Source organism: Pagrus pagrus (genome assembly GCF_965226575.1).
Source record: "Pagrus pagrus genome assembly, chromosome: 7".
NCBI classification, from domain to species: domain Eukaryota; kingdom Metazoa; phylum Chordata; class Actinopteri; order Spariformes; family Sparidae; genus Pagrus; species Pagrus pagrus.
Window position 1 is genome coordinate 9,533,576 of NC_140191.1, and position 60,948 is coordinate 9,594,523.

At 42.0% G+C, this 60,948-nt stretch overlaps 3 protein-coding genes across 5 annotated transcripts; 2 read left to right on the forward strand and 1 right to left on the reverse strand.

The window, feature by feature from the left end:
* The first annotated feature begins 584 nt into the window (after positions 1-584).
* thrap3a (thyroid hormone receptor associated protein 3a) lies at positions 585-18,588 on the forward strand. 2 transcript variants are annotated; one of them, XM_084358279.1, is made up of 11 exons: positions 585-791; positions 7,059-7,203; positions 10,249-11,118; positions 11,421-12,092; positions 12,237-12,409; positions 13,263-13,374; positions 13,682-13,766; positions 16,017-16,198; positions 16,330-16,510; positions 16,662-16,808; positions 16,942-18,588. In XM_084358279.1, exons 2-11 carry the CDS (start codon positions 7,082-7,084, stop codon positions 17,179-17,181), a joined length of 2,784 nt encoding a protein of 927 aa, XP_084214405.1. In that variant the 5' UTR covers positions 585-791; positions 7,059-7,081; the 3' UTR covers positions 17,182-18,588. The 2 variants fall into 2 exon arrangements, with proteins under 2 accessions (XP_084214405.1, XP_084214406.1); XM_084358280.1 differs by lacking the exons at positions 585-791; positions 7,059-7,203 and adding an exon at positions 8,721-8,812.
* Positions 18,589-20,710: 2,122 nt separating this feature from the next.
* sh3d21 (SH3 domain containing 21) lies at positions 20,711-36,249 on the forward strand. Of its 2 annotated transcripts, XM_084357990.1 has the most exons (17): positions 20,711-20,813; positions 21,571-21,728; positions 21,844-21,901; positions 23,050-23,159; positions 23,628-23,718; positions 23,794-23,855; positions 23,939-23,978; positions 25,387-25,481; positions 26,181-26,282; positions 26,659-26,710; positions 30,687-30,737; positions 30,827-30,944; positions 32,050-32,215; positions 32,995-33,075; positions 33,214-33,410; positions 34,757-34,820; positions 34,943-36,249. In XM_084357990.1, the coding sequence occupies exons 1-17, from the start codon at positions 20,810-20,812 to the stop codon at positions 34,973-34,975; spliced, it is 1,482 nt and encodes a 493-aa protein (XP_084214116.1). In that variant the 5' UTR covers positions 20,711-20,809; the 3' UTR covers positions 34,976-36,249. The 2 variants fall into 2 exon arrangements, with proteins under 2 accessions (XP_084214116.1, XP_084214117.1); XM_084357991.1 differs by lacking the exon at positions 32,995-33,075.
* Positions 36,250-39,687: 3,438 nt separating this feature from the next.
* eva1ba (eva-1 homolog Ba (C. elegans)) lies at positions 39,688-53,928 on the reverse strand. Its single transcript, XM_084357130.1, has 4 exons — positions 53,652-53,928; positions 42,337-42,480; positions 40,824-40,918; positions 39,688-40,728 (listed from the first exon to the last, which is right to left on the reverse strand). Exons 3-4 carry the CDS (start codon positions 40,888-40,890, stop codon positions 40,304-40,306), a joined length of 492 nt encoding a protein of 163 aa, XP_084213256.1. The 5' UTR covers positions 40,891-40,918; positions 42,337-42,480; positions 53,652-53,928; the 3' UTR covers positions 39,688-40,303.
* Positions 53,929-60,948: the final 7,020 nt, after the last annotated feature.

Here is a 60,948-nt window from a genome sequence, read left to right on the forward strand (position 1 = left end):
GCTAGCAAAGATCTTTACCACAGCGGGCGCTGGTGTCGTACCGTTTTTGCCAAAAGGGGTCGCTAGAATCAACAAAAACAGAAAGTTCCTCGTGGTCACTTTAAAAAAGAAATTATTGGATTTGCACACCTTTGACACAATGTCACCAAAAACTGAACATGATGAGTGAAGACACATGTTATCTAAGGGGCCCAGGAGTCCCTAATAAAGTGGCCTGCTGATCGTAGGCAGCATGTGAAGGCACAAATAAAAAAACTGGACCTTAGTACAACAAATGTGTTGTTCACTAGCTGTTGGGGAGCCAGAAGCACCAGTTCCAGACTGCCACTACAATGAACATCACTTGACACCACTGTGGAGACAGACACAGTATCTCCGGTAGCTGCTCCCTTTAGACCACAGTTACTACAGTGACTTTCACAGAATGATGTCATTACAGGGCGGCGGATTTATTCGCCTTTTGTACTTGTAACACAGGGATTAGTTTACTGAACCGCGCTCCCGTTCACTGCCGCGCAGCCAAGGTGTTTAGACAGACGGCGGTGAGAAGGCGGAAGGAAATCTGAACCTCTGAGCCGCACGGAGCGGTCACACCCCCTTTCTCTAAACACTCGCGCCGACTGACACACAGACACACATACACACACGCACACACTTGACATAAACTGGGCACAACAGCAGAGACGCACAGGGAGGGAGAGAGCAGGAGAAAGTGTCTTTAACTCGTTTCTGCGATATCACGCCGCGGTGCCTGAATGTGACGCGGCAGCACTGAACATCAGAGCCGACCGGTGAGTACTTTACTTTGCTCTCATCCTCTCCATTCTGGGGCAATTATCCGATTGGAAAGTGAAAATGAATAGAAACTAATGTGTTTTCAATGGACTTGTCGTTTGAAAGAAAGTTGCGCAGCGGAAGGATCATTTATCGCCAGAAAGTGTTTTTTTTTCAGCAAAATGCGGCTATTTCTGGCCACATATACAGTGTGGAAAAAGAGTCAAGCTTTGGCCAGAAGGCTGCTTACTCATAGGCTACAGAGCTACTATATGCTCTGCTGATGTGAAGCTAAGTGTCTGATAGATTTGTCATTTTCCCGATTTGATTGATGCGTCATTACGCACAGGATGCTCAGTCCAACCCATCCTGGACCTGAAAACTGCTTTTGATATATTTGGACTAAGTGCCTTTCTTTGGTGCCATTTTTGAGTGTAGTGGAAATATCTGTGAAGTGAGGGTTGACTCCCCTGCTGGAAGCTCACAGGCTTATAATAAGTCTGTTAGTCAACATTTATATCTTGAATATTGCTCAGTGCTTCACTGATTTCCAAAGTGCACCCCCCCCCAGGACCACCGGAGGACTAAATGAGGACCTCAGTACAATGAGATGTTTGATTTCACCAGCTCTATGACTGCTGCTTTTAGTGGTCAGCCCAATGACAGAATGACTGTTGTGATTGCAGGTTTCACCCAGTTGTCCCTCCACCTCGTGTAAACAGCTACAATCTTGAACCGAGCCTAAAAACAGTCACATATAGCAACGAGAATCATCTCTTAGATGCTAGTTTCCTGTAAATTCTTATCTAAATGGGGTTTTTGTGGTTCAGTGTCAATCTATTTCTGGGGACCAGTGATGTGAATAAAAAAAATTTAAAAAAAGGTTTGAAAACACTATCATGCAATTTCCTGTTGAGCTGAAGGATCCTGGTTGAGGTCGAGCCTCTTTTACAAATACCAGCTGCTCAAAAGTACACACGATGAAAAGGCGTGCCCACTATTAAGTTAACAACCACAACATCTTCAGTTTTGTTTTCACTGTCTTCGTGGGGAGGCACTGATCAACCTGCTGGTGCACATGGCTTAAAATGGCTTGACATCAGTGTTCCTCACCTTTGTGCCAGCTCGCACTCCTAAATTAATGAAATCAACTGTCGTTTCAGCGCAAAGGAAAGTATTCTGGTTATGCAACATGCCACCCATATTTAACAATAAACACCAAGTGCCTCTCCAGCTTCACGCGGAGACTCTGAGGCTCTGGAAAACACAAACAACTCTACGCATTCTGGAAACATTAAAGCTGTAACTCATCATTTGCCAGGCTGTTACCAGCTGACCAAAATAGAGAGGACCTTGAGCTGATGAGTTCCCTCCCGTACGCAGCAGAGCTGTGGTGATGACAGACGGCTGAGAAGCATGTCGGTGCGAGGATGCCTCAGTGACACTCTGCTGTAGGCCATTTTCCAGGAAAAAGTAGCCTCACATACACCGTACAGTGTCAAACGCTGCTTTTACGAACTGTTGACTATTGTCGTCAGAACAGAGATGAGAGTGATGTTGGACTGCCTTAGTTAGCAGAACGTTTGCTTAAACCGGGATCATGTTGTCAACCAGCAAGTTCAACACTAAGCTGAACGGTATTCTCATCCATCACTGCAAGTGATTAGTGAAGGATAATGTTGCAGGAAAATCTGCATGACATCATCTATTTGTCTTCCTAGCCGTTACAGTAGCTCCCTAAAGACAAACAAAGACAGTTAATACTCTTTCAGACAACCGAGTGAATCAGACTTCACTAACACATGATGAAGGAAGCTGCAAGGTTTATCTCATCTCCAACAGAAGAGCCAGCGGCTTTGCTATCCATTAACCGCCTCAGCATGCGAGGAGTCTTGAGGGGATACTAAGAGGGACTGCAACATTTCAATAAGCAAAGATTGTGCCAATGACAGTTGCTGTGGCTTTTCTGAAATAGCGAGCGGGGTGTCTCAGGGGCACATATAGATAGCAAATGTGATTCCAGCTGCCACTGTGGCATCCCAGTCTTAATGATAGGGCGGTTGATTGAGTGGAGTGTTTCTACTCGTACGCTTTGAGCCCACGGATCGAGTTGCCGGGACCATTGTTGATCAGAGCTACTTTTGCCGTTACATGAAACAAACAGGTGATGAGGATTACACAGCTGTCGCTCTCCGCCCCGAATCATGTTTGCGTTTGCACAGCCGTGAACTTCTACCCATGCGAGAACCATTATCAGTCTAATAATATATATATTCCTCACACTCTCTACGGTTCAGTTCATTTGAGTTATTTCCTGCAACTGTTTCCTACTGTACAAAGACCTGCTTTTCTAGTTGTAGCCTACATGTTGTTCCTGTTGAAACTGTGTTCCTTTTTTTCGAGGTGACCCAAGTTGTCAATGGTTAATAAATTATAATTAGCAGAATTCTCTATTTTATGAGGGCTTGATTATCCCAAACTCTTTAAAGTCCAGTGTGTAGGATTTAGTGGCATCTAGCAGCGTGGTTGCAGATTGCAACCAACTTAACACCCTTCTTCTCACCTTCCCTGACGGTGGCCAGTGTTTGGTCGGCCCTTCGGGGCTGCTGTAGAACCTAGAGCAGATATATCGGTATCGGCGTATACTTGGTCCAGTATGTGCCAACATGAACACTTTTTTTTGGAGATTATAATGCAGAAACAGATGCTTAGGTGATGTTTACTTCTTCAGTGCACTGATGCCATTTCACATTATAAAGGTCAACATTAAACTGTAAAATATACTGCCTCAGCTACATATTTTGGACTGGGGGTGGGCATTTCAAGCAAAGATGCTATTCAATACTCACTGGGAACTTTGTGACGATTTTACCTGGATCGCGTTATTTCCAGGCACCGGTAAAAACAAGACACAAAACCATAGTTGCATGAACCAAAAATCATGACCCATCCCTCTTTTGGACACAAAAATGTTTGATAACCAAATTTGAAGGATCATTGCAAAAAAATGTGTGTGTATCAGCTGATTCTAATATCCGGCAATTGCAGACTGGAATCTAATAGAAACTTGATAGTGTAACATGATGGACTTCATGGAAGTGGGCCTGCTGCCTCTGTAGATATAAAAGGCCCAATCCAAGGTAACAAAAACAAGAAACAAATTAGTTTCTGGTGATTATGCACTAATGAAAATATAACTATGAATAATATATCAAATTTCTTCCATTTCTGCCCCAAATCCTGCAACCTGCACACATTGGAGACCTAGATGATAAATCAATGAACTGACACTGAAACCAGGAAGACTGAAGTTGTTTTTTTGGCACTGTGCTGCAGTTTTTGACTCCATCATCGAGTGTAGGATTTGGTTCTTAGTGGACAAGTGTAATGGTATTAATAGTTGTGGAAGTGAGAAAGCAGACATTGCAGTTAGTGCATTTGTGTGCACGTGTGTCAGTAACTGCATTTGTGTGCGCACATGTAGTAGTGAGTGATTAAAGAGAGGACTTACAGTACCACGGCCCTTTAGACAGGCTGAAATCTCAGTGATTAGGCTGCCGACCACACAGTGTGGAGCAGGGACAGCTGCAGCTGGTTATCAATCCAGTGTTCAGGGAGAGGCCATTGAAACTGATACCACCGTTCAATTGTCCCAGATAGTTTCTATTTTGTGTGCAGGAGGCAAGGACAGAGCGTCAGATCCACTTTTTTATGTATAGCATATACATTTTTATTACCTTTATTTCAACTCAAAGTCATTGAGGACAGGGCCTCATTTACAATGATGTCAAGTAACAATTAAAATGGAAAAATATGGAAGATATAACAAAATAAAAGTGTATAAATATATAATATGAATATACATACAGTCGCACTTTGTGAAAAATAGGGCAGTTTTATATATCACCTTGATTTAAAAAGGTGCACTACCTAAGAAGTAGCTACCTTGAATTCATACATTGAGACAAATAGGGGCAGGAATAACTGCCAACTGCTGCTAACTGTGTACTTTTCATGCATCCATGACTGCAGCTACTGTTAGCTTGTTAGCTCACTTAGCCATGTAGCTAGTGGACTACAAGGGGAGTGTTTGTGTTTGACCACTAGCACAGGAGCTTTGGACCACCGGATGAAAGAGGTTTCTTCGCCAGGGGCTAGCTGGTTAGCATGCTAACTACAGTAGATATCTTTTCAACACAATACATAGATGATTTTAACGATTTAACGTTTTGAGCTAAAATTCTTACATATTGCACCTCTAAACTAGAAATATCATGGCGAGAAGGTCCTCATTTAAAATAATGTCGAGTAACAGTATAAGATGATTTATAGGATTTTATAGCACATACAAAATTAAAGAAACAATTAAGTAAAAAATACATACTTTTTAAAATTGTTAAAATGTAACAGTGAGCTTGGAAACCTTAGCTGTCTACAGTATAGGTGTTTTGTTTAAAGTTTCTGCTGAAACCCTTTCGAAAGTTTCATGGAAACTATTTTCAGCCATATGAAAATATCCTAAACACAGATGTGCCAGTTTGAAACTTTTTATTACAGCTATTATAACAAACTGAGAATAAAACTTCTCCTCAAGATTTTCCCACAGGGCTAACTTATTCAGAATTAAAAAGGTTGTGACAGTTTATTTATGTTGGTGTTTAGCTGCCTCATGCTGGGTAGGGGCACATCTGAATGCCATTCTCCAAATGTGCACAGTAAGCTAAATTGTCAATCTGGTGAGGCCGGTCCTTCAGGAAATTATTCTCCAAAAGCCAAAAACAACAGGCTGCCAAGACTGAGGAGAGTGGGAAGTTCACAGAGCAGGAGGAGGAGGCGGGGGATCCACTTCAATACCCTTTAAAATATTGGAAAGGAGACACACTTGGACCACCATGTGATAGCGTGCACAGCTTTTCAAAATCCCTGTCATGTGCAGTCTGCAATTTCCTCCTTCCAAAGTCCCTGAAGATGACTCTCATAATGAAAGATCAATCATTTGATCCCTGGCATTTACTGTACTCCGAGGATCATATGTCACAGATAATGCCATGTGGACCTTGGAAAGAACAACTGTAGATGCCCCTACTGTAGAAACTGTAGCATAATTTGCGGATTGTACAAGTGAAGCAGTGGAGGAGTCAAGAGAACAACTTCTCGAGTTGAAAGCACACTTGTGTGCAGAGAGCGTGCAGTCCCAAGTGAGCATCTCTCTGGTAGCAGATCATTCACCACAAGCAAATATGGTGAAATAGCAACAGAGAAAAATGCACCATTTGCTCTTCAATCTACCGGGCTGATGGTGACTTTAACTATTTAACTGAGGACTGGTCAGGTTTGGGTTTAACATTAACCAACGCTTTAATAACAAACGAAGAGACGTATAAAAACAACCAGGCAAAGATACGATTACACTCGTCTTCACCTACTGTACAGACTTCTGCATTTGTTTAAGGTGGTTTAAAAGTACATTTGGCAGCTTTGCATTTATGGAGCCAAGAATATAGTATACTCTTTAATCGCTTCCTCAAAATGATCATTTTTGTTATATATTGTAAGCCGCAGCTGTTCACACCTGTAACTTTCTCTTGACACATTCTCAGTGGTCGTGGGTGGAGTTCACAAGTGTTCAAGTAAATGGAAAATTTTGCGTAAAAGGTGACACCTGTGTATTAGTGGTGAGGGTTGGAGAAGACTGGTGAGACTTGTGGGTTAATCATTGAATTAAATACAAGATAGATGAAGAACATTCTGTTTTTTTCCTCATGACCATTTTCGTCACCAGCTTTTAATATTATCTTCATTGATTTATCGTGTAGCAGTGGAGGACATACAAAAGGTGTACTGTGTCTTACTGATAACTATTTATCTGTAGTTTATAGAGGGCTACAGTAAAGTAGATGACTGATGTAAGACTGCCCTCTATGCAAATGACCAGCGACTAAATAAAACTGGTTCTGTTTGGATACCCAACACTTCCACAGATCGAGGTCTTACTTTTTCACAGCTGTTCTATTTCTTCACTCAGCTTTGGTGTTAAGTCTGCTTTTGAAGCACATCTTATCGCTGTTGGATATTATATTTCATGGATTTTTTGACTCTTGACTCTTGTTAATTAATTTATTTTTCCTTCTGTGATAATTGTTAATTCGGTTGTTGATGAATATCGATTCTATGCAGCCAATGCCTCGAAAAGGTGAATGAAAAACCAATCATCTTTTATTCTATTTTTTTCTTACGTTTTCCAAACCTGTAACTCGGTTGTACATCTCTTTTGTGTGTGACAGTTTGAGGTGGGCTGGCTGCAGTGATGTCCAGATCCACAAAATCTGCCTCGAGGTCTCGGAGCCGCTCCAGGTCCCGTTCAAGATCCTGCTCCACCTCGCGTTCCAGAAGTCGCTCCAGATCCCGGTCCAGGAAGCGTCGCTACGGGTAGAGTCCATTTTATGAACAATTGTCCTTTCTGAACAATATAATGACTTGTTTTGTGATTTTGTGGTCCAGATCAACTGCATTTTACTTGACTGTTGAAGATGCCCCTGTTTTGCCAATCAAAGTTTGATAATTCTCTAAGAACTGAAAGGTATTATACAGTACGTATAAAGCTTGAAATATGAATGACAACTCCATGTAAGTCAGTAGTCATGATGGAAAGAGAAACAAGCAGCAGGTGCAGCAGGCAAAGTGCTGCCCGTTGCACAGACATCAGTACTGATCATTATGTTTCCTGCTCAGCTCTTTTTCCAGTCAAGTTCCACCTATTAAGTCTGCACCTGTCTTTAAAGACTGGTTATGTCAGGTGCTGCCAAGATTTGACATGTAAAATACATGAAGATATGCATGTTGTTTATGTGTGACAGTAGGGAATGTCAACAAGCAGGTCTGTGTTTGGTTATAATCAGCATTTCCTGTTAGCGTCATATCTATTGATTTCTATCTGCAAGGCCTTCTCTTGCACTGGACTTTATCGTTTTGGTTCTCATGTGAACTGACAGAGCTGTTGGAGCGTTTAATGGATTTGGTTCTGAACCAAACTCTGTAGTCGGCTTCTGTATCCAGAGGAAATTGATGTTTGAGGAAGAGTTCAGCTGCCGGTTAGTGAACTTACTTAAGCTGGAGCGAAGATTATTATTGCAGTTTGCATTGCATGGAAAAGCATTTACATAAGAGTTTACCTCAGTAGCCTATGAAAATAGTTTAACTAGGGCAGCATTTGGTCTCGCTTAAATAAAAATCCCTTGGTTGGAGGGTTATCTGCTGGCTATGGTGTGCATTTGGGAGAAAAAGGGGAGGCTTCACTCTGATGCCTCTGCTGTTTCTGGCAGAATGACTGTGGGCATGGCAATAAAATGGCAGGGCGGCTCGTTTCCTGGCAGTGTCGCAGCACGTATTAAAATTAGCATAAAGAAGAGACATGGAAGGAATCTAATGGTTTGCTCTTCCTGAACCCACCTTGCACGTGTGCAAATGGGTCTGTGGTCACGCCTGAACTGCACAAGCCTGAATGCACACATTTGCATGAGTTGTGTATAAACAAAGACGCGCTGGAAAAAATACCTTAAAGCCACGCACAAACACAAAACAATAACTTGAAACAGTTTCAATTGAGGAGCTTTGTCTTCTTGCTTTTAACACCATCACATCAGTACTTAAATGGGGCACAGATGTACAACAAAATACTCACTTTGGACTTTCTTTAAGTAGTATGTTTAATAAGAGAAGCTAGTACATTTTGCTGAAATATAACACTAAGCCCACATAAAGGTGTCAACATCTGCAGTATTTTGCTGTCAGAATAGTAAATAGAGTCTAAATGAACGTTTCATAAAGCCTCAGTAAACTGGTTGAACGGCCCATGTAGTGCAGTCGAAGGATTCCACTAGACTTTTTTTCCCCCCCTCACATGGTCCATGTGACTCCCTGCTCCACCAGAGCTGGCCAGAGGAGATGTAGTATCTGTAGCTCGCGCTGTGAGTGTGCAGTGCTGCTCAGTGCGCTGCTTTCTTTAACCACGCTGTATTCCAATGAAAAAACACGATAGGTGAGTCCTGTGATTTATATGGCTTGTTTAATGTGTTTGCATGCAGCGTGGTACAGCTTTGCCTTGTAAAGATCTGAACATTGCTCAGCAATATATGGTCAGCTTTCTATGTAATTGCACATTTTAAGTATACCTTTACATTTCTGCATGTCTACATTCAATATTCTAATAAGGAAACTGGCTGAGCAATTGCTTATAATTTATTGACAGTTGTAGAGAAGTTGCTTTAGATGTAGTTGCAGAATAAAATGCATGCATAGTAATACAGAACAGAACAAGTTAATGTCATGATCTCAAATATGTCAGTGGAAAGTTGTAGAAGTTGTGTTCACATGCAGTTCGCTTAAAAAGAGCATGCTGGGCTCATTCAATCATTGATTTGATGGAGAGAACATATTGAATCACGGTTATAATGTTCACTGTGTTTAAGGTTCAGGGTAGAAAGCCCCAAAGCTTTTTATCAGAAGTGCAGCAGAGCCACCATGTGGCCCAGTCCGGCACTGCAGGCTGGCTGAACACTACACTGAAATCTCCATGAAGTGCACTTTTGTGGGCTACTATAGTCTAGCCTGTGTTGCCAATTCCAAATGACAAATGGTTGCTGGATGCAACTGCACATCTATATATGTATCACGTGTTTTGTGTTATGTATGTCTTTTCCATATGTAATGCCAATGGTTAGCCTGACTTTGTTGTTATGTTTGGAGTCTTTAAAGAAAGCCTGACAGACTGATTTAAGTGGCAATCTGCTAAGTAGTATTTTTTGTTCTTTGTGTTTGGTTTTCTGTGGTCATCGCTGTGGTTTTACTGCCCCAAAGATTTATTTCACAGTTTGTGTTCCTGTAGTACTGGTATTATTGTTGTCTATGTGTCGGCCCTCTACAGCACTCTCTTGTTCTTTTATTCTAAGAAAATCCAACATTAATACTTTGAAATACAGACCAGGATAGGTATACAGACCAGGTGTGTATGTATGTATTCCAGTGATGTTCCTTGGTAGGAAACAAAGAGAACTGAGACGCACTTGGTAAGAGCTGTGCCCTTTAATCTCTGTGCCCAAATTTTACATCCTGGCATGCCAGATGGTTTCTTAAACAGAACCATCTGAGAAGTCGTCCTTGGAAACTGTTTTGAAAAGGGCAGCACTTTCGACAATATTTGGCAGATGATCGGGTTGCCAAAGCCAGTCAGGAGAAGAGTGAAAACATCAAGGCTTAGTTCAATGAAGAAATATTCTCTAGTAACTAATGCTATTGCAACATTTATGCTAACCTCTTTAAGAGCTACCATTTTTGAGGGTTTTTTGCCATTGCGATTGCATCAAAGAGATGTTATCTGTGTTCAATTAAAAGGCTGTGATTTAGAGTTAAATAAAGTGTTTAGTAAATTAAGTAATGATTATGTGCTTGTCTTTTTCCCCTTGCTTTCGTTCACAGCTCTAGGTCTCGGTCACGGTCAAGATCTCATTCTCCACCTCACAACCGGGAGAAGAAATATCCGAGGGGATACCAGAACAATCGTGAGTACCGGGGCTACCACCGCGGCTTCCGGAGGCCGTACAACTTCAGGGGCCGAGGGCGGGGCTTCTTCCCACGTGGACGCTACCAGCGTGGTGGTGGTGGCTATAACAATAACAACAACTTCCGCCCCAACTGGAAGAATTACAAGCAGAATCCTCAGAAACAGCAACAATACCAGCAGCAGCAGCAGCAAAACTATTCACGAGGACGTTCTCACAACTTCCAGAAACGCTCAGGAAGCCCCCCTCGTGGTCACTCTCACCACTCTGACCGATCCTCCTCGCCACTATCCAGACATTCGCAGCATTCTTCCTCCTCCTCACACTCCTCTCCCAAATGCAGGCAAGCCTTGTTTCCCACTAACCAAAACTCCAAAGATGTGAAAGAGGAGCTCTCAGTCTCCAAGGAGGTCCTAAAGGGAGCAGGGGGAGATGGGGAGCCAGTGGAGCTCGCCGGGGTGTTGGCAGGGGATGCCAAGGAAGGCGCAGAAGGTGGGAAAACTGAAGGGAACAGGCAGAGCCTGACAGACTGCAGCATCAGTCCAAAGAGAACGAGTCCTGTTATTGTTGGTCAGAACAGCCAAACTACTAACCAGTCCAGTCCCTCCCCCAAAACCACCAACGACATTAGCAATGGTGCCCCCTCCTGGCAGAAGGTGTGTAGTTCTTCCCCAGCAAAAAAAACCTTACGTGAAGGTCTAAACCCAATGCTTTCCAGCTTTGACTTCTTCTCCAATGAGGAATACCTGGATGGAGATAAAACAGCAATCTCCATTGCCTTCGGAAAGTAAGAATTTACTTTTCCTCTCAAATTAATCCTGGCATTGTTTTAGAAAACTGTGCGAAATTTATAGACAGAGAGATAATATGTCATGAATTATTGCTTAAATGCCTTCACATTTTCATTGAAATGTCTTATGCTTATATGTCTTTATTTTAATGGATATAATACTTATCTTACAAGTATCATATTTGTGGAGGCTCTAAGACGACATCTGGTCAGATAATCAATTGGTTTTCTGTAAGTTTAATTTTTGCCGTCGCATGCCCAGTGAGATGCATTTCTTTATCTCTTTGTCATTCCTTTAGGTTTTTGGAGGAGCAAAATAAAAAAGCAAAATCTTGGGAAAATGGCAAGAACACAGAAGCCAATGATGTGGTTATGGAGCAAGGGAAATTAAACGGCAACACAAAGATTATCTCTGACTCAGTGTCGAGAAAGTACAAAGAGGATGGTGGAGTGTCTTTGACCAGCTTTTTGAAAGCTTCTCCTTTTCTGTCTGCTGACGGGGAAGAAGAGGAGGAGATGATGGTCAAGTCTCATTCAAAGTCACTTCAGAAAGACTGGCACAATGAGGACGAGTCCTTTAAGTCAAAGATCAAGGTCACTCACTCAGCCCGAGAAATGTTTGGAGAATGCTTTAGCAAATGGCAGAATTCACAGGTAGCCAACAGTGACCTTGACGCCATGGCAGACGACATATATCTGAGTCGAAAGCAGGATAAAGCAGCGGCCATTGCTGCCGCTCTCAACAAAAGAGAGTTAGCAGGGAAATTTGAGGAACTGTCCCCAGACTTGGGCGGTAAAACCAGGAAGCTGGCAAAATCTCCCTCCATCCCATCTCCCTCACCACCACCAAGGAGGAACTCTGACAGAGAGATGTTTATGATCAGGAGTGAGGACTCCCCTTTCCCGTCCTCAAGAAAACCGGAGGCAAAAGTAAATGTCAGAATGGATTTCCTTGGAGAAAGTCTGATTAGGTGAGCATCATATAGTGGTTTCTGGTCCCGTACCTCGTCTTTCTTCATATCTTTAAATCAAGCTGTAGACTTTACAACAGTAGCAGCACTTTTCCTGGAAACTGATGATTGAAGGACATGGTTCCGTTTTCATTTCTTTTTCAGCTCTTCTGATGTTTTAGCTGAGGAGCGACAGTTGTCTCAGGATCTTGTGCAGTCCTCAAAAAAGGATCAGGAGTTCCGGTCCATCTTTCAACATGTTCAAAATGCTAATATACAGAGGAGTCCGTCTGAGCTGTTTGCTCAACACATTGTCACCATCGTTCACCATATTAAAGGTGAGTTGTCACTTTGACTGGGCGATGTCGACCGAGCTGGCACATGACCATGTCCTCTGTGAGACATTGCTATATACGATGACATTGTTGTTTTGGGGGGGTGTTTGGGAGGTTGTGTTATATGTGTTTTCCAATTCAAGGTGTGTGTTCCCTCGGAGTTTCCGTAAGGCAGGAGTGGCTCATTAGCACACCACTATAGTCATCACTGTTTTCCACTGTCGCTTTGACAGCAACCTCCAGTTGTCTCACCCAGTCTCTCGTCACTAGCAAAGGGAGCAGGCAGAGTGTACATCCTAGTGCCAGGTTTAAAAGGATCTTCATCTCTGCACCACATGTCCTGAGGTGTGTTCAACCTCAGAATCTTGAAACAAAGTTGGCCAGTTATCTATACTGAGGAAGCCAAGCTACATCGAAGTTACTCAACACACGACCACGTTGCCTTTAAAATCTGTGGAACAAAAAACACACAGTTTACACTGTAAAAGCAGTGTCGTGTTTTATAGGGGACTCTTGGTGAACTTATACTTTATGTATGTTTTTTATTGTAAAACTGTTGTTTCCTTTTCCGTTGTAGCGTACTCCTCAAGTATCTTTCCAAGTGTGCTAATCCATTAAATCGGTTGCCTTACAAACTTGCTGCAGCCATCCATGTTTTCCTGAGCAGATGCAATGGGAATATTTAGACTGGAAGTCCAGAATGCCGACTGAACTATCGACTTCCAACTTGCAATGGATTGCAGCATTTGGCCCATGGGAATGCTCAATTCATGCAGCATCACAGTTGGATGGAAAAGCAAGAGACACTAGGAGCATTAACAACTTTAACAGCTGTTTGTACTGTCCCCCCGTATAGCTCAGCACTTTCCGTCTTGTGGAATGACTCTAAACGAGCGATTCACCATGTACCAAAGACGAGCTGCAGAGAGGGAAATGATGAAGCCAAGAAAAAGCCCAGAGATACACAGGTAGAGTCGCCTATTGAGTGACCCTCTCACCTTCAGTGTGCTGTGGCTTCACCTCCTCTTTTAACAGCTTTCAGGTATTTCTCTCACCTTTCCTACCTGAAAATCAACAATCTATCTTGGCTTATTTTTTCTCATGCTCGGTGGAGGTCAGTTTTATTTTCCCACCAATTTTTCTTTGCTATTTTTCTGTTTTGTGTTGTCCTCGCAGTCCAGTTAAGCTAACAGTTGGTTGTTTTGGCACCTGCACCGTCGTTCCTGTGATATGTGCATTTAACTGTCTTGTCTTAACTGTGTCTCTTTCTCGCAGGAGAATTGATGTTTCACCCAGAGCTTTTATGAAACACTCTCAACTTTTTGAGGCGATGAAAAGCTCAGAGGATGGCACTTACAAGGTGACTGAACATTTTGCTGTATGAAGTATGTTGGAAAAACAAACAACAGCAAACCAGTGTGCAAGCCAGATGCCTTTAGACTGCACTCCCTTAAAGCCTGTGGCTTTCCTTGAAGGGAGATGCAGAGTCTGAGAGACGCAAATGCAAAAATAAGGCACTTTGACTTGGTTGTTTGTTATATATCGCCTTCACACATGGTTAGACTGTGGGCACAAGCCTGACCAAGGCTAATGAAACTTATAAGTTCAGAAATGGAAGTCACTGTGCCAAAGGACTCGAAGCAATTGTCTTCGTAAGTATTCTTTAAAAAAATAAAGAACGGAAATAACCAACAGCAAGCCCTTTATGCACCTGTGCTTAGATTTACATGCTTTCTGAGTAAACCCTTACAATTATGATGAATGTGCATGGACAAACTTGGTCAAGCATTTTGTAAACATGAGGCAAATACTGCTGACGTATATAAAATTGAGTTCACTGGTTTTGCCAGTCATACAGAGAACTACGAATACTGTATACTTTACAATAGTTAGCAGCAACGATTTCCCAAAGCATACCTAAAAGTTTTTAGATTGAATTCCGTCCTTCCAGGCAGCTATTGGTTTCAGTTCTTGTCAGTGCAGTAAGATAATCAACTTGCAGTGACTTGAAACGTGTTTGAAATAGTAAATGCATCACTGTGCGCCTTCAGGGATGGTTTTGAAAACACTTGGTTAAGGATACCTGAAAGCACCATGTTGCTAAGGCTGTGATGTTCAAAGTGTGGAAATCAGCTGCTGGAAGTCATGTTACACATGGAAGAGAAAAAGAGCAAGGATGAGGTGAAATATGCTGGTGCTGATTGTTCCTGTTGTGCAGCAGCTTCTCCAAGGCTCGGATACTGGATTTTGCCTCAAGCAAATTGAATGCACCAGGGAGGTTTTCAAAACACACCTCTTCTGACAGTTGCAACAACCTTGACACAAAATAAAAGCTGTTGTCGTGATGAATTACCTATCTGAAGTTGATTTCCTACCATATTTAAATAGCTGCCTCAAGGGCAGAAAATCTATCTAAAAACATATGCTTTGGAGAATGGTTCAAATTGTAGAAACATGCAAAAGGACGCATTTTGACCCTTAGTGCACTGGAAAATTCACTTGGTTTTACTAATGTCAGCTGGCTGGTACACAGGTTTTTCCCCCTTTACCCATGGACCTATACAGTAGGGCTGTCTGGAATACCATTTTTGGTCTTCGAAGCTTCGGTGACAATTAAGGAACGGTGGCTTCCTCGTGGACCACATTTGTGCTTGCAAATTCAATTGAACCATCATGGTGTGAAATCCAGTTTTACAGTTTAGTAGTTTGCTGCTGTTGCTTCTAAATAATACTTCCCTAAATATTGATGCAGAGTTTCTGTGCAAACATAGACAAGACAGATGCGCGCTGTGTTTCTCTGAGGCACAACGATTGACCAGGGCGACGGATTCAAAAGGTCCAGTGTGAAGAATTTGGTGGTTTCCAGTGGTGAAGCCGGAGGATTGCAATCAACGAAATACCTCACGACTCACCCTTCACTAGTGGCGGCCGAAAATGCAAAAGTCCTTCTCTAGAGCTCGTGTTTGGTTTGTCCACTCTGGATGACTGTAGAAACATGGCAGAGTCGGAGGAAGAGGACCCGCTCCCTCTGTAAAAAGTAAAGGGCTCATTCTAAGGTAATGAAAACACAACAATTCTTATTTTCAGGTGATTATAAACTAATTCAAGGTAATTGTGAATATCATATTTCATTTCTGCCTATAGATCCTCCTAAATCCTACACACTGGACCCTTAAAAGCTGTACCTTTTGCCTCCATTGAGTGAAATCCTGTAGGCTATGACTCTCCACTTTTAGTGGTGTAACTGGGAAAGTGGGCAGTATTAGATAATAACATTGAGATGTTTATTGCAACTTAAGTAATATCTGCTGCCTTCCCTTCAACACACAGCCCTCTTGCTCACTTGAGCAGCTCCAATTTCTGGTACAGTAACCTTCAGCGTTGATAGGCCATTACTCATGATGTCTAACCAATCAGATAGTGGACTTTGGATGGGCATTCAAATACTGATTTGAATGTCGATTATCATGGCATGCTTCCAAGCTTCGAAGCATTCCGGTCAGCCCTACTATTGGGTTATCAAACCAGCTTGGCTCAGAGTAGACTGATAGGATCTCAATGCTAATCCAAAGTCTGTCCACGACGTTGTGCTCTGTTTTGATTTGCTCAGGACGGCGGGGAAAAAGTGAAGGGGGACCCAATGGACCTTCGTTTGGATATTGAGCGCCGTAAAAAATACTCCACCCATGAAAGAGATTTTAATCAGGATCGGGGAAGAGATATGGGAGAGTCCCCAGATTCTAGTAAAGAGAGATCTGTGGAAAAGTCCTCCAAATGCCACAAGAAATCAAAGTATGTGAAACTGTCCTGTACTTTGTTTTGTTTTAAACCATCTTAAGTATATAGAATATTTTTGCTCATCTGCCCTGCATGATAAACAGTTGGGCATGAAGGATTTTGTATGTATCATTTCTCCTTTTTAGGAAAAGTAAGAAGAAGCGCTCTCGCTCGAGTTCATCCTCATCTTCCTCGTCCTCCAAGTCTCAAAAAGAGGATGTGCCCCATGGCAAGTCTGAGCCCAAAGATAAGGGCTTTAACAGAGCCCGACTGGGTCAGATGGAGTCACCAGAATCTGTTGAAAGAGGAAGGCCACGTGGAGGATTTGTAAGTTTGACAAAAGGATGTTGGGTTGATGGAGGAGAATAATTTCAAGCAACGAGTGTGTCAAGTTCAACTGTACATTTTACTTTTATAGTTTGCTGTGCATCTATAGTTTTGCTGCTTTTTAATTCCTCATCTTTTTCTGGAATTACAGCAAGTCCGAATTCGTGGAAGGGGCTGGAACAGAGGAAATTATCAGGGAAACTGTTCTCAAAGTAACAACATACCCAACATGGCAGCACACCCAAAAAATGAAGACTGGGACCCAGAGTACACTCCCAAAAGCAGAAAATACTACTTGGTAGGGCTGATCTCTTTCCCACACTTGCCTCCTCATCCAAGCAAATGGTGTTGTTGTTGCTAATCAAGCTCAAACTTCAAACTTCTGCAGCTGTTGTCTTAACACCTCCATGCTTTTTCCATCTTTCTCTCAGCACGATGACAGAGACGGGGACACAGAGTTCAAGTGGGTGGACAATCGAGGGCGAGGACGGGGAAGCTTCTTGCGTGGTAGGGCACGTTTCATCATCCGCAAAGCCACTGGGGGCCCCAACACCATCAGCCCCAAATGGGCCCATGACAAGTTCCAGGTCAATGGGGAGCAAGGTGGCGAGCAGGAAGAGGAGACAGAACAGGACCATAAAGACGGAGAAATTGATGGAGAGCATACTTGAGCAGTGAAGCAATGTGCTGAAAATCTTAATTTTCTTCTTCTGTGTTGTTATGGGATCCGACTCAGCGATTTTATCCACCACAGTGGATTCATAAATGCAGATTAAAATGTTTTAAGACTCAGCTATCACTAGTAAAACTTTTATGCTTTCACTTCAGCATAGGATACTATCTCTGACTTGATATGACCATTTGCCACATGAGGATACAACTCATAACTAGTAGAAGCACTGTTTCGGGGTGAACTGCTGTTCCTCATAAGAATTCGGATCTATGTTACATGTTTTTTTTTAGAAAAGTGAATGTTTTTGAGCAGAGTTTTGGTAGTATTTACACTTATCTTCTAGGAATGATTGAAAAACGACTCCTTAATGGCATTTGTATTTTTAAGTAGAGAGTGAAAATTGCAGGGTAGTTCAAATCAGCTTGTGCCTTATTCTTGTGCAAGTGAAGCAATGTTTTGTGAGTGGGCTACACGATAAATAGTTGTACTGATGAATGCAGTAAAATCAACTCCGGTTGCCCAAATATGAGTTTTTAAAAAAGCTTGTTGTTTTTAAGCTTCGTCTTGTCTGGATTAGAATGACAGCGACACTGTAGTTCATGTTGACATTGAACACATCACCGTTTAGCCAATTTCCGCACTCGACAAATGACCCTGATCTGAAAATGGGACCAAACTGTATGGGGTCAAAGGTTACGCTCTGCAGTCTTTCATTACCCAACATTCAACAGATCTACAGTACTAGCTAGCAGCAGGAGACTGTTATTAGAAGGGTAACTACCTGTACATTGAATGTCGTTCATTAAACATTTTGCTGACAAAGATTTCTATAATTTACAGTAGCTCTTTGATTGATCTTGGATACCACTTATCAATGTATAATATTGATAGTGAATATATGTTTTCCTCTAAAGACACTCATTGTAGTTTTTTGACTTTGTCTGTAAAGCAGGATCTGTTCTTATCACCAGACTTTGATGTGTTTTCATTTGCTTTTCTCCAGCCAATGATGATTTGATCAATTATGTAAATTGTGTGGAACTGTCAACAATGTGATAAAAGAGGTTTCAAAATTAGCATTTGTTTGGTCTGTAGTTTGAAGGACAAGGATTACAGTTTGTTTAATCCTAGAATAAGAATGATTTTTCAGTGCATATGTCCAATTATTTCTTTATTCAAATTGAGGATTAGGCCCACTCTTTCGGCAAACAATTGATTACATCATTTATGTGCCTTTGCTGTTGGTGAACTGGTCTTACTTGTACAATATAGGTCTACAGATTGAGATTCACATTTAACTGTTTAATGGTTACCTGCTTTGGGAAAACTGCTTTTTTAAATAGGTGTTGTTACTGTTTTTTTTTTTCTTAGAGACTGTAAATTAAAGAGACACTGATTACTTTAATGTTTGCCTTGATGTCTTTTATTGTTTATCTTAGGTATAAGGGCAATTCATTTATTATTTGACTTGTCACTTCACGCCATCCTTGTAGTTTACTCATGGCAAACAAGCGACTTGATGCATGTCCACTAGTTTGACACCAGAGAGACACTGAACATACAGCTCAAGAGCATAGTTTATCAGGTGAATAATCGTCTTGAGAGCAAAGAAACTATGCAGCAATGAATGTACACACATTCATCAGTGAGACATTCCCAACTAACTATACCCACAACAGTTGTTTAACTTTTTGTATAAGTGAATGCCCCAGCTAAAAAACAATTCTCCATTTGCACCATTATGTGTGTGTCATGTGTGATATGGCCAGAATTTTAGTTCAAAACAAACAAATTAACTAACATTATCAGCATAATGAAGAAACCGCAGCTTTGGTGTGCTAAAGAGGCCTATGTATACTGTTGTGGAGATGTCTTCTCAAGTTAGCATGCTAACCAGCTAGCCCTGGCCTGTCATGTCTGGTAATACCACTTCAAACTTAAAGAGCCGATAGTCTGATAGCCCCATAGTTTCAGCTGGGATATGTATATGAGCGGCAAGTTTGTTACTAACATATAAACAAAATAACCCCACTGTATGTCATGAAACACAATATTTTTATACCTATTTTAATTGCCAAACTGAATATAACCATACTCCAACACTAAGATGAGCTCACAAGCCACAAACTCACAGGCTGAGCTGAGCCCCATTGCTGCAACCACTAGCTCCAGAGCTAACTGAAACAAGTAGCTAACGGCAGTTACCTACAGCCAACGATAGCGAGCAAAGAGTAAAGTGAGCTCTCGTGAAGCGAGAGGAAATCCCGCATGCACTCCTTCTGCCCCAGAGGAGTGCTCCGAGGCCTCCAGTCCATAGCTCTTTACCCCGCTGTCGCTGTCTTCTACAGGTTGTCTACAAGTGGTTATTGACAGTGAATTACTAACTTTACTTTAGATCGCCCTCAGTGTTGTCAAAATGACAGACAGCCTTCAGATTTTTACATGACTGTTAGAAAATTTCAGTCAGTGACGGAAAATATTCAGTTAACGCAACCTCTGGGATATATCACTGTATCAGTATGTTCACATAGCAAGGATCCACAGGGCAATGAGGTTATGTAAAGTTTTGAAACAGAGGGGAGGGGACATTAAAAACAGCAATCTCTTAATTTAACTTGCTACTATCAGCATGTAGGTTGTGGTTTCCCATAGAGTCGGGTATTTTGAAAAAACACGCAAATAGTGGAAGGGAGGAGAGCGCTGCCTGAAATAGGCTCCCAATGGCATTATTATACCTAAAGTTTACATCCTGTGAGTCTGACTAAGTAACAATCAACAGAGGGGCGTGAGGAAGTACTTGACTGGGGGAGATCTCCCAGTCTGATGCATTAGCCTAATGACCTATATATCAACTCGAGCCAGAAAAAGGGAAGAAGACCGAGTTACTAGAACCACTACAGCCTTTATGTAACAGAGTAGCCTACATTTATATCTTTCTGTAATATGTTTTCTGTTACTCTTTCTTTGCCCTGTCTTATTTTAGTGTGTGAAATTCAGTCTTGCGTAGCCTGGTTCTGCTTTCTATAAACAGCCAGCCACTTCGCCTGAAGGGCCGTACAAGAGCATCAACATTGAAGACCCACGCTAAAAACAAACTCCTCCCAAGGAACACAAAAAAGGCATTGAGTTGCAATTTCGTCCAGTGTGGGAATATATGAATCAGTGCAACAGACGGTGATTGTGAAGTGCAATTGTGCTGCTTGTGAATGCTGACTTTCAGTTCAAATATGTTCATGGCCGCAGACGAACAATGTTGTCATGCTCCAGTTTAACCCTCACTTATTATGAGCTCTGTTCTTTCACTATAAACCTGTCTTACCTGTTCCTCTCTCCGATTCCCTCCCTCCCTCTCTCCTCCTTCTCTCTCTCTCTTGCTCTCTCTCTCTCTCTCTCTCTGTACTGTATGACCCATCCTACTCCTTGCTGTTAACTTGTCATGACTAGCCTCAGGAAAAGTTGCTCAATGTTAATGTTTGACAAGTAGGAAGAAGGGGCCTTGCCTGCCATATCGCTCGGTCTCAGACGAGACAACCGCACTCTCTCAGTTCTCCTTCCACTCAGAAGTTTGTTTACTGCTTTGTGAAGGAATTACAGTTAAATCCGGAGGAGACAGACAAACAGACAGCATGGGTGAGTCAGCTTTACGGCCTGTTCTTAAGTACTGGTAGATTTTCTTGATGTTTTAATCTTCTCAGCTGCCTGTTTGCTTGTATTCTGTTGGTTGTTTTGTGTGTGCACAAAACGCTGTTGATAGTATTTTTATATGGCGCGCAAATAAACTAAAGCAGTGGGACGTACCCGACACCTTTGCATAATGTAGACTGAACGTGTTTGTGTTTTCTGGAAAATCTTATTTTTAGTAGGCAATTAATGATTACTTTCATTGTCGATTATTTTCACGATTAATCGTTTAGGCTATAAAATGTGAAAAGGGCCCAAAATGGCATCTTCAAATTGCTTCTTTTGTCCAACCAACAGCTCAAAACCTGAAGACTCTTTGTTTACTACCACAAATGACAAAGAAAAGCAGCAAATCTTTACTTTTAAGAAGTTGGAACCAGCAAATGTTTGACATTCTTGCCTCAAAAATGACTGTAACGTTTGGGCCTGCAACCAGAGAAGTCTTTATGTCAGTCAGCGCTGAAAGACCTACTAACACTGGCAATACTGGCATGGAATATATGTTTTTCTACTTGTGACAGAAGAGAACTGTACAGTATTAAGCGTAATAATCGACATTTGCTCAAAGCACATATCCTTGGCTGTCCTCCACTTCTTCGAGGTTTGTCTTGGTTCTGAAATGTCAGGACACATCACTTGTGAAGCAAGCACACCAGCCTCTGTGTAAAGAATCTAATTTTCTGCCCCATTTACGACTGCACTGTAGAGGTGTTGGTGCTGATCGACTTCGAGGGCACCATGGGAGACGAGATCACAGTGAGGGCGGGGGATGTGGTCAAAAACGTCACCGAGGCCAGCGAGGAGGGATGGCTGGAGGGCGAGCTGAGAGGAAAGAGAGGCATCTTCCCTGCCAACTTCGGCAAGGTCTGTTAACACCCCACAGCCAACAGTGTTGTACTGTCACTGTGCCGTGTGTTTATGTGTGTTCATGTCTATCCAGTGTGTTAAAATGTGCCCCGTTTTTGGTTTCTCATTTCAGGAGGTGCCAGTCTATTTGATGGGTGACAGCAAGAGGGAACCACGAAGCATCAGAACAAGTACAATGCTCAGTCTAAATTCTCAACACTTTATTTTTCTTCACTGTTAAAAGCTTAGAAAATGGAAGGTCAATGCACTCTTTGTCCATGTGAAGGGTTACAATTTTAAAGATGATGTTTTTATTCTAGGATTATTTTGATTGCTAAATTCAACTGGACTTCTGTAAATGTCCATACACACAATATTTTGGATACAAGACTTTTATCAGGCAAAAATGAGCCAATACTTGAAGATAAGGCAATTTTTAAAAAATAAATCATAACTGCTTTGTCTGCATACATCTGCTCCTATATTGAGTGTTTAAAAGGGGCAATATGTAACAATTTTAGTTTAAAACATTCGAAAGTAACTAAAATTATCAACAGAATGTGAAAAAAGTAACAATTTGGTCTTTATATCAACGACGTCTCTGTATTGTGTTGAAGAGATATCTACATAACTTAGCATGCTAACCAGCTAGCACTGGGCCTGAAAACCTCTTTCTCCTAGCTGTCCAAAGCTCCTGTGCTAGCGGTGTTAATACCAACACTCCCCTGGTTTTCCAGCTAGCTACATGGCTAACTGTGCTAACAAGCCAACCGTAGCTACAATCATGGATAAAAGGATTGCAGTTAGCAACAGTTGGTATGCTGTCGCCATTTGTTGGGATGAAATCAAGCTGGCCAATTCTTACGTATTGCACCTTTAATGAATTTAGTAAAGAATAGTAGAAATTGCACACTGTGGTATGAACCCCTTATCTGAGCTCAAAATACATCAGTGCCATTTAAAATCAGGTTGGTTTTTCTATTGTAACTGTTATGGTCTAAAAAAAAAAGTGTTAAAAATTGTGGTCAGTGTGATGCATGCACCCAGCAAGACAGTGCAGCGAGCAAGCTTACTGTAAATATATGTTTACCACATCCTCGCCACAAAAAAAGCCTGATTATAATGTCTGAAAATGAAGCCGATAAAAACACACAGTGCCTTAGAAATGGGATTAGACATGTTAGGAAGGTGAATGAGTGCCAAGTGCTTTGCACTCTTGCTGAATTGACTACTCTGCCTCACAGCATTATTGAGCTGCAGTTTCAGCATGACCAGCAGAAACTAGATAGAAACTTTACATTGGTCTGTTGACGTGGCTGCTGATTCTTTGTCTCTCCAGCGAAAAGGATGAAACAGACGAGGAAATGTGAAGTGGCGTTTGCCTACAATCCTCTGAATACAGACGAGCTGAAGCTGGAAGTTGGGGAGACTATAGACATCATCAGAGAGGTACAGTCCTGTCTCTTATCACTGCTCAAACACTTGAACATTTGAACTCGAACAACCACACAGTGCTGCAAAGGAATTGTGATAGCCGACTGTTTAGTTGCCTGAAACAAGGCATTTACCTCCTGCTTGCTTTAGCTGCTCAGTATCCAAAAGCTTGGCTTTGTATGTAAATCAAGGCATTGGTGAAATGTTTGCTCAGCTAATCTTCATTGGGTAAATAAGGTATTCATTGATTCAGTGGGTATTATAATCTCTTTGTATTCGACCACCAGGGTTACAAAGCAAAGGAAATACATGTGAATTGATTGGAGTAGTTCTGAGTGTTAATGCCATCAAGTTATCAGAGATCTTCAGTAGACTGATGGATTGTATGATATGTTAAGTGCAAGTACAGTCATGTTGTTTTTAAATGTTCTCTCACACACTTTCTTGCTACGCTCTATCTCCTCGATATCGTCTTCACAACAGATTGAAGATGGATGGTGGATGGGACTGAAAGATGGCAAAATTGGGGCATTTCCTTCAAACTTTGTCAATGAAATTTTTGTTTCACCTAAAGGTTGGTAAAGTCATTTCATTCCTTTTTTTCTTTACATGTTATTCAAAGTAAACTTAAAACTAATCTTTCTTACAGATGGCAAGCACAATGAGGGCAAAGCGAGACCCAAGCTCACTGATGCAGTGTTCAATAAGGAGGTCTGTAAAGCAGAAACAACTTTCCTGAAACTTATGAAATGCTTATCGTTGATTTAACGCACTCTGTTTTTGTCCACATAAAGAAATCGCAAAGGGCCAGTGTGAGGAACAAAGGAAAAAACGGTAAGTTCAAATGTTTTTTTAAATGTCATAAGCTTCTGTTAAGCATTCGCTAGTTCCCAAAATATTTGCACAATCGTGGATTAAAACCCTCGGGGGATTCCCTGACTCTAGACAGTTTCTATTTTTGAACACCTTTTCAAAAGCAACCAGACAGGTCTATTTATACACACCAATAACATGTGACAAGTGGTAATTCCTGTACTTTTACCTGAATGGTTTACGGGTGCGGTCATTTGTAATTACTTTACCGTAATGCGGCTTGTTAAATCACTGAACAGAGAGTTAAGACAGAGTGGAACATCCTTCAGGGATCAAGGTTTACAACTTTTATCTCCAGTTTATTGTCACCTCTTTCTGCTTATTCTCTGAGTTAGTAACATGAAGGATGATAAGGTGAGTCATCATTCATGGAAACTAGAGCCTGACCGATATGAAAATGACATCAGTGCACTGAAACAGTAAACTTCACTGGAGAGTTAATAATTATTGATTACTCAACTATCTTAAGCCAACCCAAACTGAGATTCCAAAAAATTTGGGACACTGTCGTCATTGAAAACAGTAATAAAATATTTGTTTTACCCAGTGTTTCCCACACATGTTTTACTTGGGCTGGCCGTCCAGGTATATTAACAGCTGCCCAAGTATATCTGACGACCCATTTTAGCATTTTTTACCTTTATTTTTTTTTATCTGTCCAAGAGAAGGATGCCATCCGCGATCCATTATCTCGTGGACAATCTGTTCTCGGTCATTTCCTTCCCGCCTACTGTCAATCACACATGCTCTGCAGAGGGAGACACTCCCCTTTATCACATCCCTCCTGTAAACACCGATTGTGATACAACCTCTCCTATGTTGGCCTACTTATGCCATTGTTTTGTACAAACTTGTAAGTGCACCTGGTTGTTGCGATGTTGTTCAGTGCACGTTGGTGGTTTTGTTTTTTCAAGACTTTAGAAGCGTTAGCTAAGTGGGCTAAGCAAAAACAGCGTTAGTAGAATTCACTCATTAAAGTTGCTGACCTAGATCTTCATGAATGAACGATGCACAATACCAATCACTCTAAGAGCAAGGACTAGTGTCTTGTTACAATGAAAAATGCCGGTTCCTGTAGGTGACAGGATGCACTGGATGTCACGGCCATAATTGGATATGCTTGTTCTGAATTTGATGCCAGCAACACATTTCAAACAAGTTGGGACCGGGGCAACATAAGACGAGGGAAGGGTTACAAAAACCTGTTTGGGACATTCCACAGGTAAACAGATTAATTGGTTACAGGTGATAGTATCATGATTGGGTATGAAATTGAAGGCTCAGGGTACCAACTTGTTTGGAATCGGGGGTGTGCTATAATGTTCAGGTCCAGTTTTACCATATTATAACTTGTACTATGTCTCCTCAGTGGCAGAGTGTTGCCAAGTCATGTTCGACTACAAGGCCAAAGCGGAGGATGAGCTGGAAATGAAAAAAGGAGATGTCGTTGCAATACTGAGAAAGGTTTGAGCATGTTGTGTTGTTATGTTCCCACATTGTTTAGAACATGTTTTCCCATGATGTCATGCTTTGAAGCAGAATCATGAACTCCTCCGGGTCCATTATCTTTTCTTACAAAGTACTTGCAGGTGTTTCAGATTGTTTATCCAGTCAAACCAGTTGTGTTCATTTCAAGGAAATCAGCTGACACAGTGGACAAGATTCCACCCATTTGTTTTAAAGACACAAATGTGGCAATAAAATTAGAGCTAAAACATCTGGTTAATTTTATTGCCAGTTATTTCCTCAATCATCTCATCAGTTGTTCAGTCCAGTGTTTCCAAAAGCTATCCTCAAATGTTAATGTGAATGTTATTCCGTTTACTGTCATGGAGGAGTTAAGAAACCGAAAATATTAACATTAAAAAAGATGGAATCAGAGAAATTGGGCTTTTTTTAAATTACTCAAACCAATTAATCCATTATCAATACAGTTGCCGATTAATTCAACAATTGACAACTAATTGATTAATAAAACATGGCAGCTCTAAATAAAACTGCATCATAGGAAAAGATTTTTTGAGATACCTTCTTAGAAAAAACGATAATAAGGCAGCAGCGTCTGACGCGACCTTTTGGTAACCTCTTGTGCAGCAATTTAACGTCCCAAAGGACTCTGCCGTCTTTGAACTTCTGATGTGTCTCTTTAATCTCCATGTGAAGGAAACAGAAGATGAAGGCTGGTGGGAGGGAGAGCTAAACGGACGCTGTGGCTTCTTTCCTGATAACTTTGTCATGGTGATACCACCGGTGGACAGTCTGCAAGTGAGTGGACTAAAACACAGTCTCGAGAATATCCCTGTTGGACTGGACTTTTACCCCTTTCAAGATCTGACAACTGCATTGTGCTACCATGAATCCATGGACATGGTTTATAGTAATTCATATTTGCTTTACCTTTTTATTACTATTTTGAAATGTTTCCTAATGCAAAGTAGCTGCTGCTGGCTGGTATTTGTCTCACTTTAGCAAGTCTGCAAGCAGCATGCAGTGAGTCAGGCTTGTCCTTAACATCCTCCGTTTTGGAATTACTCACTGAAAATTCCCTGAGTGGAAAGAGTGTGTGAAATAGAGATGCTTTCAGTTCACAAGGGGGACGTACTTGCCAACCTGTTTCAGTTTTCCGTTTCTACTCCTCTAGTCTGGGACCACAAGCCAACCGCCTGCGCGCAGCGTCGACAAGAACCCCTCAGGTAAGAGAACAGCATGTGTGCTGCATTGATCAAACACAGCAGCACAGAAACAAACACTGTTTGACAGAGTGGGGAGCTACCAGGCTTCATGTTGAAGAGGTTCTCCTCTGACTCACGACGTCTGGCTGCAGTGGTGTTTAGCCTGGCAGTGTGCTGGCAGTCTGGACTGTGATGGAGTGTTGTTTAAGCAGATGGAGAAATTGGCAGTGATTTTGGTCGGGTTCTGCATTTGGTATAAAAGCAGCCAAAATGGCCTCCTGGTCAATGTCATTATTTTAATGTGCTGCTGAAGCAACTCGAAGCCCCTTAAGAATGTTTCTCCAAATTAATTCACAAATTTAGCCAATTATACATCTGTTTACTCCATTTTCATCTATGTTCATTTACTCAGTGGTGGAGTACATTAACTCAAGAGCTGCATTTAATAGGGCTGGGCAATATATCAATATTATATCCTTATCGTGATATGAGACTAAATGTCGCCTTAGATTTTGGATACAAGTGTTGTCTTTTCCTGGTTTTAAAGACTGCATTACAGTAAAATGATGCTATTTTCTGAACCTACCCCGCCATTGTTCTATACCCATTTATTCGTCATTATATCCACATAACTGATGATTTATCAAAAATGTCATTGTGTTACTATTTTGTGAACAGTCCTAAATCTATAATATTGTTACAATATCAACAGAGGTATTTGGTCAAAAATATTGTGATATTTGATTTTGTCCTAGCATTGAAGTGCTTTTGAGAAGATTTAAAAATATCAAGATATATATTGTGTTTTGAAGATATTGCCTAAAATAGAAGTACAATTTAGTTGTTCGTGTTTGTTAATTGAGTAATTATATTTAACGCTACTTTATGCTTTGTATCCACTACACTATATATATCGGAGAGCTTTAGCTACTAGTTGCTTTGCAATAATAATTCAAATTATTAATATAGTTTTAATCAACTAATAAATAAGGGCCATACAGCCAAAAAATAATATCACCATCCATCAAATCATAATAACAATTTAAACTGCAATCTCTTTTCTCAGTTTTTAAATGCTTTAGCCAGACATGAAATAGCGTACACATTTCTCCATTAAAAACATTAAGACATAATATTGCATTAAATAAATGAATTCATTTTTGACTCAAATTCCTTAACTGCCATGTTGCTGGCTATAACCCCCATTGTATCGTCTTCCAAGGACGAGCTACTTTAAGTAATTTGTCTGGCCACCATAGCCATTTAATTTGCAACATTACTGACTGGTTTGCTCACATGGCGCAGATCTAGACAACGAGGTTATGTGAAATGTTAAAGTAAACATCAATAATAAAGTACACCATTCTGCCTATGAGTACTTTCATTTTTAATATTTGGTATATTTTGATGCAAATGCATTTTACCAGTACTGACAAGAGTTATGCTAACATGTTCCCTGCAGTGACCTTGTGCTTGTTAAATAAACCTTACACAATGGTGCGTCACAAACTGACAGTCTGCTCAGATGTCTTGACAAGAAGTGTTTATCGAGTCATGATCCAAAAGAATTCAGGCAGGCAGACTTGTTTAACTGGATCCACACAAGTTTGGTGATCTCATTAACGCGGAACTCACCCACAAAACAAACATACACATCTTGTTGTAGCTGCAGTGTGATATCCTATCTTGTACAGGAAGACAGTAACAATTTGTTATTGTGCTGTTGTAGATTTTGTTAGGTTTGTGATCAACTTTGAATCAATGCAGCGATTGCAGGAATTCTGAGTTGTAGGGTTTTTCTTGTGTTACACTGGCGGCTACACTTGTAAAAGTTTAGATTTTTCAAATTTTTTTTACATGTTGCTGTCATTTTTCTTACTGTTCTCACAGTAATGGAAGCCAAAATTATACTCTTTTTAGTGTTGTGGTTTAAAAAAGAGCGAACGACTTAAGCCTTTGAAACAAGACGATGTTGAAATCAAATCTGCTAGTCACACAGAGCAGGATGTGGCTTCTTGTCAAGGTTCAGCAGAGGAGTGTTGCATGTGGTGCAAGATGCACATTTAGTCATTTTTTCTACCAACAAAACAAAAAAAATGTTGTTACACTTCCGTACACCAAATTCAATTATTTGTCGTCAAACAGGCAGGGGAAACAGTTTCGCACAAAGAGCTCGGCTACTCAAAGGTGTCACCTTAACTAACTGCATATCAACACGGCCTCATATTTTGTGTATGCCACAACATTGCTCTCATCGCAGATTTTTTTTCCACACAGTATCACTCACAAGAATTGCACAGGAAGTCTCGCACTCAGTTGGGGGATGGTTAGACTGGTCACGTGACACAGTTCAGGAGTCTTGGAGGAAACACAGGGGGTGGGGAGGGGGTGTGGAGGAGAGCTCTGTCACAGAGATTTTCACAACCAGCACAAGAGGCAACACTTGAGCTACTGCTGCTGTGTGGATGGTTTGCTTGAGAGGGAATGTTGCACAATGCTTTGAACACACAAGGTAGGATTCCTGTGTTATCGTTCGGTCTGTTATGCATCTCTGAGTCCTAAGTGTTATGCAAAGTATTGTAGGCTACTCTTTTTTTTTGTGAGGGCTATGCATTAGTGCAGTTTGACTTGTGAGTTGTGTTTATATATTACTTAGCAGGACTGTTACCAGGTTCCTGAACCTCTTGTGTTTGAGATAAGCCCTTGACTTGCATGGCAAACAGAACCTCTCTAACATTACATTCAGTTCACTGAGGCTGCCTAATTCAAACATCTATTCTCTCAGGCTCCAAGGCAAAGTCCTCTCCGAGGCTGTATTTTTCTATGAGCTGAGCCAGAGTGACTGTCCCTGATGAACTTGTTGAGACCCTTGGGAACTGTAACTGCAGTGCTATTGGATACAGCTGTGACCTGTGCTGCTCCAGTGATGTACACAACTTTGCCTTCCCACGCAACTGCTCATAAACTAGATTATAGTTTAATTAAAAGACCAGAAGCATTTTTTCTCCACCACATTAAACAATAATGCTTTCAGGGATAAACAAATGCAAATCCTTCTGTTTGACTAATACAATAAGCCAGCAGCTTTTTACTGTCAGTTCCCCCAAGTGAACTCAATGAACCAATAATACATTAACAATCAGAACAGACGATGGATAGAGTGCATTTGTTACAGCAGAGGCTGCACCTGCATGAGGTGTTAAAGCTAACATATATCGGAGGCAGATCTGCTGAGCAGGCATGCTCCTCTTAGAAACAGCCTACTACATATTCATTTTGTTACACACAATAGCATCAGGGCTGCAACTAACAATTACCTTCATTATGGTTAAATCTGCTGATTATCTTCACAATTATTTTTTTGTTCTTTTTGTCTATGAATGTCAAAAGTTGCAAGCAAACTCCCACACACTGTCTAACTTGCAAAAATACATTTCTGATCTACTCGTCCCTCTCCTACACACACGTCTTATGACATAGATGTGTAGTATTTTTCCATTTCGTCTTTGAAATGTCAAAAAAAAAAAAAATGTGAATGTCAATGCTCAACACATTTTCCCAGAGCCCAAATTGACATCTTCAAATTACTTCTTTTGTCCAACAGTCCAAAACCCAGAAAAGAAAGAACGGCAGAAAATCCTCACATTTAGGGAGCTTGAACCAGCAAATGTTTTTTTTTTTTTAATTGCTATAAAAAAGACTTAATCTATCTTAATCTATTATCAAAATAGTTGGTAACTAATTTTCTGCAACGACAGCTTGGAAATGACCTGCAGATTGAGAGCACCTTCAAAGTAGTTGTTGTGTGCAACTTTTTTAAGATAATCAATGGATCCAAAGTGACAATATTTGTCTGCGGAAATACCGATGTAGGATGTCTGCGCTTCACTGTGCACAGTCACTTCCTCATTTCATGATAACCAAATTAAAAAAACCTGTAGCCTTTCATCTCAAATGCATCTTTGTGGTAATGGTTCATTCACTGCTACTTTTCCAGTGAAGCCAGCGCCATCAGCGATGGAAAAAGGTGGTCCAGCAAAGATAAAAGGTATATATGGCTTTTATTATAATTGTAACATTATAAGTGACACGCCCCTTCAATATGTTGTAGAGTAATGTTATGGATCTGCTTTACAGATGATAAACCAGAGGTTAAGGACCTGAGAAGCAATCCTCCAACCAAAGTCAAGCTGCCAACCCTCCCCAGGCCCAGCCCGCCTCCAGTCAAAGACAAACCCAACAAGCTTTTAGCCAAGTGAGTGAAAGCATCCCTGTTGTTGTGTCTCACGACGAATCTTAATGCAAAACCACTGAAAACTTACTAGAGAAAAGTCTTCCAACTCAGGGACATGAACTGTGATTCATTTGCAACCTTTCCAAAGTAAAAAGGCCCTTAGGAAATGTCAGGAACACTTTCTCCTCTTTGGTCTGGCACCGGGAGTGGCGCCTTTAGATTTTAAAGGTTTTGGTTGCTGCCACCAGTTGCCATGGTGTCCTTAAAGAAGAATGCCAGGATGCCCGACCTTTAGCGGCTCATTGGAAACTCTGGGATGAGTCAGATCGGGCCTAAACAGACGAGAGCAGCCCATTTCCTGTTTCCTGAGCAAAACACACACACAAGCAGGCACACACACACACAACTGAGAAAACAAAAACAGCCCTGTCTTGAGGGGGCTGCTAATGGAGAAGGAGCTTTTTCTGAAGATTGTTTCCAAGCAAATGCATTTGGAAAGGATACTTTTCCAGCTTCCATACAAATACTTTTACTTCAAGGCTGATTCTTTATATCCCTCACATCAGATCTAACAAATAAAAGGTTATTGAAGATTTCTGCCATCACTGTATACGAGCTATAAAAACATATGCCAGAGCAAAATAAGACAAGAGACTTCATGACTGCAGCACTGCAGCTGCCATGCTCTGCACCTGCACCCATTTCAGTTTCAGAAACTGGAAACCACATTTAAAGTGTTTTTTTTCCTTTGAGAATGTGAACAACATCCTGTACATCACCCACGATGCCACCAGGCCTGTCCCAATAACTACTTTTGTTAGCTGATACATTGTCCTAGAAATAATTGCAATAATCAATGCTATTATCACTAAAGTAATGATAATATAATATACAATTAAAGTACATACTTTCAAAGAGCAATTCATTTGTATTTATTATTATTCTGTTATTTATTATTAAGGATACTCAATGAATAACAAACATAAATAAGATAACCACACAACCAAAACAATACATAAAATAGGCTCATGGGCACTGGTCATGCACATAAGCCGATATTTTTTAAATTAAATTAAAGTTGATATAAATATTAATCTTTCTAAAATATTACTCTTTTTTTTTTCAGTAGAACCAACGGTGATGTGGCTCCTGTTTCAACAAAACCAGAGGAGAAAGAGGCCGACCATTTTGACGGAGTGGATGTCCAAACTGAAAAGCTGAGTCATCCCACAGCAAACAGAGCCAAACCCCCGCAGAGGAGACCACCATCAGGCCTGGTCACAGCGATCCAGGTTAGTGACCGACTTGCACTGATTCATGCTTGAGGTGTGACCAGTATAGTAGTGAGAAGTCATATACTGAAAATGAGGCATGAACCTCTGACAACCTGCCAAACCACATGAGTAATGCTAAACACCATTTCTTTAGATGACCTTTGCAACTTGTGATTACGACTGCAACAATGAGGCAACTCCCTGCTTTATCTTGTGCGTACTTGCCACATATAAGTACGAACATTTTTGTCAATGGAACAAACACATTTAGGAGGTACCTTGCGTTTCAAGGTCCATTTGGTGGTTCGGTGGCACGTTTTCTGCACTCCAGATGTTGTCAGGTTATTTTCAGCACAACTCATATTTTATGAGTGATAAATATTCAAGAAAGTCCTTTTCTAGGCTCTACTACTACTAAGGTACAGCAGTCATCATTGATAGAGAGGAAGAAAAAATCATTTCTGCACTTGCACTCTCAATAGATCAGAATGCAATGTAGACACAAGATATGTTTGAACAAGAATAAAGCCTTAGTGATAAACACAAGTTTTCATAAGTCGCTCACATGCCAACTGTACACCCATAGCAACAAGTTCTGTCCTGATCTCTAGGGATGATCAAAAGTCATTCTGGGAAATTAAGAAGATAATTCCTTGAAATATCCTCCTGTGGTTTGTACAAAGCTGCCCCAAAGACAGATATAACAATATAAAATTGGCATAATACAGGCAGGGTGTGAGGATTGACTGATTGCTAGAAATGTTTGACTTTAAGGCATGACTTACGTTCCATTGCAGGCCCAGAATGTAACTGACCAGACAGAACCAGAATTATTGCCAAAAAAGTTCCAGACAGAGAAATGGCCTGGCATGCAAAAGGTTTGTGTTGTTGACTGCTTCAGTAAGGACCCCCGGTGCATTTTACATTTCACTTGGATGCGGAAATAATTTAATCTTGAGGCCAATGAAGTTCAGTGGTCTCTACAATATCAAGCAAAGTCATTTTATTCATTGCAGAGTACAGAAAACCTTCTGCCATCACCTGCAAAGCCTGATCATCGGCCCAGGACGCCGCCTCCGGTTCGACCAACACCACCCAAAGTAGTTGTGGATGGCAGAACTGTGACGCATAAAGAAGAGCCAACTATGGAAAGCCTGCAAAGTGAGATTAAAGAGCTGAGGATGGCCCTGGAGCTGCTACAGACACGACATGAGTGAGTAGTACTTGTAATGTGGGAATGTTTAACATACTTAAGATGTGTCAAATACGTAGTGTACAAACTCAACCAAGAAGTTTTGACATCTAAACCCAGCTCTGGCCAGTGGTCATATATATCTTTTTGGGAATTGTCATATACGTGGGTTTGGGAGTCAGTTGGCCTATTAAGTCATTTAAGTATGACACTGTGTTGCTTGAATCACAGAGGCACTTCATAACACTCAAGTTCCCCATTTTACCTAACTAAGAAATCGCATAGACAGATACTCTTATCCCTAATGAATTTCTGGGGGTGTGTAGGGACACTAGCACACACAGTAAGTGACCAATTTAAAACCTTAGACAGCAATAAAAGCTGTCTACTAAACATAAGTGTTCCATTGTGGGAAGATAAAATGGATTTGCTTTAATATGACACATCACCAACATGACATGCCACGCCATTGTCGACACGATTTCAATCAGAGAAGTGCACTATCTGTCTGGAACAGTTGGCTTGTCAGGTTTTAGATAGCGTACCTATTCATAGTCAGCAGTCACAATATTTAAAAAATGTTCTGTGAGGTTATCTGTAAGATGTAGTGCAGTGATACTGTACCAGCCTGCAGAAAATCTGTTGTGATCTGACATTTGTTCTCAAGATGACGGGAAATTTTCTTATTCTCACTTTAGATTTACATCTTTGTATTTAAAGCTGCTGTAGAAGATTTTTATGGCCACTTGCGGGCAGCAGAAACGAGTTGTAAACACAACTTTGACATACTGTATAATTACATTTTTCGTTAATATGGCGAACAGTTGCTCATTTTCACTCACCGGCAGTTACAGAACAAAATTATCATTCATTTGGAGTTGTTTTTCTGGCCTCATGATGAATGTCAGTCCAATATTAACTTTTTAGCTGCTACATGCTTGCCGTTATCTGTGTCCGTCTGTTGGTTGGTGCATAGCAGGTAGTGTACAGAGAGTTTTCAGAGCTTTTCACTGAAAACAGCTGCCTTCTGTGTCCAAAAACAAAGCTGCGAGAGCAAACAAAATGGTAACGCTGTGGGCTGCACAGCACAACTCTAAAGCTCTGTAAAGCCGAGAAGAGCTGCAGATTTTGGTGATAACTCTCCGTAGGTTCATCACTACGAGCGACCCCTTTCTCATTGTTACATTGCCATTTGATACATTGTTACAAAATTATGAATTATAGCTGCTGTTAAGAAAGACATGTTGAATGGCAAACCTCCAATAGAGCGATCAAGACCTATTAGTTTTATTCATTTGACTTGAACGTCTTTACCTACATACTCATGTCTGCAAACTCCTCTTTTTGTGTCTGTCTCTTTTGATCAGGCGCGACATACAGGAAGTGAAAGAAGAACTGAGGGAGGAGAGAAGCAAACGAATGACACTGCAGGTCAGTGAGGCATGACTTGAGCTTTGCATTCATTTGCACTGCCGCAAGAAAGAATACAGAAGTTGCGGATCCCAAGATCATGCCTTTGGTGTAACTGACTGTTAAATGTCTTTCCCACACAGGAGGAAATGCACAGTTTCAGGATGAAGCATTAATCCCAACACAGACTGTGACCGGGCTGGCTGTCTGACACTGTGCCACGCAGGCTCTCGTACTGCAAATTTAAACAAGATGAACATTTTTCTGACGTGGAATGGGGATGGAGAAGACAAGTGAGCCTTCCCACTGAAAAATTAAAAAGTATAGTGGGACTTTGGATCAAGCTTATCCTGCACTGGACTAGATAAACTTGGTCTTTGAAAAGACTTTGAACTGATGTACTGTTAAAATTTTATATTTGAATGCTGGAAATCACAAATATTTTAGACTGAAGTGGGTTACGCTTTGTTGCAAATTTTTATTTTACACTGTTCTGTCTCAAGAGTCACATCTATTAAATTTATCATAGGATTGACTGTACTTTTAACATTGGATGCCTCAGCAGAAAATGTAATATATGCAGCTGTACATAGGAGGGAATATTGTAATGTCTTTTGCAAAGACCTATAATACAGTTCTAAGTCATCCAAAGGGGCATTGTTACCTGAATGTTAATAACTAATATACTACTGTCAAAAACATGGGCTGACATGCAGGTGATTTTTGTCACCAGATTGTAACGCTGCGTTAATCCACTGGGGGGCACTATATGATAATTATACATAAAGAGAAGTGTTAAGATTCTCAGTGAATGCTGGATTAGTGGAAGTGACCTGGCACCAGTGACCTCATGTTAGAAAACAGATAATATATTTTATTCAGAAGAGTAAATGGCTAATGTTAATGAATCAAGCTTTCATGAAGCAAAATCCTAAAAAACTGTCGTTGAATCACTTCAGGCGTTTTAACAGAGTTCGTGGTCAACTGCGTTTTTCTGCAGTTAAGTGGAAAAGCCATCCTGTGTCACTCAAGAGAAAAACTGACTCACCCTGAAAACTCTGAACATAGTGACTCATCGCGATGGATGCAGAGAACGTGGGAGAGAATTAATGAGAAATTCTTTGCACCCACCAGAGAGCTATTTAACTGCCATATTTGGATCAGTCCAATCTTCAGAGGAAGGCGTATAGATTTGGTTTTGGCTCCAAATGGTGGTGGCAGCGGCGGTGGTGGTAGTAGTGGTGGTGTGCTCCTGTCTAAGCCTACTAGTGTTGCCCACTGGAGAGCACATCTGGACAACATCTGGAGCTCATCAGGGACCGGGTGCTTCTGAAACTGCCATGGGAACATACTATTTTTAAATACTGTGTTGAATAATGGTCATTAAAGGGCACATTCCCTTGTGGTCAAGGGGTGAAATAAATGAAACTAAACAAACAAAGGATCAGTTGATATGGAGACAGTTCTGACTTTTTGAATAACATGAAAAATGGATGCCTTTTCTGCAAATACAAGATTTTTCTTTTTTAATGGAGGGAAAACTGCAAGGATTAATCAATTAGTTGCCCAGTTTGAGTAAGGTCTCTGATTTCAGCTTCTTAAATGTGAATATTTTCTGGGTTCTTTTTCCTTCTATGACAGTAATTCATTTGAAGACGTCATTGTGGGCTTTGGGAACCGCTAAAAGACATTTTGCACCATTTTTCATCATTTTATAGAACAAATAACTGGTAGATTCATTGAGAGACTAATTGGGAGATAAACTGACAAAGGAAAATAATCACTTGTTACAATAATGTCAGTGATACAGGTGCTGCTTAACAGTTGGGAGTAGTGAAAACTGAGTGTTGACAACTGAAGCAGTTGGAGCTCAGAGGTCAAAAACCAAAAAAAGCCCCTCTGAGTTAAAATTAGAAACTGAACTGACGAAGAACAGTTCGCCTCTGTCAAAAGAGAAAGGGAGCTGGACGGATGCAGAAAGAAATCCTTTGAGTGATGGCCTCATGGCAAATGGAAATAAATCTGCCGCATATTAAAAATGCTGTTCTAATATGGAGCCTTTTAATGAGGAGAATCATGAGGCTGTCCAAAATTGCTACTTATACCCACAGAATTACGTTGTTTGTGCAATTTTAGACTCAAAAACATTTCTAATTTGGCCATCAAGATAAAAAGTAATGATTCCACTGTCCTAAGCGGTGGTTGAATAGCATTAACGTTATTATCTGGTTTGTGGAGGGACCACAAAAAACAGTCTGCACTATGTTGGTCTTTGTAGAGCTCTTTCCCACGCCGTGTTGTGGTTTCGGATTTATGGCTTTCCCTAACTGGATCTCCCTCGTGTTAATTTTATTTATGTATTGTTTCATAACTGCATAATTACCATGAAGCTAAAATATGTTACTTCTAATTACATCTGCTTTTTGGTTACATCCTGTAAAATGAAAAAAACACACAATTCAAAATACTGAATGGTGGGTCTAGTAAAACACATTCTGGTTTGTATGATTTGGAACTAGACGCCATTCACAAGAAGTTTATACAAATGTAATTACACTTCTACTACTTCAAAAGGGCCCACACCATCAGCGCCACTGATTTCTGAAAGCCTGTGACCACATGAGAGGCTTTTTTCAAGACCTCAACAGAGAGGACTCCAGTGTGGGCTCCCTCTAAAAACAGAGCGGGGCCCAAGGCAAACCTGGAGCCTGTCTGCTTGTACTACGAGGACGACTCTAGTAGATGTCCTTGGCCTGCCTCCATCTCCAACCAAGCCCCCTCTCCAAGCAACACCAGCCTCACAGCAGCTCCAGGCTGGTCGACTAAATGTGGACATATGCCACAAACAAGTGATTATTTTGTACATTTTCCCCCTTTGTGTGTCTTTATTGCCATGCCAAGAATTCACACTAGCCTTATTCATACGTTGTAAATCACCAAACCACTAAAAATTGACTCGTGCTTGTGTCCAATACAAACATTCGTCCAGGGTGGGCGGTTCATCAATGTTCTGTAAGTCTTTGTTGGCAGCCAGGCAACATTTCAGTCAGTCGACTCAGGTGGAAGAGATTTATAATGTGAGAACAGAGTTGATATTGGACATTTCACCTGGTCATGGCCTGTGAGCGTGCACCCAAGTCACAGCAGCAGAGTTTGGGGAGTGATGTTAATACACTTCCCCCAAAACCACATTAGATAGAGAGCAAGACGACAGCTATTAGGTCGACTATACTACTTCTGCAACTTTATACCTCCTCTCCACTACAGTTAATTGAAACATTTAGTTACTAGTTACTTTGCCGGTTCAGATTATTCAGTGTTAACTCCCAGTGACTGAGTGAGTCAGTGACATGTTACCAATCAGATATTGTTGTGGGCAGAACATTATGTGAGAGGATGTTACATCAGAGCCAAGTAGCGCATTTTTAAATGTGTTTATTTTATCTGCAATCTGACATAAAAATCACATCTGCCAGGGCTGATAATCGGTCTACCCCTGACGTAAAGATGTCATGTTAAAATACTGATTTGGTAAAGTATCATGTGGAAAAATATCAAAATTAATTTCTAGCAAAAGATCTACGTAAGTATCAAAACTACACATAAAAGTAAATCATACATATATTTACATGTATGTATATCTGTTTATGTATATTCAGTGTTTTTTATCTGATTGTCAATAAAATCAGTTAATTTAAACATTCACTCATTTGGCTCTGATGCAGCATAACATCTGAAAAGTAACTAGTTACTTAAGTTACTAAATTAATGTAAAAAGTAAAGTATGTGCTTCCAGAAAGTAGTGGAGTGGAAGTTTAAAGTAGCAGAAAATGGAAATACTCAAGTAAAGTACAAGTACCTCAACACTGTACTTGAGTGAATGTACTTTCATTCCATCACTGCTTTTGATACTCAAGTTCATTTAATATCAGATACTTTAAGACTAGTATTCATATGGATGACTTTCACTATTTTCAAAGTATATCTTTACTTTTACTCAAGTATGACTTTTGGTTTCTTCTTAACACTGGTAGATGTTGAGATGTTTGAATGGATAAGTGAAGAATTAGACCTGCTGGTGGCTCGAAATGAAAAGTCTTTAAAGTCATTATAAAGTTATTCATGGCATCACTGAATATCTGTACTTAATGTCATGGCAAGCCTTCAAATAGTTGAGATATTTCAGTCTGGAGCAAAGTGCTGCTGGACGGTTGAGCCTGCTGCTAGCATGGCTACAAACACTGCCAGGCACATAGCTAAGCTAGCACTTAGCTTCTTCCGGGGGGGAAGCAGCTATGTCGCGGTCCTAAGGTGAGGACAGGTGAAGGAAAACTCAGGCGTCCAGCTTGAGGTGGTGTGTGCGGAGAGATGACGGAGGAGAAAACGCACATTTTCACTCCAACTTAACGAGGTTAGACCACTTTGTATAGGAGAGAGGAGACGGTAGACGCAGCTAACGAGCACACAGGTGTTGAGTTCACCGCTTTTACACAAAGGGTGCGCTTGATTTGCATCACCGTCGGTACCGGGCTGGCCACCTGAACTGGCTAACACTTGGCTCCATTTGCAAGTTTTTGTCTCCATATAAAGGCTACAGGAAATTAATATACTTCGGAGTTACATCCTCTTTGTTATCAGAACATCTTCCTTTCACAGCACTAATGTCTGACTCCACCAGGGGCCTTTTGTTTTGCCAGACATTTCTTTTTATTTGACAGTTTCTAACCTATCGAGGCACACACGGAAGACATTGTGCAGGAATAACAAATGACAAAGAATGACCTTTACATCCATCTTACTAGCAAATGTACTCTCCCTGTCTTTATCTAGATTATAAATCTTGAGCCAAAGGGTCCACAGAGAACGATGAAGAGAAACAGCAGTAAAATGATTTCACTGTAATACTTTAATTCTGTCATTTCCTTTTTGGTGGAATTATCCCTGAAAACACAGACACCAATTTAATGTGCTCATAAATTAAAGACTCCAATTTTTAATTGACTTTACATTGTACTTTTTTGTGTAATCTGACCCCTCCTAAATTGATTGATATGTGCTTGTTCAAGCTCAATAATTTCCTGTTTTCCCGGAGAATAAACGTCCTCCCTGCAAACAGGAAATCTTCATCGCATACAGTACATACATTGTCCTTACATATGCTTCCATCTTTCACTTATTTCATACATAAGTTGTGTGCATTTTTGTCATAAGCGCCACATATTACAAAAAAAACAATGATTACTTCAAGTGTCCATCAGCTCCCGCATCAGTCCTTAAGACACCTTTTGGTTTAATTTCATGTAGTCAGTCGAAAAATATCATTGCTACATAGGAAGTGCAATATCACAAAGTTCAGTCAGAGCCACGTATTGGCATTTCAATGTCCTGTTTCAATGATGTTGCCTTGAATCTAACACAGGCTCCAGGGACATCAGGCCCACCCAGAGGTCCATGCCAGTCCTCGGAGCTCACAGTGTTTCCCTTAAAAACCTCTTGTGCGTGTGTTAGTAGTAATGCACTCTTCCAATAGTCCCTGTCCCCGACCCGAGGATATCAGGCTGGCCGTTCCTCCAGATCTCCCGTATGATCCGTTCCCTCTCCTCCAGCCGCTGCGCCCGCTCCAGCTCCTCGGCCGAAGTAAACACGTTCACGCTCAGCGTCCCGTCCGATTGGCTGGTGTGGTTACCGACGGGGATTTCCGTGCTGGGCAAAGGGAGGGGCGCCTCTACGTCGTCCACATCTTCGTCGTCATCGTCCTCGCTCTCCTCTTCCTCCTCGCTGATGTCCTTCAAGTGTTTTTTCTCAGGCGTGGAGGGGGCGATGTTGGTGCGCGGCTTGCAGGAGATGCGGATGACCAGGAGGCAGAGCGTCAGCACCAGGCCGAAACACACCCCGAGCACGAAGTAAAGGCCGAAGCTCTCTGGGTTTGCTGAGGAAAGGAACAAATGAGCAGATGGAGTTCAGTGTTGTTACTTGTCTTTTTTGGATAGAGATCTTATTGTTCTGTGCTGCAGTGTGACTTACCTTTGATGTGTGCGTATGCAGCTATGCTGTTGCTCAGGAGGTCCATTTCTTTTTTCTTCACGTCCATGGTGATCCTGTCTTTGCTTTCTTCACACCTGACAAACAACAAACAAGACACATCCTATAAATCTGTCTTAAAATGCAACTCGACACGACACTGATGCTCTTCCAGGTGCTGAACGTCTTTGAAATGCTTCCCAGGCACTCTTCCTCCAGTGTCAAGTTCTGTGCGGCGCCTGGATGTCAAACCCACTGAGTGCGGCGCTTTTTCATGCGCCATCGTGTGGGCGGGATGAGGCTTCCAAGTGTCAAACAAAAGCTCCTCTGTGTCCTCCTGAAGTACTGCCTTCAGCTCGGATCATCATAACACATTTGGCACATGGCACTCTGCCTCTGCCATTCTCTCTGAACCATGACAGCCCTCTATTAAAGAGGTCAAGAGTCAATTTTCCAAGTATCCACAAAGGACTCCTCCAAAGGCTGATGGGACCCCCAGATCAATTTGTGAAGCTCAGACTAAAGGGCCAGTGTGTTGTCCCTGACATTTTTACTGTCTGTCCTCCTTGTTTCCTGTTGATCTGAGGATCTATTGTGTTTTTAACCATTCCTGCGAGCAGTCACACTCCCGAGGAAGTAAAACATTTGGAGAGGAGATACAAGAAAAGTTCATGTTCAGTCTCCTTTGCAGTCTGGTTTTTGTTTCCAGCAATTGTTCACATCCAGTCATCTGTGTTACCTTCATGCTACCTCCTCACTCAGTAGCTTTTGCTCTTCAGGAGAAACAAGTCTGTTTCTCATCTGAAAATATTGGATTTGCCTGCATGGAATACCAAACCAGGGTCGTGTCTTTGTGCATTTCCTCCCTCCTCCTCCTCCACCGCCACCCTGCTGCCCTTTCCTGCTGACTCTGGCTTTTCTCCCTCACTTTGTGAACAATTTCCACCTCCCCGGTGTGATTACGTCACGGTGTGGCACCATAAAGTGTGTTGACAGCAACAGAGGAGAGACCAGGACAAAATAAAAGGAGGTGCCTCTTAATCCTTCCAGTTAACTGTAATGTTAGCGCCAGGCTCTAACATGTGCTTCGTGTTGTGGCTGGCTGTGGAAAAAAACACTGTGTCCATGTGAAATGATGACGAGCCGTGACGCCGCCCCGCTCTAACCTGTGCGCGCTGCTCTCTAAGTCGAACCACATGTCGCTGTGCCTACACGTGGATCATATGGATGTCCTCAAATTGCGCAAACCACATGTTTGTGTTTGCATTTACCTCGAAATTGTACCCGCTGATAACCTCGGAGCCCGATTCGTATCGTGATGCGAATACCTCAGTGATTTATGCGGCATTTGTGCTTGTTTGTTGATGCAGCTTCCAGTCAAACTCAAACATGAAACCACACATGTGTAAACCATGTGTAATGCGGCCCGCAAATAAACTTTAAAACACCTCAAACATTCTTCCGTAAAAGCAGAAGTAAACAGAAAGTGGAGTACAGATTGAGTTAAAAAACTTACCACAAAATGAAACTTTGGAGCTCGTTCTCACTCCCAGCTCATGGTGAAACGAGAGGTTTGAGTTTGGATGCAAAACGATCACGGTCCTCTGTCTTTCTGTCCGTCGCTGCTGGATCAGGGCCCGTGTGATCTTTGGTCCTCAGGCTAAACAGACAAGAGCAAACACACACACACAGAGACGTCAAGCTACATTAGATCCAAACTCACTGAGGCGTCTGCAATGCAAACAATGACAGTCCTGCAGCAGGATACACGGTCCAGCAAGAGACGAGAGGCAGGCTTTTCAGTTTTCACTGGATTTCAACTGTGCTGTAAAATGCATAGAGACTCCACAAATATAGAAATTCCCTGGCTATAATCCATATTGCAATATATAGTATATCTTTAATGTTGAGCTGAAATTAACATTGTTTTTTGCTAATGAACCAGAAGATATACTTATCCTAAACACCAAAACAAAGAATTTTAACTTGGTACTCCAGAAGCCCTGCATTTTGTCTTTACTGCAATTGTATTGGTTCAATCTCTGTGTGGGTGGTAACTGTAGTCTGTTGCATCATTTCATTGCTAACGGCCAGTGGCGGACTCAGGATGTCTGAGAGGAAGGGGAGGAAAACATAACAATGGCACCAGCTGTACACGGTGGGGCACTTTATCATGTTTTATCTACCATACGGGCATCCAAGAGAGCACTTGTGCAGCGTTTTTTTCCACCAGTGTCCATGGCCGAGTCCGGCATAGCCAGACCAGCTTGCAAATGCAAAGTAGTGACTTCTCCTTACGAAAGTTGGAACGTGCTTTTAAATTAGCCCTTGTAAGTGTGACGAGGAGAAACTAGAATGCTAATTTCTTGCCTTAATAGTTGTTCATGTGGACTGCTAAGTTGAAATAGGTGAAAGTTTGTGTAACTGCTCGCCTATTTGCTACAACAAAACCCTGATTGGTTCACAGAACGTCGTATCAAACTGCAGCCTGTATATAAAGTCAGTGCATCAAACTTGCGCCATATTAGATAAATAGTTGTGATTAGGAAAATCTGGGAAATCTGTCTGAATGACGGGGTACCAGGCGCATCCTCGAAATATACACAATACAATAGCTGCATGTCTCATTATATATTGTATTATATATAATCATATATTATTATATTTGGACGGAGATAGAATAAGGCATTCAAACACATAATTAAATGTGACAAATATGAGGTATTCCTGCCACAACGAAATCCCTTAATGCAACGGCTCAAATCTAGAAAATCTTCCTAAAATCCTACAACAAGAGCCCCGGAATAACTCAATAAAAGCCCTGTAACTTGCAGGGGGGTTGGTGCTTCACATGCCAGGTGGGGGGATCAAGAGCTGTAAAAAATGCTGAGCTGTGAAGTTTTCTGACTTGTAGTCCTGTTTAGGAAAAAAACTCCTCTGCCAGCTGCAGTTGGTTTAGCAGAGCCTCTGTGCTTTCCAGGGCAGATTTTGATCTTGCTGACTCTTGGCAGTTCCAATGTACACTACAGAGCGGCTGACTGAGACGGCGCTCGGGGGGCTAAGTGACAGCGCGGTCACTATGGCAACGTGCTTTCCAGGCCACCCCCTCGGTCCCCACGGGAGCCGCAGCGATGGGCCTTTTGTTTCTGCGAGGCACCGCGGGGATGGACCTACGCGTTGTCTTCCCGTCGAGCTTCCTTCCTTTCTTTTCAATTATGAACAAGTTCATCTCCTCCCCTCCCGCGGAGCCTAATCCCTCCCTGCTAATGGAATCTCCTCATCATTATCCAAGCAGAGCTGAGGAACAACGGGCTTTCAACGAGATATTTTGTTTTTGTCTCAGGGGTAATAAAGCGAACGGCTCGAATGACTCAAGCCAAGGTCAAAGTTAATGATTGGACACCTCCAGTACAGTAACTGGCCTCCTCTCGCCTCTGGAACGCAGCCAACCCGAGCTTCATCAGGACTCAGGCATCCATTAACTGGTGGTTAATAACAACTGGAGACCTGTTTAAAGCCTGTCTAAACACTAATTATCCTGCCCTGTTGTTTTGTTGTGTTTTTGTTTTACCCCGAGAAGGAAATTATTAACAGACCTTCCTCCTTCCCAGCTATGTGCAATCCCATGTCTCAACTTTCAGTCATTTTCTCCAAGCGACCCATTTAGCTTTTCTCTTGCAGATGTTGCCTTACCCTGCAGCCTTGAAAGCGAGACCTTAATTATAACAAAGGAGTCATGCATTACTAAATTGATGTATCATTTTGTCCCATCGTGTTTTACTCAAACTTAAGCCTGGTAAATGTTATGAATCCTCAAATTATGGCTCCTGACGTGATCAAATATTGACAATAACCATGACGGCTTAACTCAAAAACAGCAATTACCAGAGGGGAAAACAAACTGGATGATGATGTTTTAGTGATTTCATCACTTTGGATAGGATTGCGATGGCTCTGAACTTTGGCAAAAATCAAATAAACAAACAAACAAAGCTTTTGCACTTCTCACACTCTAAACTGCAACTTTTGGGGACTGCTGACTGGTGGGAGCGTTCGCACCAACTGCTCTGCCACAGAAGTGAGAATATCTCGAGAATCAGGACACCATATGGTGTTATTATGCGGCAAAACTGCCTAAAATTTCAGCTATTAAATATAATTTCCCTGCAGCTTTGTTAGGCTTTAAAACAATCGAATAATCATCAGACGTTTCTGAGAGTCAAACGTAGGAAACAAAAGATATAACACAACTAAGCTGTAATTTTCCAACGATCTAGCCGAACCCTTGGCAGCACGTGTCTTTGTCTGAGCTCCTGTGACGTTCATGTTTGGTCCTATTTTTGGTCCGTCCTAGCTTATCATCTATCTACTCATATCCTGAGGTCAAACACTCAGGCATCCCTTTCCTGAGTCCCTCGCACGCCGCTGACTATGAAATAATCACTTCACCCATCCTGATACGGCTGTGACTGTGTGGGAAACTTGCGTCTGCATGTCTTTATCTCACGTTAAATCAAAACACGATAACATTATCCCAGTAACAAAAGTTAAAGGTTGCAACCAGCTCGGCTAATTCTTCTTCTTACAATCTGTCCGTCAGCGCCGAGTTATTTATGTAAGGTCGCAGCAGAAACTGACTGAAGCCAGCACAAACACGGTCCGTCGTGGCCCGAGAAGAGGCCAAACGCTATTTCTGACTGAGCATTGTTTGCTTTTCGTTTGGATGGAGGAGCTGACTGGAAGAAAAACTCCAAACTATCATGCAGTGCGATGTTTTTGTTATCATCCACTTGCACATAAACACAATGGCGCTTCCTTCCCACGGCGTTTGTCCCCTTTCCGCAGGGACGGCATCCAGGTCGAAGCCTTCCTCCAGCATCATTGTTATTGTCTGAGATAAGTGTGTTAAGACAGAATGGCTGAGCTGTCTTCTGTACGCACGCGTCAGCCGGGTGATTTATCATCCGCAGACCTCCAAAGCGAAAGTTTGTCACAGAATAGAAACCCTTTTCCCTCGACACTTCACCAGCAGTCCTCGTTGCGTAAACCGTCCAACCTCAACACTCCTCTTTCCACAATGAAGAAATCATGTCAAAGTCAGAACCCCTTCAGTGGAAATTATGCAGGGAGTCAAGCCACATTTGATTTATACAAAGAAGATGAAAAGGTCAGATTACACGAGGGAGCGCGTCGGTGTTCTTTACCCATTGTAATGACACACGCCGAACCGCAGAGGGGAAGAAATATTTTTAATGCCTCGGATTTCTGTGCGGCCGCAACAATTCCTGGCACCGCGGCCGGCTCTCTGCGGTTCGCCTGGGACAAAGCCTCGCTGACTGAAAATTGCCAGATTTAAATCTAATCACATTTGTTTTGAAAGTCCACACACATGCATGCGCTCTTTGGTGAGGGAGATCACAGAAGCTGCCAGAAGGATTTATAGCATCTTATACTGTTTTTTTGTTTTTTTTTGCTCTTGATTATGTTCATTAAAAAGTCGCTGCTTTGTTTCTGTGGCTGCTACTGAAAAAAAGAACACCAGTCTGTTCTTAATGATGCACAGCATCAAACAAACCGATCTGAGTCATTTATACACTATTTTCAGCTTGCGAGGCACATTCTCAAACTCTCCGTGTGCCCCTTAAATAAATATACTGAATCAAAGCCCGGGCTCAGCTCGAGTTATTCTCAAAAAATTCTCTCAGGAGCTGATGAAAGGTTAACAGCAACCTACAAACTGCCAGAGAATCTGAAACTGTATCACAAAAGTGTCTCTATGAGCCATCCATCACGCACCTGTAATCAAGCCAGAAAACCGTCTCCAAGTACTAAAACATAATGGATCTTCAAGCTCTCCCCCGAACAGCAGAGGTGCAGGCGATCGCTTTCCGCGCAGTAAACAGAAACATCGTCCAAACCGACATCGGTGTCTGCGAAAGCGCTCACGATGGTCCGCGGGGGTGAAGGTTAATTTGCTTGTGGAGGTTGCAGAGGACATATCTGGAGACGGTGAGGGTGCATTTCTTCCCAGTTCCTCCTGACATGAAGATCTTTGGTTTCAAGCTGTGTGAAACGTTAGTGCTGCTTCCCCTCATGGTCGAGGCCTGCCAGAGGATCCGACTGAGAGGGAAACTGTTGCATTTGGAGACAGGACAGGCATGTGGTTGCTATCAGGACAGAGACATGGAGCACCAGGTGAAGTTGACCTCAAACAGACCTGGGTCACGGAGTGTTTGCAAATACTTTTATGGTTTGTTTTACTCTGTCTGCGCGCTGGATTACTGAGATGCAGTGTGTCACTGAGAATGTGATGAACTAAGATGTTTTGAAACAACCACATATGGGTTTGTAAAAGAAAAGGGCAGAACAAGGTCTGATGGAGACCGACTACACTCAAAGGAGGAGAAGCTAAACATCTTTAAGCCAGAGGGAGATTAGTATTCGATGAGTTTAACAGGCCACAGAGGAAGGAAACATTGCACTATTCCAGCATTTGTTTGGTGTCTTGGTGGCTGTAGCCGCGATTCCACCCAAATTATCCCAAGCTTGTAGTCCTGGGAGCTTCTTTTCAAGAAACTAAAAGGTTCCTTCACTATGTTGTTGTCTGTGTTTCCGCTACAGTCTAAACACCCGTGAAGATTACAGGCAAATCAGTGCACTGATGTTTGAACAAGCAAAATCTGTTTTTACACGTCGTTTTTGTGTTTGACTATACAACAACAAAAGCCTGGACGTCATCATTGTTCCATCTGTCATGTGTTTTCTTCTGTGTAACCCCATGTTTGGGCCTATGTGTCGGAGCAAAATGAACGAAAAACAAACTGATTTGCAGCTGCAGATTTAAAAGATTGTGGCTAAACCAGAAGACTTAGAGTGCTCTACCAATCAGAAGTGTTCAGCAGTCCCCAACCCAAGTTCCTGTACTTTTATAGAGCACTACTATCAGAGCAGGGACTTTCTGGGGGGTAAAATAATGTCCCTGGATCTTAATTCAGACCCTGATCCCTGCGGGGGAAGGACATCAAGTTCATCCAACCTTTCCTATTCCCTGGTGATAGTTCCTGCAGTGGAAATTGACGTTAAGTTGTTAAAATTCATACTCTGTAACTTGGATGCCCTGTTTAGGTTTCTGGCTGGAGAGCTTTGTTGCATGTCATACCGATCTGTCTTTCCCTCTCCAACTCCTGTTTGCTTCTTTACTGTACACTATCTGGTAAATGCAAAATGCGGGGGGGAAAAAACAAGATAGCGTGGAGGTGTGGACAAAGAAGGGCTGCATCTAACGATTATTTTCTGGATTTTTAAACTAATAGTTTGGTCTAAACGTCAGAAAATAGTGAAAAGTGCCCCTCAAGGTTCTCCAGGTCCAATTTGATGTCTTTAAATGTCTTATTTCTGTCAGTTAAATATGATTTCAGCCAAAAAAAAGGCAGAAAATATCCATATTCAATTGCTGAAAACAGAATTTTCTGCCATTTTTGCATGAAAAATAACTTAAATTGTAAATCGATTATCAAAATAGTTGCCGATTAGTTTTCTGACGACCGACTAATTATTGCAGCTCTATCTAGTCCGTCTGTCTGTGCCGTGAAAATCCACCAAATATTCCTCCTGATGCAGTTTTCGGTTTTACATCTCCCTCCTCTCTCAAAAATTGGGTGACGCAATTGGTTTCCGTGGTGCTATTGTCTGTGTGTTTTCCTCAAATCCCCTCAAAAAACAGCTTTTCATCACTTTCAGATTGTCCTTAAAGCACGTCAGAGAAAGCGTATAGACCGTGGCATTACACTGCTGTGAAAAACCACACCAATCTAACACAGTCTGTACGTAAAATCAAACAATCAAACAACACATGTTAAACCATATTTGACCCTTGTCTGAACTACAATGTGCTGCCAGCTGCAGAGACAAACGGCTCTAGTGAATGCATAGTCAGAACTTGCCCAACTTTTATTAAGTTTCCTCTTGAGTGGTGCTTAACTGGAAATAAATTGAGATCTGAACCTGTTTTGTTTGTGCAGCATTCAAACTTTGACATTTTTGTTCCATTAGAGGATTTGATCTTATCCAAACGTCTTGAATATGGTTTATTGTTTGATACAGAGCTGAAAGAAAGCTTTGTGCTTCCCATGTGTTGATGTAGTTGGCTTTGGGCATGTACTTTACTTGACATACACTCTATGAACAACAGCTTTTGCTTTTTAAGGACAAAAACTTTTCCAGGAGTAAACACAGATTCAGTCAGACATCGTCGGCCGGCTACTCGACTGAAGACACTGCGCTTTTCAACAGGGGGAGGGTTGTAACTTTCAACATGACTCAGGATGCCAACGTGACGCCAGCCTGGCTCAGACTAACTGCAACCCATGGCCCAATGAATCCCTGTGTATCCTCGTGTCATAAAAAGTGAGCCACAGTGCACTGCTTGTCCTGTGAAGAGCATATTTTGTGGGCTATGGCAGGTAATAGGAGGGTAATGGAGATATGGGACTGAGCTGGGGGTTAGGGCAAGTGGATAATAGCACCCAGATGTGTTCCTGATGTGAGGCAAAGCCAGAATCCTTTACTATGTAAATCCAGAGGAGATATCCTATGAGCCATCTTCGTACTGACGCTATCACGGTACCAATCAAGCAAATCAAGCAGCGCTCATGGCAGTAGGAAGCCGCACTGGAACCACAGCTGTGTGTGTGTTTGCTGACAGGGTTTATTTGTGTGTGTACAGTATGCGTCTGCGTGTTGACAGACGCTGGTTGTCTGCATATGTTTGTGCATGTTGAAATTGATTCGAACGAACATTCCTCTATGATTCCCTGAAGCGCAGTGGGCTTTCGATCAACCTAAACTCAGAGCTCCAAAAATAGAGCGGTGATCTCACCCTTTTCATCGATCTGGGCCACCATCCAGCCGCACGCCAACGCCGCATACTGTATCAATTACATGGGCCCTACAGATTACTCTGTGACACAAAACACATGTTTGCCCTTTCAATGATTGGGTCCATAGCATTTACTCTCTACCGCTCCTGAACACGGTGCGGCTCCGTGAGATTTAGGAGGTTCAGAGAATGCTGTTGTGACAGGAACTGCTTTTGTTTAGTGAGAGTGACGACCGGTGCCTGTTTTCAGCTATTTAATGGCCTTTGAGTGACTTTTACTGACCTTGATTAGTGACCAGCAGTAAAAAGCAAAGACAGCAATAGTCTTATCATTTGTCATGGCCCCTTTGAACAACAGCGGCATCATATATTTCACTGTAGAGGTGAGTAAAAACCAAGTTGCAACCTCTGTGGCAGAAAAATGAAGCCGATGCAGAAGTGCTAAAAACTGCAGTTCCTCGAATCGCGACTCGAGGCTTGCTCCAAAAGCTCATATAAAAAATGCCCAAAAAACTTTCCATCGGCATGGGGGTGAGAAGATCGGGATTGGCTTAACTCTCTTTTTCTAAAAAACAACTTCAAACAACAAACATGCCAAATACATGAGGTTCCGGTCTGTCGCGTCCTGTTTGAGCGAACATTAACATGCAGTTTAACCACCTGTGTGCATGTTCAAGTTCCTTTATTGTGTGTGTTTCGGTTTCTGTGTGGCCTCCCTTCATATACGCGTGTGCGTAACCAAGATAGCAGCGTGAGCTTAGGCAAACCGCCGGACTTAGCATGTCAAACATCTGCCAGAGCCTCGACAGGGGAGTGCCTTGACCAGTGAAGCTCCTACAAGAGAGCAATAAGCCCTGAGCCCTGCAAGACATCAGTGGTTGACAGGAGCTTTGCTAAACACAGTTTGTGAGACGCGTCATTCATCAAACTCCCGTTTTCTCTATTACTCTAAAATAGCCTCTTGGTTGCTTCATGTTAGTGAGATTAGAGTTGCGGTTGGCAGAACAGAAGTTCCTGTCATTATCCTCATGAAGATATTCATGATGTTTACCGTTCAAATTTGAACAGGAACATCATAAAATAGGGTTAGGATTACAGTAAACCTTTTCCTATCTCGAAAAATGACCATAATACTGTATATTTATGAGGGTTTGGAAAAGGCATTAATCAAACCCGACTCTTGCATGATGGAAGATGGTGCAATGAGCAAAAGATCTTGTGTTTAAAGACGTTTTGTTCTCAAGTAAATAAGAAAGGGGCAGCTGTGGCTCCAGAGGTAGAGCAGGTCGTCCTCGGTCCCTGCAGTCTACATGTGGACGCGTCCTTGGGCAAGACACTGACCACCAAAATGCTCCCGTTCGCTGTTCAAGTGGTTTGTGAGTGTGCATATGAATGGTTATTGCTCCTGATGAGCAGTTGGCCACATGTGTGTGAATTGGTGAAGGCTGACCGGTGTTGTAAAGCGTCTTGAGTGGTCGGTAAGACCAGAAAATCTGTGTGCAAATGCAGTCCATTTACACTTCCAACGATTAATGAACCTATTACAATCAAAAGCACAAGGATATGTTTACAGTTTGCAGCGTATAGGAGGCAGTGGCTGAAAAATAACAGCAGCAGTCAAGTGTTTGAATGGATCACTCTGTTAAAAGAAATCAGCTGATGATCAGCTGATCCGTGTAACTCTAATGGCTCCATGTCATCGCCTTAATGCGTACCATGAAATCTTTTTTCACAGTATTCGATCTTTTCATACATTAATGTCTTTGTCACAATACGCCCAGCACTGGAGGCCAATCAAAGTCGTAGGTCAGTTAAGGTCAGGAGGATTTTTCTTTTTACTTCTGAGGCACAGATTTCTGTGGTGTGTGAGTGAGCAGAGCTGCATCCTGAAATCACAACTCATTTTAAAGGCATACCATGCAGGTGAGAAACCATTTAAAGGAGCAGTAAGCGATTTTAGACAAACATTGCTGGACTGGGCTGGTTGCTCACCAACCCAAGGCAACGGTACTTGGCAACCTGCGAATGAGACTCAACAATCCAACTATGTTTCACTATAATCGCTAACGTCCAGAAACGTGCCGAACACAGCAAAATTATAAGAAAACACAGGCAGAGGGCAAACACTACCGCGCACTTCTAGTGGGTTGTAAATGATGATTGAGAGGGATTACATTTGTTTGAGTTTTAGGAAAATTCTGCTTCTTGCTTGATCCTGTTGCACCGGCTTTTACGCTACAATACAGAACCAACCAATAGTGAAATGTTGATGCAGAACTTAATTAATTTAGTATTTCTGGGACATAAGAGACACATGATACTGTATGCATATACATAAGGACCTAAATCGCTGAACTTGAAAATTACCTCATCTTATTACTTTGGTCTAACAGTCCAAGATAATTACATTTTTAATATGAGAGTGTTCTCCTTAAGCTACAAACTAAATGAAAAACAGAAAATTAATGAAAGTGTGACTCGGAGAACATCTACTGGGACTATTTAGTGATAACAATGCATTTTTAAAGTTCATATGTAAGACTGCTAAATCAGCCAAATCCATTCTTCATCATTCTCCATTCTTCACACGCTCTGATTTTTGCCTTTATGGAGATATTTGTCACTCATGAAATGGTATAAACATTAAAAACAACCATGAACATCACATCTTCTTGTCTTGCAGGGGGTTGTGTTTGTTTCTTGTGTAAAGCTGTCTACGTGGGGCTCTTTTCGCTTCACTTAACTCGGCTTTGATTGGCTGAAACTTTCTGTATCTCCCCTGCAAACAGATTGGTACCCTGGGAGTTTAGACAAGCAGTTCAAATCAGAGTCTGACCTCTGCCATCTTGGTAAATAGAGTAAGTTAACAACCATCCTCGGGACAGATAAGACAGGCCGACTGATAAGTGAGTCGGTGGGGGTTTTGGGGAAGAGGAACGTCTGCTGGCTTGATTTAGTGGGAGAGGTCACGCAGAAGTCAACTCATCCCAGCTGGCCTTGAAGGGGTTACTTAACCAAGCATTCACACTCACCCTATGGAAGGCTATCTGATTGACTGGAGGAGGAGGCACAGCTAAAGTGCTGCCAGCCCACTCAGATAGTGTGAATTAAAGGAGACCCCTGAGAGCAGCCCGGCCCTATTCAGCCTCCTCCCATCACCTCCAGTCTGCTGATAAGAGGAGCCGACCACAGTGGATAAAGAGGGGGCTTTGGGAGCTGAAGCATATGGTCAACTGCTGTTCTGCATGAATGTTTCTATGAACTCTGAAAAAAAGGCGCAACAGCTGAAAAACAAAAGAGCCATATGCACCATGTGTGCACTCTTCATGCCTCATATTTGAGATCTCGCACGTCAGTCGTCTTTGATTATGTGACTCTTTATGGCCCGCACGAAAAAATACAAAAAGCGACAGGATGTTTGCTTTTAATGTGGCAAGGTGACAACTAATTAATCACCACAAGGTTAGCCAATAATGTGCAGCTGCACAGGAAAGCCATACCCAGGGTCAGCTATAAGTGCTGCATCAGCTGCTTTTTGGCAGCGGTTCATTGAATACATGCTGAAAACATGAGACAAAAACAAACTATACTCTAATAACATCATGCATGAAATGGCTTTATCAAGGTGTTTACTCTGCTGCTACCAAAACTCATTCACTTTTCGGTGCTTTTTAACAAGTTGATCAAAATATAAACAACCACATGAGGAACTCATATTTCATCTGAAGTAAAAACTTACTAGAGCTGCTGTGATTGAAACCAGATACCAAACTTTACAGCAGTTGTAAGTTTTCCCAAACACACTCACCTCCAAGTAACATTTTACTCTAAATGAGATGCAGAGCAGCCACAGAAAGACCTCAGCCATTGAAAAAGTTAAGTGACAGAAGAGCTGTGGCTCACTGCTGTTTCTATGGTGCTCTACATACACTGAGTTAAACTGTCAAACTCACCGGTCTGTGATGACAAGAAATGTGCCTCCGAAAGCTGTTCAGTCCACGCAGAAAGCTTCAGGCAAACTGCAGGTTTCAGCCTGCTTTCCCTCCAGATTTTGAAAACAAAAGCAGCATTACAAGCAGTCCTGTTTCAGTCGAGTCCCTGTTGCTGCTGTGGTCAAGTCCTGAAGAGCGTGTGTGTGTCTGCCTGAGCGTGTGTGTGTGTGCACAGAGTCTGGGGAAGAGGTGGTAACTTCCTCCCAAAGTTGGAGACGGAGTGAGTAACAGAGTTTTCTCTCTCCCGGCTCCAATCCACGAGAAGCAGGAAAAGCTGTCATACTATCCCCCTTTTCAGATGGAAAAAAAAAAAAGGAACAGCCTAAAAAGGGCAAGCTCTGGGAAGAGGGGAGGAGGGAGGAAAGCAGTGGTGTGTGTGTGTGTGTGTGTGTGTGTGTGTGTGTGTGTGTGGTGCGTGTGTGTGTGTGTGGTGGGGTGTGATGTGGTGTGGGCTTGCCCTCTGTTGTTAAGGAAACAAGCAGAAAGCAACTCCAGGCAAATTAGCTCAAGTTTTTCCATGCACGGTCCAGTGAGACAGAAAAACAACATCAACAAAGACACAAAACTGTGTGTGTGTGTGTGTGTGTGTGTGTGTAGCTGGTGTGTTGCTGTGTGTGTTGTTAAAACTTGCCTTTTTAAATCTTTAAAGAATAGCTTGTCATTTTTGGAAATGTATTTTGAGAGTTAGATGAGAAGATTGATAACAGTGTGATGAATAGGAAGCCAGTGGCCATTTCCAGCCTTTATGCTAAGCTAGGCTAACTGGTGGCTGGCTGTAGCCCTGTATTATACTGGCCTGGAGTAGTAATGAAAAAGTGTACTTCCCAACATGTCAAAATATTCCTTCATACTTTTAAAGCTGCTGTAAGATGTATATCTTACAGCAGCAGTATATCTTACGGTGTTTGGTCGGTACCCAAGCGGAGAAAAGTGATTTGCTGGTATCCCTGCCCACTTTATCCAATCAGGACAGAGAACTCCATAAAGAGGCGGTCCTATTATGACTAGGGATTGCTAACTGCAAAACGGACGGGAGGTTAGCTTAGGTTAGTAACTGCTAACTGTAGCAGCTGTTAGCTAGTTAGCTCAGTTAGCTGTGCAGCTAGCGGTTTGGACTGGGAGCTCGAGGACCAGGGGAGTGTAAGTATTTGCACCGCTAGCACAGGAGCTTTGGGCCAGGCTGGGCCAAGCTAGCTGGACAGCTTGCTAACTTGCATATCTCTGCAACACAATGCATAGATGTCAAAACGTCAACACTCTTTCACATTCTGTTCATAATTTTGGTTGATGTTTGGATGTTTTCAACTAAAATACTTACATCTTGCCTGTTTAAATGCATGTTGTATTTACAGTTTTTACAGTATGAACAGTGCTGACAGAAAATGTCCGAAGGGCTTCCTCAGAATGTCTGAAGTTGCAAATGCACTGCTATAGTGTGTCTCCGCGGTGGTCTTATGCTGCCATGATGCTCACAATACGATGAAGAATCGCTTTCGCTTTATGTCACATTATCAGAGACGTTATGAGCATTTGCAACTTATTACCAAGGTCACATTCCTCCCAGAGCTGCAGCGCACAGCTATAATGAGAAGCCTATATAGCTCTGGTGAAAGCAGCCTCACACAAAACATGGTAAACATGTAATCACAATAATATGTCGACTCCCATGCTGAAGGAGTTGACGTACTTATTGCTAGCAGCTGCCGGCTACATGAAAAAAAAAAAAACAACTCTCATGGTTGATTGCATCAATGATCGACCACACAGCTGAGGTGACGCCGACAATAACGTCGTCTGATATGCCACAAATCTGCATCCCCAGCACGCGCTCTGAACTCTGACGCTTTTCATCATTTTGCATCATTTTACTACCAACATTTCCTCAATCGTACGAGCCGTATACCATCTCAGTGGGCTCAGCTGTAAATCTTCATGACCACCAAGCTCTGTCTTATTAAAGCCATACGCTCATGAGGGCATGGTGACGTTTTTCATTAGCGTTACCCCTGCTATTCATGGGAAAACAGGAGAGAAAACCAAAATCCGGAGTTCATTTATTCTTCGAAACGGTCAACATTAGAGCAGAGCTGTTATTGCGCTACACCCTGCTGGGACTTGAAAGAACATCTTGGTCTCTATCCCACATATTTCACTCATTAGCCAGCTCGCTAACCTGAGCAGGCTGGGAATGAGTGGCCGCAAAATCTTAGGATAAACCCGTTTGAGTTGAAATTGCATCGCATTCGGCGCCCACTGGGCTTTCAGGCTCATCCCTCCAAATCAAACATCCTCCCACTGCCTCTTTCTCAAATTTCTGCTTTTCCCTATACCCTCATTAAAACAAAAAAAAAACCCAAAACAAAATCCTAGATGCAAACAAAACAAAAAGGATAGCAGGAGGCACCTCTCCAATACCTCTTACTGTCAGCTCAATCAATGCAGAGGAGGTGTATGTAGGGGCTGGAGCAGGGGGTTTTTGGTAAAAGCAGAGTCCCTTTAGTGCCAGGATTTAAATGTTTCTCTGAGCTGCATCAGTGATCACATTCCTGCCTGGATCTCCTCATGGCTGGCAGATGTCCACCTGTCCCTGGGGCTGATTTATACTCCAGCACTGGGCTGGTCTGAAGAGGTTGGATAAGTTAGGGGTAGAGGAGTAAAGTAGAGAGACAGAGGAGGAAAGAAAATGCAAGCAAGAGAAAGAGGAGGTGAAAATGAGGCTTAAAGAGAAATGAGAGCAGTCTAATTACAGGGCACCTATGGCTTTCAAGGCAGACTTTTCCTGGATCATGTCAGACAAACCTGAGCATGCCGGTGTGGCGTTCAGTGTAAACATGCTTATCTGTTGCAGAGGCGGAAACAGGCAGTGATATGTGTGCTGATGACCGAGGAGGGTCTGTCTGCAGGTGGGAGAGGATGAAACAAGCAGTGAAGGTGTGCGGATGGAGACGGATGGGGGATGGGTGGGGAGATTTAAACAAGATAGCACTCGTTTTTCAAAGCTCGCTGCCGATACGCTCCCGTCAGGTCTCATAGGAACAAAAGCTAACTAGTCTTCAGTCTAGATTAATATTTGCAGTGCATTTCATGTGAGAGTGGCCTCACCCACTCATTTTCCAAAGGTTGCCACACAGAGCCTTTGTTGGTGATCTGCGCTGTAGGGTGGCCGTGTGCATGGATGGTGCATGGAAACCTATGATGTAAGCCTTTGCCCTAGAGTTTGGTTGGTAAGGGCGGATCAGAAAGCAGCAGAAATCTAGAGGAGCAACACTTACGTTGTTTGCACTTCAGACAATGTGCAAACACGATCCACGTGAGGAAAGCGGTGACTTTTTTCCTCTCAAGAAAGCCAGTAATCCGATAATTGACACCGAAGCATAATAATTAAAGCTTTGACTTCCTTGTGCAACCTCAGAGAAAGAAAAAAAAAACCACCACCCATGGATGACTCATAAGCACTCTGCACACTGAAATTAATATCCTAGGAGGACGCCCTGAGCGAATTAGCATTGTTCTTTTTCAAATCCGAACCACATTGAGATATCAAACTGTAAACACATGTTGCTAAGAACCTGCGCCAAGTGACAAGGTTAATGAAAAACACGGAAAAGTAGACAGGATAAGTGAAGATGAAGAGAGGAGGGAGGACAAGTGTCATTTTTTAATGGAGGTTATCACCAAGCTTGTCAAGGCGCACTTTGGCATTCACAAACTGCTCATTAAAGCTTCTTTAGACCTGTAGATGGATCCAGTCTGGGTCTTTACCTTCAGGTACTCTCCACACCCTCTTTCCAGTGCATGAAAACACATGTCTCTGTCTTTGGCCCCCGGTGCCCCCCATAAAAAAGCAAAACTGGAGGCATCTGCCAGCAGTATCTTCTTTATGGGACAGATGGGATCCCAGAGCAGGAGCTCCTGTGCTCGGGGATTGTTTTGTGATCATAAGCCTAATCTCCTTCCTGCTGTGATTTTCCAATCCCTCTGCATCCATGAATAATAAATCACATGCACATATGTAGGCACATAGAAACACACATGTATAGAGACATACAAGAGCATGCTGCATACAGTACGTACTGACTGACTGATGCTCGCTGTAGTGTTTGATTAACCTACAATCCTCACGTCAGTTCACGCAAATGACCAAAAAACATGTGCTCTCACTTACCTGGTGGCCATGCACATAGTTTTGCTTTATTTGCTCAAAGCACTGAAAACAAGAAACACTTTCCTCCAATTTCTCAGCATTGTTCGGAACAACTATGACGGACTACACTGACTCTTTACAGGTGTTGCCCCTGGCTTTGCACGCCTACGTTGGCATCCAAACATGACTGGTCCTGGGACCACTGTCAGTTTGATTTGGTCTATAGTGACCTGCTTTGGTTTTTAAAAATGCAGCCATAAAGTTTTAGTTGGGCCTTGGTCACGATAACTTTGCCCCCAGCCCCTGATGTGAGCAGTTCTTTGTTCTAGACCAGCTAAGTGTTCGTGCCACTCTGGAAACAGTGTTCCGTGCTTTATTGTGAAATATTAGAAGCTTGGTGATGTAGGTACAACTCATGGGGCTAGTTGCATGGATGAACTAGATACAGGTATGAAAGTTGCCAAGTGGAGCAGAAGGCCAAAAACCTGGATGAATGCGTACTGCTCATGCTCTGTGGGCTGCAGGGGCTCATATTGGAGCGAATGGATCAAATTGTGATAGTGAAACGAGTCCAACCTGGAAGCTAGAACACTTCTTTGGTGTATGCAGCTGGCGAACAATTCTCATTGGACAGAATGGGCGCTAACTTTGGATTCACAATGTACTTGTTTTTCAAACCTATGGCAACAAGTCATTGCACTGGAATTGTAATGCTCAAAAAAAAGTATTCACCATTTTACAGCCACTTCTTTCACAATGTAAGTCTATGGGAAAAATTGGCTTTGGGCCATGTTGTGATTACACGTTTTGGACAAATATGTCAAAATGGTTTCAAGCCCTCTGCACTTCCTGGGGGCTTGGCTGGCTGGTTTACCACTGTAGCTGGTGAGCTACCTGGTTAAAATGCTAACCAATCACAGTAGGCTACCTTCTGTGTAGTTTTGCTGTACTATGCCATTTATTCCCCCTGACATTTTGTTCTTTGAGTTGAACATGAATTCATTCAATAAACCATTGACTCCTGTCTTGTAACTGTGTGCGAACCACTACTCTTTTATGGAGCAGTTTAAACATCCAATGGATGAGGTTAAATAAAAGTGAATGGTTCATTACAGCTAATAAGTCACACTGGCTTCCTGTCCTGTCAAAGCTTGGAGTACAGTATATCATACTATCCAATATCTACGTTTTTGGAACCGTGTCAAGAAAAAGGGTTTAATACCTCACTTCCGGCACACCCATACAGTGTTCTGAGTAGAGAGGAGATTGAGGGAGAGGTCTGTTTGGTATTAGGCGGGAAGCCCGGGACAGGAAATGGACCGGGGGTTTCACAGAGGCCGTCCATCCACGGGGCAGGCAGTGGTCGGACCACCATGAGGGCGAGGATAAGGCCCTAGTGTTCACCCTACCCCGCCATCCCACTTTGTGTCACTCACCACAGAGGGGTTGACAGAGATTAAACTAATGTATGAAGAATGGAGTGACTGCAAAAATTGAGAAGTTAAGGTGTGATGTTACATAAACATCTCAGCACTGTAGCAACTCGTCATGGCTCTGCCTGCCTCCTCAGTCAGATAGTTTCCCTTCCTCCCTACCTCCTCTTCACTTCTTCAACTTAATTCGCCTCAGTTCCTGACAGTGAGTTGCCAGTTACCACGAGGATCCGAGCACTTTAGCTGAACCGCTCGCATTCCTCCTGCTCAGCTTATCATGATGATGATCCTGGTGTCAAGTTAGGTGGTATTAGAAGAGTGAAGTTTCCTTTTTTAAGAAATCGTGAACATTCCTTGTAAAAATAGGAGACAGTGAGTCTGAAGGTTTGTGCTCTTATACTATTTTTTACTTGTGGCACTGATAATGTAGAAATGTAACCCTTAACTATGAGTGCACGTGTCTGCCATTTTTTTTTTTCTGCAATGCTAGCAGCTTAGCTTTTTGGATAACAGTGTTGGTTGTTCCATTTGTCAGGCCAACACTTTGATCCAGACTCAAATATGTTAACAACTATTGGGTGGATTGTTATGATTTCTTTCCTGTAACAGCACCAGCTGCTTGACATTTGTGATTTTACCATCATCCATGATCTCAGTCAATTGTGGGAATCCCCAAACGAGTCTGCAGAATAAATGTTGGCAATTTCTGCAAACCATGGATATGTTGGAAACTTTCTTTTTCCTTGGGTTCAGTTTTCACTTTAATCTAGTGGCAACGTGTGGCTTATGATCTGGTTTGATTTAGCCACAAATAACACTTTTTTAGGGTTAGGAAGACATCATGTTTTGTCTTAAAATACCTGTTTTGGTCACCACAATCATGGCTGGGAATTTTGTCCGGAGGTCTCCTTAAAAATATCCAGTGGTGTGACACTTACAAATGTTGAAACGCAGTTTTGAACTGCAGTCATTGGCTTGGCAGCCTTCTCCCCTGTAATTCCACCAGCGTCCCTTCCACTTCCTGATATGAAATTCAGGTCATAAACATGTAATGTAAATGAGATATGACACCTGTAGAAATGTTAATATGCTATATCAACTTAAACTGCCAACATATCTATCCTGCCGACCGGGCTGTGATGAGTTTTCATCAGGTCCAAATTTAAATTTGCCCCAATGATTTGGTGTACGACCAAGTACCTTCACTATTGATGTCAAGGGCTGCAGTTTAAGATAAATAAAAGAAATTGTGACCTGAAAGACCTGAAGGGAGCTCCAGGAAAACAACAATGAAACAAGTTGCACCAGGCTTAAAGGTCCTATTTATAAGAAAAAATGATTTTTGAGTTTCTTTCCCAACTCGTCAAAAACTGACACTTTGGGTTTGTATGACGGGTTGGCCGCCATCCCAGTCAAGTTGGGAGTAGGACTGAAAAATACATTTTTCTTACAAACAGCACCTTTAACTTTGGTTGTAACACAGAGCTACGTCATCCAGTAATATGCTGCACTCCTCAATCGCATACATGCCAGCACACATTCTTGGTAGACTGAGTGCTGTATTTCCACTGTTTACTCACAATCCTCCTGTCGATAGATAAAATAGTAACTGCGCTGTGGTGATAACTCACAATCCTGTCTATGGGAATTATAAAGTGGGGTTCTGGCGCCTGATAAGCCT

Coding starts and splice junctions, on each gene's coding strand:
- thrap3a (XM_084358279.1), top strand. CDS start 7,082: ATGTCCAGATCCACAAAATCTGCCTCGAGGTCTCGGAGCCGCTCCAGG. Junction 13,767..16,016: donor CAGAGGATGGCACTTACAAG/GTGACTGAACAT, acceptor TGATTTGCTCAG/GACGGCGGGGAAAAAGTGAA. Junction 16,511..16,661: donor GAAGGCCACGTGGAGGATTT/GTAAGTTTGACA, acceptor CTGGAATTACAG/CAAGTCCGAATTCGTGGAAG.
- sh3d21 (XM_084357990.1), top strand. Junction 21,729..21,843: donor TCCCTGCCAACTTCGGCAAG/GTCTGTTAACAC, acceptor TTCTCATTTCAG/GAGGTGCCAGTCTATTTGAT. Junction 23,979..25,386: donor GAGGAACAAAGGAAAAAACG/GTAAGTTCAAAT, acceptor ATGTCTCCTCAG/TGGCAGAGTGTTGCCAAGTC.
- eva1ba (XM_084357130.1), bottom strand. CDS start 40,890: ATGGACGTGAAGAAAAAAGAAATGGACCTCCTGAGCAACAGCATAGCT. Junction 40,729..40,823: donor TGCATACGCACACATCAAAG/GTAAGTCACACT, acceptor TCCTTTCCTCAG/CAAACCCAGAGAGCTTCGGC.